This window comes from Falco rusticolus, chromosome 4, assembly GCF_015220075.1.
Source record: "Falco rusticolus isolate bFalRus1 chromosome 4, bFalRus1.pri, whole genome shotgun sequence".
NCBI lineage: Eukaryota > Metazoa > Chordata > Aves > Falconiformes > Falconidae > Falco > Falco rusticolus.
This window is the reverse complement of record NC_051190.1, coordinates 37147916-37208863: the sequence shown is the minus strand read 5'-3', so window position 1 is coordinate 37208863 and position 60948 is coordinate 37147916. Positions and strand designations below refer to the sequence as shown.

The 60948-nt window shown below is 49.3% G+C and overlaps 3 protein-coding genes across 4 annotated transcripts in view; 1 reads left to right on the top strand and 2 right to left on the bottom strand.

Annotated features, from left to right (window-relative positions):
• Positions 1-233: 233 nt before the first annotated feature.
• Positions 234-8846, top strand: VRK3 (VRK serine/threonine kinase 3). Its single transcript, XM_037382456.1, has 12 exons — positions 234-319; positions 409-728; positions 1758-1810; positions 3701-3767; positions 4541-4625; positions 5102-5204; positions 5562-5654; positions 5871-6003; positions 6722-6842; positions 7135-7193; positions 7667-7815; positions 8503-8846. Exons 1-11 carry the CDS (start codon positions 234-236, stop codon positions 7813-7815), a joined length of 1269 nt encoding a protein of 422 aa, XP_037238353.1. The 3' UTR covers positions 8503-8846.
• Positions 8847-9093: 247 nt separating this feature from the next.
• On the bottom strand, positions 9094-23649 carry CCNF (cyclin F). Of its 2 annotated transcripts, XM_037384335.1 has the most exons (18): positions 23562-23649; positions 20285-20439; positions 19762-19868; positions 18777-18844; positions 17791-17984; positions 17381-17434; positions 16751-16855; positions 16115-16192; positions 15588-15739; positions 14771-14935; positions 13975-14098; positions 13382-13562; positions 12857-12944; positions 12196-12295; positions 11746-11876; positions 11401-11570; positions 11257-11318; positions 10755-10811 (listed from the first exon to the last, which is right to left on the bottom strand). In XM_037384335.1, the coding sequence occupies exons 1-18, from the start codon at positions 23572-23574 to the stop codon at positions 10809-10811; spliced, it is 1950 nt and encodes a 649-aa protein (XP_037240232.1). In that variant the 5' UTR covers positions 23575-23649; the 3' UTR covers positions 10755-10808. The 2 variants fall into 2 exon arrangements, with proteins under 2 accessions (XP_037240231.1, XP_037240232.1); XM_037384334.1 differs by lacking the exon at positions 11257-11318 and having other exon boundaries at positions 9094-10811.
• A 36343-nt stretch (positions 23650-59992) lies between these two features.
• The window catches only part of TEDC2 (tubulin epsilon and delta complex 2), a 24290-nt gene continuing 23334 nt past the window's right edge, over positions 59993-60948 (bottom strand). Inside the window, exon 10 of the mRNA XM_037384686.1 lies at positions 59993-60948. This exon is cut by the window's right edge and continues 2377 nt beyond it. The gene's annotated coding sequence lies outside the window, so the exon portion shown is untranslated.

The window sequence follows — 60948 nt, the reverse complement described above, 5'->3', positions numbered from 1 at the left end:
GCTGTGCAGCGACTCTCCCGCTTCTTGGCCCCGCCACCCCCGGCGCTGCCCCCGGCTGGCAGCCGGCTGCGGGAGCTCCGTCGGGCGCAGCCCCCCGCCAAGCCCAGCCCCGAGGAGCGCGCTGGGTCCCGCCCGCTGCCCGGCCCCTTGCCCCGGGCGGCCCCGCCTGGCCCGCCCGCCTCTCCCGGCCCGGCCCGGCGGGGCTGCGCGCATGCGTGCGCGGCGGCGGGGCCATGGCGGGCCGCGGGCGGCGGGGCAGAGGGCGGCGGGGCCCGGGCGCGGAGCAGCGGGGCCCGGGCGCGGCCCGCGACGTCCCGAGGTGGCGGCGGGAGTGGGATGGGGGCGGCGGGAGCGGGGCGGGGCGGGGCGGCCCGGCGGGCGCTGACCCTGTCCCCGCTGTGCCCGCAGGCGGAGCCGGTGCTGCCCGTGGTGCGGCCGCGGCCTGGAGCCCACCTTCCGCTTCTGCCCGGCCTGCGGCGGGAGGCTGCCCGCGGAGCCTCGGGAGGAGCCGGCCCCGGCGGAGCAGCCGCCCCCGCCCTCACCGCCGCCGCCGCCCCGGAGCCCGGCGGCCTCCCCCGCGGCGCGGCCCAGCTCCCGCTCGCCCCGCAAAGCGCGGCCGGGGCCGGCGGTGCCGCTGCCGGCCGGGACGGTGCTGGCGGACCGGGGCGGCGGGCAGTGGCGGCTGGGCCGCCTCCTGGAGAAGGGCGGCTGCGGGCTGCTGTACGAAGGTGCGCTGGGGCCGGGGGGCGGGTGGGGGCCGGGGCCGGTGCCCCCGGGGAGGCCCTGCCGGGCGTGCCGGGCCGGAGCCGCGCCGTCACCGGGCGGTACGCGGGGCTCTCGGGGCCCTGCCGCCGCCTCCTGCTTTCCAGGCCGCAGCCGGTGATGCCGGTGCCGTTAAGTGTCAGCCCCGGGTCCCCGGCCTGTCCTAGGCCAGCGGCACCGTCCGGGCGCCCGAGTCCGGGCGCCTCCTTGGTGACCGTCTCCCTCCCCAGCCGTGCGCTGCCGCAGGAAAGGTCCCATCTTCTGTGTTGTTAACTTGGAAACTGCAGGAGGAAATTTCCCCGTTAGTAAGTTTTGGCTGTTTTGCCGGATATTTGGCTTTAGTTCCCTTTTAATTACTCCGTTGTATAACAAAGTCTGGGCATCCACCTGTGTCTTTAACAAAGTGCTAGAGAAAACCAATGTTACAGAGCAGGGCGTTTTTATAGAAGTGCCTTTTGGGTGATGAGCAGCAGATAACCCCTGTGTAGCTCTTGGCCTAAGAGCAGGAGAAGAGGAGCTACCCCAGGGCCAAGTAATGGACGCAAACCCTTCCGGAGAAGGACACGTGTAACCAACATCCATGCAGAGCACAAGGGGCTTGGTGTCTCTTACAGACCTGAGAGGCTACGAAGTGAGCTGGAGCAAATGCTCAGCAAATGGATTTGGGGGTGCCTTGGAGGTTCTGCTAATGATTTGTTCTTTACGTACCACCTTCAAAGCACCCCGCTACGGTAGCCATGCCTAGATGCTTCTGTGACTTAAGCAGAACTGCACTTGAAGCATGTCAGGGGTGCTGTGCTTCTGGAGCAAGGTAAGAATTATTTTGTCGTAATCTGGGAGGACGCTGTCACAGAGGATGCTTTTGCAAAGACCAGGTGAAAGAAGCAGAGGATAAGTAAAAGCCAGCTGCACAGGCTGTGTGCAGTGATGCAGGTGACACTGCAAGTGCCTCTTTTCCGTGCTCCTGTAACCACATCTGTTCCATCCTTCCACAGCGCAGTCAGCATCTGGAGCCTGTCCTCAAAAGCAAAGATACTCCCTCAAACTTGTGAGTTTTGATCTGTTTGGGTAAGGAATTAGTGCATAGTGTACTGTGTCCAGGGCCCAACCCATTTGGTCCATATGGCTGAACATGTCCGAGGAATGCAGAGGAAGAGGTCACAGCAGGCCCTTTTAGCTTAGGGAATAGATATAACTTCCTGAGGGTATCATGCCTGGATTTTAGTAGCAGTTGGCTCTTCTGTTAAAGGTGTGAAGAAAATAGGAGGATTAAAAAACTGAAAAGCCTTTGTCACCAAAGGTTGCCTCTTTGATCTACCAGGCTCAGTAATCTCCAAAATTGAATCTGGTGGTGTAAGGTGAAGATCTTGATTCGTTAATGTCAGACCTACTTCTTCCCTGGATGGGAAATGTGCAGGTACCCTGCTGAAGTCTGTGGAAACTGGAGAGATTAGAGTTTGGTGGCTGTGCTGAGGTAGCGTGATGAACTAGTAGTGAGAGACTCTGCAAGGCAAGAGAACATTTTTAAATCAAACAGCAATTATAGCTGAGTTCGAGCCCACTTTCCAGGCCCTTGCCAATAACTTGGGTTCTCCAGGAACGTGCTGTTTCTAGTAATAGCTGTTCTACAATGGAAGTTTGGTTGGTTCAGTTTGGTAACTCGCAAACCAGAGCAGACTCTCTTTCTTGTGTGCCGTGGCTCTTGGGGGTCACTTGTCTGTGGGAAGACCAATGCTGTCTAATGGCTCTGCGAGGGACCTGCTGGTGCCCACTCTTGCGGCCACTTGAAGAATCACTCTCCCTTTTTGTCAGAGGAGACATTGAAAATGATGGAGAAAAAAATACAGTGTTAGTGAGAGAAGACAGCCGAGCGCCACAAAACTAGAACCAGTAGGTGGGGAACTGTAATCACTTCTGTACACAACACTCCCAGCTCTTCTGTTTAGCACCTTTGGTATCTTCTGGCATTTTGCTTGGGAGTCTACTGAGGCTGCAGCCCAGCCCTCATGGCTGCAGAGGACTGCAGGGTATGATATGGCACACGAGAGAGAGCATTTTGGCTCCTGGGTTGATGGCTCAGATCAGCTTGCCAGGCAAGGTGCAGACTAAAATATCCTCTGGAACATGGTGGTTTGTGTTGTCTGGAGCCTGCTGATCCTCCAGCTACCATGGCCAGTTGTGAGTAGGGCCTCTGGTATCCAACCAGCTAGAATACAAAGCTGCTGCTTCCTCCCGTGTGTAATAGCATCTGTCCTAAATTAGCCTGCGGTGTGCTGAATATATGTGTGCTGTGGGCAGATGCACGCATGTTGACTGTAAACTGTATGCATTTCAGGTCACTCAATCACAGCAGTAGTAAAAGTGCAGTAATGCTTGCTGACCTAAAAAGGTGGATTATAAGATGTCAGCACATTATGCAGACACTTAAATGTCACAAATACAGACTACCTTGTCTCACTTTCTGGCAGCTAGAATAAAATGTTACAGGTCTTTGTTGAGTCTTGCCTGTTTGCAGAAATAAGCTCGGCTGTGCTGTGGGTAAGGTCACCTCTGGCTCCTTTTAACGTAAGAGCTTTGGGGCGAGAGCTTGCTCTAGATTTCCAGATAGCCTGCATTGTCTACCTTTTTTTAACCCACAGTAAATGGTTGTGCTTTAAATGTCTGACTTGAGAGGGCCGTTCCCTGGTTCTGTGCTGGTGCTCGTAGTTAATGTGGTTGTTAGGCGCAGCATTAAATAGTGAACCAAAGACCTGAGCTCTGTTCTCAGCTCTGTTGCTGACCTGGTATTTGATACTTTTTTTTTTTTTTTTGTGGGGTGGTGTGTGTGTTGCTTTCTTTACAATGACTAGTGAAGGTCTTGTAGCAATCTTGCCCAAGTTTCCTATTTTAGCAGAGTGTGTGTGGCTGAAGTGACACCTCTCCTTCCTGTTCCCTTTAGGATGTCAAAGATGGCAAGATCTACAATGAACAGAATTTCTTCCAGCGAGCTGCAAAGGCAGGCACAGGTTGGTGCTTCTTGGAAGGGCAAGGACTAGGCTGCTTGTTAGGAATACTGGCATCCCTCTTTTATCAGTTATGTGAGTCTCTTGGAAGGCCAGGCTAGAATAAACCAATTCCCTGCTTGGTTAGTGCCAGACCGCTGAGAAATTTGGTTGAGAGCCAGCTCTCCCAGGAGTCTCTGTGTACCTTAGGACACTGCAATATTGGCATTTTGAAGCTTTCCTGCTCTACCCACGCCTTGCCTTGATCTCACTGGTAGCTGTTCAGCCCTGCAGCCTGACTGGCCTTGGCTCCCTCTCTTTTCTGTGCCCCTTCCATGGATTTTTCCATCAGCTGCTGTCTGGTATTTACTCCACTGACCCAAAAACCTGAGCAAGAGCAAAGGTGACCAGAGAACATGGGCAGGGGTGACGGAGGAATTTGTGTCAAACCTGCGCTTCTGAGAGGACTCTAAAAATCTGCTTCTCCATCCCCCTCTCTCCCCCCACTTCTTGTTCTGCCTAGCCCTATAGCAACCACATCCTTAGCCTGCTCTGGTATTCCCAGCATCTTATTTTCCATCTTATTGTTGCTCTGCCATGCTGCGCACACTGACCTGCCAATTCCCCAGCAAGTTAGGCCAGTGGTTGTGGGACAGTCAGTAGGAGAGAGGCTTCCAGCTGTGAGCTGCTCAGGGCAGAGCAGGCCTCCAAGAAAAGGGCACCCTGGACTTAGCTCCTTCGTTGTGGAGCTCCTTTGCAGCATCTGCTACACTCTGTCCTCTTCTCTCCCCTTCTAGTGGAGAAGTGGAAGAAGTGGCACTCTGTGCCATTGCTGGGAATCCCCAGTTGCGTTGGCTTTGGACTGCATGCAGATAGCTACAGGTGAGCTGACTGCGAGGGGCACAGCTGAGCTCTTTTGTCAACTGCCATCTTCCTGGACTTTCCCATTTCTCTCCTAGCTGTCTGCTATTTTTTTCTCATTGTTTCTGGGCTCTTAACCTTATGCACTGCTCCCATCTCATTAACAAATGGGTTGCCTCTCTTACTACTCTGGTTCCTTCAGTCCTTGTGGTTCTGGTGAAGTCATTGCTTTTGCTGCTTCTGCCCCTCAGGCCAGGGCATGCCTTACTGCCACCTTTTAAGCTTAGCATGAAGGGTTTCAGCTGTATATGTGCAACATGATCAGCATGTCTCCTTTTCAAGAAGTTTTCTGTGACCAAAGTTGAGGAAATACTTGCCTAGGTCAACTTGGGAGTCGAAGGGGGGGTCTAATCCAGGTGGATCACTTGACGAGTGTCTGTTCCAGGGTTTTCAAGTCGGGTTGGTGCTGCTGCATGCTAAACCCTTGTCTCTTGTAGGTTTTTGGTGTTCTCTGACTTAGGGCGAACTCTTCAGTCCGTCCTGAATGATGGCTTACACGTGCTGAAGGAGAAGGCAGCTTTTCAGATCGTAGTCCGGCTGGTATGTAGAGAACCAATGCTAAGAGACTTTTACAGAAAAGACCTATAACTTTTCCTGTGGCTCTTTCAAAGGTGTTTTATAAGTGGAGCCAGGGGCTTGGCTGGGGTCCTCATGTAGCATCTCTTGAGCCTGTTGTAAACTTGAGTAACATCTTTTGAGCAATAGGTCACCTTGAAGGATTGTGGGGTGAGGAGAATGAGAGACACCTGACACTTGAACAGTAGAGGGTCGGAGATGTGCTCATTGTGCTCTTCCACACAGCTGCGGGGAACTGGGGAGGGTCCAGCTCAGTGATAGCCAGGGTGCTGAGGGAGTCTGTGTGGTTCTGATATGGTCGCCTCTTCTGTTTACTCCTAGCTAGACTGCCTGGAGTACATTCATGAAAATGAGTATGTGCATGGGGACGTCACAGCTGAGAACATCTATTTGAACCCAGCTGACCTCACACAGGTAGGGAGCAGGAGCCGTGCTGTGGGGAAATGGCAGTGGAAGTGGGCTTGTGAAACGGGAAATGGGACAGAGCAACACCCAGGTTCCTGCTGCTGGGCAGGGGAGCAGGGCAGACCATGGTGCTCAGGCAGGTGCTGTAGTGTGGGATTGTGGGCTGCGCTGTAAGCAGAATTCACACCACGCACACGCAGACATGTACTTCCTGATGTCTTCCAGGTGACCCTAGCAGGCTATTGCTTTGCGTTTCGTTACTGCCCAGGAGGGAAGCACGTGGCTCACCGTGAAGGCAGCAGGACCCCTCATGAAGGCACGATGGAGTTTATCAGTCTGGACAGCCACAAGGGAGCAGGTGAGTCCTGGTTTCTGACACAAGCCAGCAAACCTCAGCTGGAGCTGTTAACTGTGGCAGTGTTTGCTGGAGCTAGGGCTCCCTGCTGGTGTTTCTGTTATTGCTGCTTAGTCTTGCCTCTCTCTGGGCTGCTGTGTTCAGGCTTGCCAGGTCGCTCGGCCACTGTGGCAAGAGGTGCAGGGATGTTCCTGCTCCATCTGGAGCCTTGGCTACTGCAAGCATGTGAGGAATAGAAGACAGGGCTGCTTCATGCTGGCTTAGCATGGATCTGTTTAAAGCCAGGCTGGATCCCTTCCTGAAACAGATTTGCAGCAAGCTCTGCTCTGACCTTGAAGCAATGAGACCTGGAAAGGCTTTTAAATTAGCCAATTCCTCTCCTGGCTGGGATGTGACTGTTCTCTCCCAGTGTTCAGACTGGGCAAGTCTTCCTCCAGAGGCTGGGAGGCAATTCCTCAACTGTGTGAGTTTGCAGGCTCCCAGAAGTATCAATATCCTAGAGCACATTTTAACAAAGCTCTTGCATTTCTTATGCTCTTTAGACTTGTACCCCTTCATTAGGTTGCCTGTTTTACAGAAGAGGCACCTGAAATAGAGACTTGTAAGGTTGTGCAGTGAGCGCTGGAGTCCTTACTTGCTTTTGGAAGGGATGCTAGCCTGGGCCTCTTCTGGGTGGCTGCCAAACTTTTTTCACATGTGAATATCTCTTCCTTCCTATCAGGACCATCTCGCCGGAGTGACTTGGAATCTCTGGGCTACTGTCTGCTGAAATGGCTCTGTGGCTTCTTGCCTTGGTCTGATGAGCTGGACAAAGTAGAAACTGTGGTGGAGAAGAAAGAAAAGTAGGAGAAATCATCTGCTTTTTTTGGGAAATGCTGAACAGGAAGCAGCGAGGGAGGTTTTGTGACTGAAATCACTCAGTCACAGTACGCTGTTGGGATGTGGGTAAATCCCACTGTAAAGGTTGAACCTGGCCAAAGGGTGTTTGATGAACCCCGATTCCTGCTCTGTTCAGAACGTAGCCATCTGAATTCAGCCTGTTTTTATTTTTTTGTCCTTATTGCCAAAGACAGGCTGTTCATGTGCCCGCTCCATTGCTTCTCATCTGACAGCACTCTCCACTAATTATTCCAGGTACAGAGCAGATGTGAAATGCCTTCTTCAACTATGCTTCAGGCAGAGATCCATTCCAGGTATGGACTTGCTCTCTGCGATGGTTGGACTTGAGGAGGGAGGATTGACTGTACCTGAAATGAGAACCTTTTCTGTGCTGAGGTGCTAGTCCAGCATGGCTTCCACTGGCAATGGTGACCAAGCATTGCATGGACTGGTTGACAGGCTCTTCCTGTGAGCAAATCCCTTGTTTTCTTCACAGCAAAATAAGGGGGGCTGCTACCCAGTATCTGTATTGATGAGCCTTGCTGAAGGGGCAAGCGTTCTGGTGATTTTAAAAATTCAGTATTTGGGGCTAGAGGTCATTTCCCCATCCTGTCTCTGAGCTCCATATTAGTCTTCGGTTTTGCTTTCCTTTCTCTGTAGCTGGCTGAGGTGGGTGGGTGGGTGACCCATCTGCAGGCCCAGCAGTCTGAGGTGGCCATTTAGCAGCTTTGTAAAGACAACTGGCGTTGATGTGCTGCTCCATGCAGTGATGTTCCTTGCTTTGCAGATGCCCTACAGAGCTACCTGCAGCAAGTGATGGCACTAGGGTACGAGGAGAAGCCTGACTATGAGGCGCTACGGCAGCTCTTCAAGAAGCCACTGGAAAAGATGAAAGCTTCAGCTTATGACTCTGTGGATATCAAAATGGTGCCCTAAGTAAGTGCCAGTAGTTTGGATTGCAGCAGGCCAAAGCACTGGTCCCCCTGTGCTGCTGACCTGCCCCGGGCTGCTGTGGGCAGCAGTTAGGAGATGGGGACAGGGCCAGCTGGTCTGTGACATCGCTCCAGGTGAGACCTCGGTGCCCCTCCTGATGTGGGGAAGGACCACTGGCCCTTCAGCATTCCCTATTAAGAGACCAGTCCAGTGCTACACAAAGCTAGGCTTAGCCTGTGTTACAGCATGTGTTTTCTCAATTTTCTCTGGAAATACTTGCCCTTGGAGGAGTACAGCAAGGCTTAATAAAGCAAAGGCTGAATGGTCTGCAGGGGTATGGAGGTGTTAACAAAATGCACACTGATGCAATCTAGTCCTTTTATAAAAGAACTGAGGCTCTAGGCTGTTGCTTTTGGGTTTTCTTGTAGTTCTGGTTTTGTTGCCTTGGGCCTGGGGCAGTAAGTGGTGGCTTTCTAGCCCCAGGTGCTCTGTTCTATCCATGAGGCACCTCCAAGATTGAGGCTTGATACAGACAGATCTGGCTTTTAGTCCAGGGCTGCATCAGCCGTGGTGCTTGGATTAAGCAGCAAGATCCAGGAGGGCAGAGCTAGCTCCTCATCACATAATTTACCCTTCCTGGGAAGGGATTGAACTGATTTAATAGTCTCATTTTGTTGCCTTTTCTTTCAGATCAAGAAAACATGTACAGGAAAAGGGTTCAAAGCTTTCTGCAGTGCAAGGCCTTTCCCGCAGTTATTTAACTTTTTCTACCTGTTTTAGAACTTAGAGATGTTTTTTATAAAAGTGTTTTCTTCCGATTTTAATGTGACCCACACGCTGAATTTTGAGCTGCTGCTATAACAAGTTAATGTGAAGACACCCCTGCATGGCAGGTCATTGTAAGCAGTAGCTGGAGAACTGCTTACTGGGAGAAGGGTGAAGCCTGGCACAGAATAACTAAATCAGGGATTGATTATTTTTTTTTTTACTATAGTGGTAGTACATAGTTTTGTAATAAACTTTGTGGACAAGCACCCAAGGCTCTGTTGGTTATTTGGCACGCTCAAGGCCCTTCTGGAGGCTTTTTTTCTGGGATGGCTGTAGAGTTGTGATGGTGATTTGAGCCCTGTGCTACTTGTTGTGCAGGGTGTTCTAGCTGCTCATGATATTAAATAGCTTACATGCAGCCCCTGCTCCAGCTTAGCCAAGTTCTTAACCTCATCTCCAAACATCCCATCAGTTCTCCCAGGCCAATGCAATATGTGAGTGGGTTACCAGTCATTGAAGTAAGACAGTGAGCCATCTATATTAAAAAAATTTTATAAAAAAGTCACTATACTGTGTGTATCTGAACTGTTGCCATCTGCCACAGTAACTTCTAACAAAGGAGGGGTCCAGTTCCAGTGTTAAATTCATTGATGTCTCCTGGAAGTCTTGTACCTTGGTATTTCAATGTTTGCTACCTGTTTGTAAATAGAAGGCCCTTCTCCTAATGTTCACGGGCTGAAGGAGCTTTAAGCCAGGCTTGCTAGGCTGAGGTCAGTGGAGGTGGTTTCTTCAAATTGTTGAAGCAGCACCTAGTAGAAAAAGCATATGCTGCCCTTGCAGGTGAGGAGCCAGTAGCAAGGCTTAAAATAGGGCCTTCAGTAAGACACATTGCCTGCCCTTACTGCACTACTGCCTGTTTCTAGTGTTCACATGATTTGTACTTTCCTTGAGGACACATTAATAGAAATAGCAAGGAAGACTGTGCAAGACAGGAAGTGAAATTGAGCCACTGGCCGGAGGTGGCAGTTCCACCACACGGTTCCAGCAGAGACTGACAGTTCACAGAGTCACATTATAGTACTGGGCAGTGAAGCATTAAGGCACAGAAGGAGGATTTTTTTCAGGTAAGGAAAACATGGCAATTAGAGCCAGAGGCAAATAGGGCTTTAAACCATCTGAGGTAGGTAAAAAAGCTCAGACCTGCAGTGAGCCTTTGTTTACCTCTTGATTGTATCCATAAAGACCTTGTATCAGTGCAGCAAATGATCAATACATAGAAGAGGGAAGCACCAGCTGAGTGAGACAGTACCTGGCCAGAAGGAAAAGGCAGCATAACCTCAAAAAAAAAAAAATAGGTCTTTCAAGTGGAAGAATTCAAGCATAGTGTTACATCCAGTAACTTGAGAACCAGAGTCAGTGCCTTTCTTTCATAGTGCCAGGCCTCACAGTGAAGCGAGGGACATGACAAGTTCTTTTCTATTACCAAGGGGTAACTGGAGAGGTATGAGAAAAACGAACTATAAAGTTTCATAGGTGGAGAAGAATCTTAAGTTGCAGAGGATCACATAATAGGGAATACTTTAAAAAGGCAGCTATCAGGGAAGGAAATGGCCCAGAAGTGAGCTACATAATTACAGGATAGGCATAGGCAAAAGAGGGGAAAGGCTCTTTTTGGAGGTATTGACAGTTAATTTGCTATCATCCCTGTATGCCTACAGCGGAAATACTGTTTGCAGGAATCCTAGAAAAGTAAAGAGCATGAAGAAGTCAGAGGCTTAAGAAGCCCAAGTTCACCCTTTCTTCACTGTGTTCTGCCACATTTTTTCGCTTGACTTGCCTTCTGTCACACTTGCCATCACTAGGCCTAGCACAGGCTGACTGTAAACATGATTCCAAGTAATGAGGCGGGCATGGCTCCTTCTTCATGGCACTGCCCAGGGACAGTGCTGAGGTAGGTTTGAGAGGTACTCCAAGGTTGCCTTCTACAGAGGATGTAGGACTGGCACTGTTGATGGAAGAGTAGCCTGAGCTCCCTTCCAGGTTAGGATTTCTTGGGGTGAAATATACTGAGAGGCTGCGAGTGTCACCCAGCAGCTTAGCCTCCCTCGGTGGTGCTGCATCCACATCCCACTCTACAGCTAGGTTGTCTTCATCGCTGGAGTCCTGACAGCAGTGCTCTCCAGGGTCCATATAGACCACCGTCATGTCCAAGATCCCACTGGGACTTGTCACTGCAGGGTGATAAAACAAAAAGGTGAATTTTGATGTGGGCAACACCAAGCAGGCATTGAGAATCACAGAATCCAGCAGAAAAAAAAAAAAAAAAACAAGCGAGAGTGTAAATCTTACATCTACTTGCACACGGAGGGGACAGTAGAGCACTAAGTTCACCCTCATTTAAAACAGTAGCTTCCCCCCTCCCTGCCTCAGACTGTTTGGGTAGGTACTAAGAGTTGTTCAGAAAATGGAACAGCCAGTCCCAGCGTCAGCAAAACAAACAGGTACTAACAGTGTTTCTAACACAGTGGGCCACACGTGATGAATGGCCCACTATCAGCGGCATCTGAAAACAGACTCGCTTTGAAATACCAAGCAGCTGTAAAAGCTCTTCATGCTCTGAAGCAGTATAAAGAAAGAGAACAGATGTATAGATCTAAAATATTTAACAATTACAACCACTGGGGAAGGGGGAGGGTGATTCCAACTGGTCTTCCACTGAAAGTTCAGGCTTCTGTTGCCTGAGGAACAGTTTTAAGCAAAGATGAAGAGGCAAGTTTTAATTGTCTTGACCACTTTTTATAAGCAGAATAAAACTCTCACCGTCTCCATCTCGCTCGCCTTCACTTTCCTGATCACCTTCATAGCCAGAGCAGGAATCCAAACTCCAGTCTAGGAAGTTATCTAGAAGACTTTCTTCCTGGGTGGATAGCTCTGCTGTGGGTGTGGTCACAAAGCTGCCTCTGTCATCCTTAATGCTGTCTTCCCTCCTCCTGCAGCAAGAAAATCCAAGTCACACCTTAAAAGCCAAGTCTTCTTTCAGGTCTTTTATGTCAAGGTATTTACAGAAAAATGGATCATATTTAAGAATGAAACCTCAGGATACCAGAGAGGAGGAAAGGCTCGTGCTAGACTCCACAGACATTTACAGCAGTGAGTTATACTAGCCTTTTAGTTCTCTTTCCAGAGGGAGAGCTAAGGAAAGTCTGAATCTCCACCGCATTTGTGTGCAAGGGGCTGGGCTCTGGGTCCTCCTGTTTCACACCCAACAATGAACAGAGCTGGCTGTAACTCATCATCTGATAAAAAGAAATAATAATAATTAAAAAAAATACCTAAGAGCCAGTAAGAATTAGACCATGGGATTCCCAGAAGGAATAAATAGCGAGGAGGCGGCTATTTATTTTCCAGGAGAAATCTATCCCAACAAGTTCTTCCTACACATAGCCAAACAGAGCACTTCAAGTTTAAAATTACCACTTTATTTAGATATTCTGTCCTCCAAAAGTCTGAAGTTAGAACCCACTTCCCATCACTTGAAGTTTACTACATCCTACCATATAGTAGCTTTGCTCTGGGTGTCAGACATCAGCAAATGAAGACCAAGAGCACACCCACCTTTTCTTTGCCTATTTCTTCATAACGCTCATCTTCAAATCGTTGTTTCACAGCAGTTAAGGACACCTGCCTATAATCCTTTGGGACATCGTCATGGAAACTGGAAAGATTAAAGCCCCTATCTTAGAATGGCTTATATGAAACAACAGTAACAAAACCTGTCAGTTTAAGTACTTCCCTTCTGTCCATCCCAGCTCTGTGCTAAGGAAGTTGGTGTTTCAACAGAGTTGCTAAGCACCTAGCCAGGGCACTGGGTTTCTGACCATATAAGCATGTAATTCCTTTTCTGTTCCTTGAGGTAAACAAGATACTTGCCTTCTACTCCTTAAAGAATGAGCTACTTTTGCCCCTGGAACTCCTTCTGAAGCTCACCAATAAGCCAACTGCAGCCTTCTGAAAATAGTGCTGTTTAGCAAGCTGAAACCTGTCAAGCCTCAAGGAGAATCACATTTACTGTAACCCAGGGCCACAACCAGTTGTGAGAAATAGAATAGCTGTCCCTGAGCTGGCCCCTAGGCCTTAGTGCCTCGTGGGGGTGTGACAAGGCAGTTTCCCAAAGCCACCTCCTTCACTGGAAGGGCTGACTGTATAGATGTAGCACGTCTGCAAGAGCCGGAATCCAAGTACTCATGTGCCCTCCCAAAAGAGTTCCAAAACTTACCACTTTTGGTAGAGGCTTAGCACACAGGACAACAGGTCTTCGAGAGAGAAACCGGTGCACTCAGACAGCTGGCTGGTCCAGGGGTGTGCTGGAGAAGAGAGTATATATTACCATTTCATGAAGCTTGGTAGTTCTGTAATCAGATTGTTTATTTTTTAATGGGATAAAGATAATGATCTTTACACGCTTATGCCTGTACGTAGTTTGTTCAAGTTCACTATTCGTTTCAAGGACAGGACTACCTGCCAAAGTCTCATTTACACACAAAGCTTGCATGGTCTGATGGTGATACTCTTGTTCATCAGAGCTATTAAGGAGGTCAGACAGACTGAACTCAACTCTTCATTTTGAAGACTTATACCCGTCTCCCTCTTCTCTGCTCCCCCCTAGCCAAGTGACTGGAACATCCTGCCTAAAGACAGAGTAACACAAAAAAACCCCCCTCCCAAACCCCAAAGGCTCCCTAAAAAGACAAGGCAAACTGACATACCATGCTGCAGCTCCTCTTAAGGTAAGGCTCCTTACCTTGCCTGTGTAGTATCTTAGCCAGCAGTAGTGCTCCAGCAGCCAGCTGAGCTGGGGAATACACACAAAGGCTTGTGTTTAAGAGTGACAGTTCACAAATGAAGCTGTAAAGGTGAAGAGTTCTTCTCTCTAGTGAGACTATGTTTGACAATACGTCTTTGTAGTCCACAATGGTAGGTATCTAGTGCAAAAAAGGAGAACAGGGGTTGGAAATACAAGATGAGCACCAAGTATTTAGAACAATTGTTTCCAGGAGACGCTGTTTTCATTACATTAGGTTTGTGGTTTTATGGTTGGTTGGGTTTTATGTGTTTGTTGGGGTTTTTTTGTTTGTTTGTTTTGTTAACTACTACACTGACATTGAAACATTCTCCAGGAAAGAATAAATGGCCTCTTAAAACTTAAATTTTAATCTCCACAGAAAGGCAGAGGGCTTTGTATCTCATGCTTTGCAATATGCATGGTCTCCACAGCTGATTGCGAACACTCACATAAACCCCCAACATCCTACCTAAGGAGAAGTGCTAATTACAACAGTCCGACTTTAATAGCAACCCAAGGGGTGACATACTCCATCTGCTTTGCAAACTCACCCTTATCTTTCCTTCCAGGGCAGAAATGATTTCGCCCATCATTCTGACCAAGTCCTCATACTTGTATGTGTTGTCCGTTAGCCACACAGCTTCCCGTATTGTCAAGATCTCTTTGCTGATGAAGCTGCAATATTAAATAATATGAACAGTTAGCCCCAGAAGAAAGGGAATTTGTGCACCTCTGCACTAATGTTTTTAGGGCAGAAAAATGCACCTAAGAAGACCAAAGAGTTAAACAGCTTTATACGGTACTTTCCTACGTATAGACCAGGAAAAAGAAAAGCAACTCTTCATTTATTTAATCTTTAAAGTAGAATCTCCTACTAAATTGTTCCAGATTCCTCATTTTATGAAACCTCTCCTCGGTTGAGATGCAAGACATTAAGGTAACTAACACAGAACAATAATTTTCCACCACACCATGCAGTACACCAGAGCATAACAGACTAAACTATGTAACACCACCACTGCAGTTGTTCCTTACAGGGTTACTCATGATAATATGGTGTGAAAGCCTTCAGTTGGTGATGGAATGCATTTTGACTAAACCACCACTACAGAGGATTTTTTTCGTTCTTATGGATATACCAAGAACATGTTCAAGGAATTACATTTTGCGTCTCATTTGCAGAGGCTGTGTTTGTATATGAACACAGTTCAAGCAGCAGGCAACATAGAAGGAAGCCAAAGATTCTCTCCAGTATTACTACTAGCGAGGGGGGAAATAAAGCTTACGCTGCAGAAATTAATTTGAATGACCAGAATATCACCTCTGTTCACCAGTCAGGACCCCTACCGTGTGCAAATGACCATGCAGGCTATTCCCAAAAGTTGGAGTTGAGCCCGAGGTACAGGTCTCAGCTTCAAATAACGATCCACGCATCCCACTGTCATGTGAAGGCATAGGCTAGAAAAGTCTTTCATGGTAGCCACTTCTACCAGCCAATCAATCAGGATGTACCTAGACAGGGAAGAGAGACATAATCTGCACAGTTAGAAGCCATTCAAACCTGTGCTGAACACCCCCCACCCCCCACCCTATGCCTAGTTACCAAGGCTCTGCTCCACTCAAAAGTTCCAAGCCAGGGAATTTCACCAAAAGAATTTTCAGAAAAATGACACATTGCACTAAGATAAGGATTTGCAACTAGGAAGCCTGTAACTCTCTGAAGGGTCAACAGTCTGCCTGAGTTGTCTGTGAAATGGAGTTAGAAACTATCCTATAACAGGCACTTGCACAAAAAAAGGGTAGGGCATATCAATTAGGAGGCTAAAGGCCACCTAAGGTAACTAGAGTTAACTACAGCTCCAACGGGTTAAACAGTGCCTCCAGTTCTTGAACTTATTAGTCTCAACAAATGCAAGAACTTACAGTCCAGAAAAAAACCTCACACACCTAATTTCAGCTCTTCATCAGGGCTTGAAGGGCTCTGATATAGGACGCTTTGCAGAGGAAGCTTTTCTCTGATTGTACGTAATGCATCAGAGGAAGCAAAGCAAAAAATTCCCTCTTCCAGCAGACCTCGTTCTAGATTTATTTCCCTCTTCAGATGCAGAGGGAAATAAGCAGTGGTTTCTGCTGTGTGGCCTGACTCCTGGATCTGAGTTTTTACCTCATTGTTTCATTCATTCCTTTCTGCACAGTGAAGATACTTTGCTTGCTGACAGGAAGGGAAGCTTGAAAGATTTGAGACACCATTTCACTGGATGATTTAGCTTCTAATCCTAGTTGGTTTCCATTCCCACAAGCTTTGGCTAAAGCTATCTGTAGTAGAGAGAACACAAAGTATTTTTTTTTTTTTTTACCAAATGGCAACTAAGGCAGTACAGGATGGTCTTGTAACATTCCTGCTGAAAACAGTGAGCATGACAAACTACTTGAGTCAGTTCTTAGTTTGGCTTAAATGTTGAACACACACATTATTTTGGGCAGGCTGTTAAGTCCATCAAAAGACGTATCTTTACTCAGGTCGTACCACAGATGTGCAGAGGGAACTGCAGACTAAATACACACGCATATATAGGCATCATTCAGCAATTTTAACCTGCTGAATGATTCTAAAGGGAGGAGTCTAAACCTACAACAGCAGCATAGAGAAGACCGAATAAAGACTGTTTTCCTGAGAAAAGCCAGTCTTACCTGTGCTTCCCAGCAGCCCTTTGCTGCATAGTCTCGTAGCTTCCTGAGACTTTGGAGGTATCTGCCAGGATCTGACATCTACAGAGAGGAATGTAAACAGATTTAAAAAACCATTACCTTTATACAACAAACAAAAGGATTGTAGTACTAATATTCAGGGAAAAAACACTGCCTGTGGGTACATTTATTATTTCAGCAACCAGTCTGTTTCTCATCATGATGACAAAGTTTTTAGGAAAGTATTTTCAGTTCTTGGCCCAGCTCTCACAGGAAACGAGACAGGTCACTTGGGATTCCAACATGACAGCTTTGGCAGATTTATTAATGACAATGCAGGCAGTCTCCCCCGTCCTGTTCCCACGTGAGCCACACAATCGCTAGCCAGCAGTGCCTATGCCTTTAGAGTTCGTATAAAGAAACTTCGGCTTGCATCTTGGCTGCAGCTGCTTGTAGACCCACTCACTTTAAACACCAAGGCAGATACCAAAGCTCATCTAAGAGAGTTCTTACCTTCTTCATAAACAAGGAGAGTGCTAAGCTCTGAGGAAGAGCAATTTCTTTCTGTGTAAATTCATTGCACATACCAGAGCTCCAGAAGTTACAGTGAAAAAGTTGAGACAAAACCCCACTACTTACAGCAGCCTTTCTGTTACTTTCCCAAAGGAGGTAGGAGCTAATTAAACAACCCTGCTTTGAAGATTCTTCAAACATTTCAAGGGATTGTTTTCTTTTTTCTTCATCCTAAGAAAAAAAGGCATGATAGCATTTTTGCTGTTCAGCCAACTAGATGCCAGATCTCAATAATTCAGAAGCTACAGAACAGCTCTGTCCTGAAAGCTAGAGAGCAGAATCAACTGATTCTGTGAGTCCCCTTCAGACTACGAGGGGTCCTCCCATTTGAAGATCCAGGCTCAGGAAGCACTTAGCAGTTTTCCTCAGCTAGACAAAAGCTTTTTGGCTTGCTTGCCACTGAAGAATTATTTCTTTTTTACATGCATTATGACTGGAAGTCTTCCTTTGAGACCTGAACACACTGCAAGCCCACAATGAAGCCAAAATTAGTTTCACAGTTTGTAAAATGCAATAAACTAAGTCGATAATGTTCCTTTAAACAACCAGTAAATTAAACTCACGAGAACAGAAATCCTAGGCCGCTTGAGGAATATAAGATCATTTGGCTGTTGGTTTTTTTTATTAACCAAGGTAAACAGCATTAGGATCACCAATAAAAGCATTCAAATACATCAGATCAGAAACACTGCTCACCTCAAAGAGACTCAAGACCTTAGCCAAGCAGTGGAGAATAGATCCTTTTTGAGCCTGAAGAAAGCATTAAGATAAAGCATTGTTAAAGATACACAAAGAACAACAGCAAACTTTTGCTAGTAATTCCAGACTACAATTTTGTTTGCCTTTCAATCATTCCTCCTCTTTGCTTCTCTCAATGTTTTGTTTATTTAAGACACTACTGAATCTCTCGGAAGAGACAGTACAAGCCTCCGGCACTCAGGATATACCAAGTGTATCATTTCAATAAATTCATTGAAACGATTGATCCACAGTCAATGAAGCAACAGGAGTACAGGAGCTCCTTGGGGGAACAAAAATATTTTTTCTAAAATAACTAGATGCTGCTATTAGCCTATGTTAAAGTCAAGGGCAGAAATAAATCTTACTTTCTCCAACTGACACTCTGCTTTGAGACTCTCATAGACCACAGCTTTACAACAGCTTCCACTCAACGACCAGGGAGGACGGATAAAAAGCCAGATAAATGGGGCTGCGCACACATTCAAACGCTCCGCCAGACTGAAGAAGTGAGATGCCTTTAATCCATTCACTTCTGCACGACCCTCATCGGAGATGGACACTGAACAAAAAAAAAAAGCTAGAAATCATTTAAAGTTTATTCATAACACCTGCTTGGCATTTAGTCAGGCTAAGACAGACAACAGGATACAATCAGGAAAAGATTGAACAACGTCTTCCCTCTAGAGCCTTAAAAATCATGCAGACAACAAAATAAGAGAAATCTTACTACAAAATCAGTCTTTAGGAACATAAAACCCTAAGCTGGGAAGGTGGTGTTCTGCAAATCAACACTCAAAGCAACATTAATTTCTGTCAGCGTACAAACTGGTATGCAAATCCCTCTGCAAGGAGGCTTCTCCTCTCAGCTGTCAGTCCCTTTTAGCACATTTATCACACTAGGTTAAGTAGCCAAGTTCGATCAGAAGTTTTCAGAGGATAACTTCTAAATATGAATTCATATACTATGCATTGACTTCTTTTCTAGAAGAGCTGTGCACTATACTATCATTTAACACCTAGCAGTTTAGCGACCAGCATTTAGTGGCCTGCACCAAAAGGTACAACTGAAGAGGCATCTTGGTAAATGAGACCTGACCACCCACTGAAGACTGCAAACTGCCCCTGCACTTCACTGCTCTAGAATCTGGGTACAAAAGCATCAGGGTTTGAGATACAGGAGAAAGAGCTTTGTAAGCAGCCAGTAAGAGTGCTGACTTTACAGTGAGACAACTAGTTTGATCTGACTTTACAGTGAGACAACTAGTTTGATGTGTATCTATATGTAAGCCTTTAGCTCATCCACATTTCCTTCTGTCATGCCAAAGACCTGAGTACAAGCTTCCACACTTACAGCCTTCATTGTACAGGTACGCTATCCCCAGCTTCACAGCAGCTTCAAAGTTACCCCTTTCAGCAGCCCTGAATGGGAAACAGAGAAGTTACTAGAGGTTGAAATCAGTAGCTGCTTCCAGGCCCACATCTTCAAACACTTTACTTCCGTGGAGGTCAGACTGTGAATTTGGTAACCCCAAACCATAAGCATACGTGCTTTCACTGCAGAAGTTAAACCTAAGTTATGCTGAGGATTTTCTTGCTAGTGGCCTTTTGTACGCCAATATCCAGGAAAATCAGACAATCCCTAGGAATTGTTTCCCATTCCCGTGCAGCATCCCCAATGCCAGAATGCAGTAATACATTTTAGTAATTGTACCCTCAAGGACATGCATCAAGCCCATGTGCTCCTCCCTTCCAACTGATGTGCACATAGTTGTCTTCTTCAGAAAGAAGATAACACATGCATCAAAGCAGCAATAATCAGAAGCAAAATAATTATGACGTTTAAACTGACAGATCCCCTTCAAACGAGAAGGGTAAAAAGACCTTCTCCATCTTTTTTAAGCAGATTTAACATTACCCTTTCAAAATTCACTCATTTTAATATTGAAATTTACCTATTTTCAATATACTCGTTTACACAAGACCAAGCCAACTCGGGCTTTGAAATACGGTTATGCTTGAGCCTCTGATCTCACCTGCACCTTCATAGAGAAGTACCAGTAACAGATTTTAGATAATGTGTTGTGTTCCAACATGGAATATTAATGCCCTTAAAGAGAAATAGCTTCAGTATATGCAATGGGCCCTGCTCCAGTTAGAGAGCAGTTATAAGCTGCAGCTCAGACATGAAATCAACAATTCTTCATCACCCTAAGCAAAGACTTCTACAAAAAAGGGAACGTCAGACCCCCCCACTTACAGTGAAGATTGATTAGAAACGCGTATGTACCTTCAAACATCTTCTACAACGTCAGACAGATTTTATTCTTAAAGCTTACCTTTCAAACATCTTCAGATTCTGTGGAGAAGGCCATATTTCTTGGAAACTTGCACATGCCCAAACACTAGCATGATTATCCACAAGGTATTTAAGATGCGAGTGCACCTGCAAGGGGGGACACACCGTAAAATAATAATTACTAAAATAAAGGGACCAACAGAAAAATAGTTCTTTGCAATCTAATTTTAGATAGGTAACTAATTAATCAGAAGTTAAGATTAACTTGTTACCTGCCTAATTATCATTAGGGCAAGAGATGCCAAACCAAACTAATTTGTTCAGCCACAGTGATCTAGCAGGACAATTCCCACAGAGCACTCAAATACTGCTGTTAATCTTCTTGAGTACTGAGAAATAAAACTGCTGCTGGGATAGCAAAAATCTAATTACTGTGTGTACCCTTTGGTTTTCTCTGGGTTTACCCTGACACAAGAGGCCAGCCTTTTCTGTGTGCAGCCCTTGCTCCTAAAGGCAGAGATAAACCATGGTGTGTGACAGCGGGGAAGCAGTGGCAGACTCACAGCTCTGACCGAGAGGATGTCTTCAGCAGGAAGGCCTTTCAGAACATGAAACAGAACATCTTCAGGCAGACTTAACAACGTCAGGACTCGAGGCCGTTTTCTTATCCTTCGCTTTGAAGGGAAGGAAAAACACCTGGAACATCTACAGTGAATCACTGGAAAACAAAAAACAGGGGTCACCTCAGTTAGTGATGGAACAGCACAAGGAAAGAAGGCACTACAGAATATGCACATATATAAATGTGTTTGAATACCTATTTACTACACAGCATAGGACATTTCTTCAAACTTCTATCAGTCATAGAGAAATTTAGCACGTGTCACACAACACCATAAGGCTAAGCCACAAAGCAGTGACTTGTTCGATTTAGCCAATTAAGCCAAGAGGCTCAGAAGGGATAGCTTATACTCAAGTCCTCTTCATTGAGGAGAAATTCTCCATGCCCCAACTCCATCATTTGACTGCATTGAGTTAAACTGTCACTACTAAAACTTCATTTACCTCCCCCACACCTCGGCTTCTCCTTCTCAGTTGATAGCAGTCCTTGGAATGTCACCAGAGAGATTAGGAAGTTGAGACCCACCAAACAAGCTCAAGCCAAGCAGCCAGTTGCTGCCATGGGTGATCATGGAAGATCCCGCAGAACCAGGAAGCCCTTTTTTTTAAGTTTCAGCACCTTGTAATGCAAAGACTAAGACATCACCTACATCTTCTGTTCCTCATGAAGACAGTTTACCCTGCCTGCATTCACCAAGAGAGGAAAACAATCTAACAGCTAAGGCAAACCCAAGCGCAGCACGGGAGTACTGCTTGCTGGTAGAGACTCATATTCCATGGTTGAAAGCCCAATCCCTTTTCCATCTCTTGGGGACAGCCACCAAGAGCCTGCCCCCAACCCTGTGCTCCCACTCTGACTAACAGGGGCAGGAATTCAAATCTGTGAAAGGTGGTAGGAGGGAAAAAAGCACATTCCCCACCTCCAGCTCACAAATGGCAGCAAAGGATCACCCTCAGAGTGGTATCCCAGCAGGACCCTCTGAATCAATCCTGGTTCATGCTGTACCTTTCAGAGCCCTGCCATGCAGCAGTGCAGACACCAACAGTGCTCATTTCCATGTCAGCCTCGTACAGCTCTCAGGAGCAGCCCATACAAGCAACAGAAGCTGATTTCCGTGCAAGAAAAAGGCTGAACATTCTCCTTCAAACATAGGGGGGGGGGGGGGAATAATAATTCTGAAGTAAAAGCTTGAGTCCCACGAATTAAAAGACCATGTTAAGGTCCTTTATCTTTATTACAGAAGATTCTTCAGTTGCATTTTTCAAACCCAGTTTAAAGTCTCATACAAAGAGATTACACTTGGAAAATTTATTTACTGATTTTTTTTCTAGAAAAGTTTAATAAAGGATACAGTCTCCACTAGAAAGTCCAATACTGTGGAACATGCACATGCTAGCATTGCTTACCCTATTTTCACTAGTTCATTATTAATTTGAATATTTTTTGATGTAAATGAAAATAGTAGAGTCAAAGTATTAGTACAATGAATATATCAAACCACCCCATATTATCTATGAGGTAAACCAAGTCACAGTAACGTAGTCTTACAAGATCACAGAAGGCACAAGCTGAGAGAATGCTGCAACTCTCAAGCTCTCTTTTACAATGAAAATATAAGGTGGCTGAATAGTCAAGGTGAAGACAGAACATTACTGAGGCAAAAAATATTCTCCACTAATATTTCTTCCCCTCTGGCCTTCTACTTTAGGTGTTCAATGTCTCCTAACATGGAAAGCCTCATGATCTCATACTAACCTCCAGTCCTTCACGCACAACTTCATCAAGGGACCAGAGAAGCAACACGCTGCATTTCTCTTTGAGAAGATAAGAGCAGCAGCTCTTACCAGCTGCAGATGCAGCAAAGGGAAAGAAACTTATGGAGAGGTCAGTCTCACCCTCTCCTCTCTATGAGCACGCCAGCCCGTAGAACCAGCAAGTGTCCAAACTCCATAGCTAATGCAAAGTTTATGGACAATTTGTTCAAAGCGAAGTTGCTGCATCATACTTAATTACTAAACACAGGTTTTTCAGTTTGCAAAGGGAAGGTTATTTGGGTTTTCAAAAGCATGATCCTCAAGAGGGGGCTGCAGATACCTAAGGCATCTGTAAGCCCACTGTGCTGATGCCTGGTCTTCTGTTCATACGTGCTATTAACATCCTTAGCACTTCAGGTTTAACGAGATGGACCACCAGACTGACACAAAATAACATCCAACATCCCACCAGTAGCACAGACCCTACTTGTTACCTGTCTTTGATGAAAAAGCTATCCCCGTAAAAATAAAAAAACTGCCTTGATGCACACAAGGCAGAACACTGCTATCCTTCACATCCTCTTCCACCTCCCGTAGCAAACTGCAGTTTTATTCAGCAGTATTACTGCCATGAAAAAGACACGGACTTTGCAGTGGTGTGCCTATACGTACAGCCTATACCTACAGCCAAATGACTGGGGAGCGTGGGGTACTCGGGCAACTCGGGGAAGAGAAAAATCGATTACAAAAGAGGCAGTCTGAAAGCAGGGGGGAAATTTCACTTTGTTGCTTCACAAAACCCGAGCGATTTAGGCTGGAAGAGACCTCTGGAGGTCACCCAGTCCGAGCCCTGCCCCCGCAGGGGGACTGGGGGACACAGGCTCGACCCGCTCCGAACGCACCCCCGGGGCGAAGGCCACCTTCCCTTACGCGCCCGGGGGGCTCCCGCGTAGCGATCCGCGCCAGAGCCGTTGGCAGACGTCTTCTATGTGACCCCGGCGGCCGGCGCAGGCTCAGCACCGGGCTGCGCGCTCAGCCGCGCCGCAGCGTTCGAGTCCACCCGCCAGCGGTAACCCAGGAGCCGCAGCGAGCGGGAAAGGCGCAGCCCCGGGCCGGACCGCGGCACCCGGCCGAGCCCTCGCCGGGCCAGGAGACCCTGGGGGGCCGGGCCGCCCCCAGCCGCGCCGCCGCCGTTTGAATTCCGGCGCGCAGCCGCCCGCGCCCCGCCGCCACCGGCCCCGCAGCCCTCAGGCGCCGGAGGGAGGCGCAGCGGGGCCCGGCCGGGGTCCGCCACCCGCGGCAGGGGCCGTCCCGCCCTCAGAGGCCCCTCAGGAGGGGCTCGGCGCGGGGCGGCGGGGTGGGGTAGGGGAGAACACACGGCGGGGCCGCCGGCGCTCCTCAGAGCGGAGGGAGAGGGATGAAGCGGGACCGCCGGAGCCCGGCCGCGGCCAGGCCCGCACTCACCGCCCGCCTTCATCGCGGCGCGTCCCCGGGGACCGAACGGCCGGCAGCACCCGCCGCGCCCCGACCGGCTGCAAGTGAGGGGCGCCGAGGGGCGGGGCCGAACAGGCCGACGGAGGGGCGGGGCTCCGCATGGACATGCCCCCGCCCGCAGCCACGCCCCGCGACGCTCAGCGAGGGTCAGGGAAGGCGCCGGCGGTGGGCCCCGCCCAGGCCCCGTCCCCCACCCTCGATTGGCCTAGGTCCTCTGAGCGACGCCTACCAGCCTCGCGCACTTTTTTTTTAAACACAGCAGAGTTCGCGATTGGTCGGAAGGGCGGCGAGAGGCGGTGCTCTCCCCGCGCCGCGGGCTGTGATTGGACACCGAGGATGCGAATTCGAATCGGGGCAGTTGGCGGTTCGAGCACCCCCCGGGCGCGGCAGCGCGGCTCATGCGCGCGGCGCAGGGAGCCCCCCCCCGTCCCCGTGCGGGGCGTTGCTATGGCAGCAGGTGCCGGTTGTGCGGCTGGTCCCCTCAGTGCCGCCGCCATCTTCCCATCCGGCCGTCTAGCCCTGGGCTCAGCACGGGGGTGGCAGCCTGCAGCGTGCGCCCTGGCCCGGGCCCCGAGCTGCGAGGGCCGCGGTTCCCTTCCTCCTCTAGGCCCCGGGTGGCAGCGGCTTTCCCAGCCTCAGTGGTGCCTCATCTCCAGCCACCTGCTCTAGCACCGAGGCTCGGCCCGGCCCAGCCGAGGGAGCTACACCAGGCAGCTACTGAGGGACACTTGTGTTATATTTCCACCGAATTTACTTCCACCCCAAGTATCCGAGGCCTAAGGGTGTCAGTGCTGGAGCAAGGGCAGCAGGGAGGAAGGAGCAGAGCTGCCCAGAGCATTTCTGACATGCTGAGCTGTAGTGTTGCCCCGTCACTCCACAGCACAGAGCCCTGCCCTGCATGGCCTTGCGTGAGGGTGAGGGGGAATTAGGAAGACAATTCGCAGTCAAAGTTCAAACCTGAGTCAAGTATTCAGAGGAAAGTCCTGATGATCCTCAGAAGGCAAAGTGATAAAGATGTGTGCTGAAAAGGCTGGCAGACAAACAAAGCAACATAGAGAAAATCAGTTACTGCTTTAGCTCACCTGAAGACTTTTGAGAGTCTTTTAGGACAGAGCGGCAAGAAGAGGAGCTGTTGTTTAGTGGGGCATAAAATGTGTCACGATTTCTGGTGGCTGGAAACTCCCAACATTGTGTACCTTGAATAAACATTGTCAGTCCCAGCACAGTTGGGGTTTCTTCCTGGTAACGTGTGTACAAGCTTCGTTTAAGGACAACCCTAGATTTTACAAGCACTTTTGATTGGTATAATACAAACTTCTGGATGCTTCTCTGCACATACACCCTTGCAAAGGGTTGGGTTGGCTTTGAAATCTCACCCGTGATCTCATTTTATGGTTGGGGAAGCTGAACTTGGGTGGCTAGATGGCTTCTCTGAGCTCACGCCACGCTAGCTGTGCTGGGACTGGCAGGCCCTCGTGCTGACCCACGTCCAGTGCAGTGGCCGTGGGGGATGAGCTGCTGTGGACAGACTTTCTCCCATGCGGGTCCACCTCTCCCCTCCATCCGTAAAACCGCATAATGTTCCTGGGGAGCACAGCAGCTGCTGACGTGGAAAAATGGTACCAGGAGCACAGGGAATATTTAGCTTCTTTTAATTGAGCAGCATTTTGAGTTAAAAAGTTAATGATGCTGTTGTCTTTTGTTCCTTATTTCTTCTCCCCCTCACAGCTGTTTCTGTCAACTAAAAATAAGTTGAACCAGCAAACAAAACGTGAATAATCAGCTCCCTGCAGAAAGCTAAAATACCAGTTCTTGAGTCTTGAGATGCTCTTTGAGTCATAGGTGATCTGTAGTGCAGGGTCCCCTCAGGTAGATCCCATTCTTTCTAGACAGTGCAGCTGCAGGAGAAGGCAGGGCATGGGGAAGGTTATATTTGAGGGTCAGATTGTAACCAAAACCTGGGTGGGCACAGGAAGGCAGGAGCTGAGATTTTCAGAAGCAGTTAAGTTTGGCCTGTTTTGTCCTTTCCGGAGTCAGATGGCAGAACATTCAGATGGCTTTATCACTGACAGACCAGATCAGAGGCTGACTGGTGTGCGATGGGATTCATGTTACCTAAACATGGCCATCTGACAAGATCTTCAAAAGCCTGTGGTGTCTGCAGCCACTGCCCAGAGCTGGCAGATGGGACAGGAGCGGGACCGGCACCCTCTCCAACAGGCTGGATGCCAGGGTGGATATCCTGCCCTAAACACTTCTGCACCCTCCTTGAAAAGGCATTACACAGTTAAGAGTTGGTCTTTACAGCGGAAAAAGGCTCACTAGTGTTCATTTTAATCACTGTTGCCATCTCCTGAGCTGGATTTCCCTTATTATCATGCCTCTTTCTCTGCTGAACAGCAGGCAGAGGGTTGTGTTTCTCCTAAATTGGAATGCCTCTTTGCTCCCTTCACATCTGTTGGCTGTGGAAGTGAGGGTAAATACAACTAAGGCCTTTTGTTTGTCTTGATTGCTGTGACTTAAACAAAACTCAACAAATGTGTAATGCTTATTCGCCATACTGCCAAATGTGTGATTCTTCTGGAGGCAAGCTGCTACCCTAGCTCAAGTTTCAGTCAAGGTGTTGGTCCCTCTCATGAAGAGATTCAAGGGCCTGAGACCATGGCATCTAAGCAATACATCCACAGTCAACGGCAACATTCCCCTGGAAAACCTGAAAATTTCTGAAAATACCTTTTAATCAGGTAAATATCAGTGTGCACTTTTTTTGTGTCCATTTGTGAGAGAAAGAGGACTTGTTGCCACCCAGATTGTTGCTCACTCACTGTCTCGGCAGCTTCAGCCTTTTAAGCCTTTTCAGCTGGGCATTTGTGAAAGTCTTTTTAGTGCTAGTTGATTTTTCCACCCTGATTTGTACATGGATCGTGATCAGATTCAAATGTGTAGATTTTAAGGGAAGAGCAAGGATTTTAGTCAAATAGGACTTAACAGAAAGTGGTATAAACAGATATGAACGTAGCATCCTGTCTAATGCCTTCAGCTAGTGAACGGGCTAACAAACAGCTTGATTTAAACATTCAGAATGTATTCAGTCTGGTGAACAAGTTGCAGACAAGCACCTAAACATTAAAGGTTCCATTACATGCTGTTGCAAAAATAATTTCATTTAGGTATACAGCAAAATTACATGTCTGCATTGCACTGTGGAGCTGTGTGGTTTGCAGAGGTTCTTTCCCTCCAGACTAACACTGTCCAAGATAGTTCCAGAACTGAAAACAAAATGACTGTGATATTATAGTGCTACATGGAAGTTAATTAGCCAGGCTGAAACCCAAGAGTAATTAGCTCAGCTGCAGCAACATCCCAGCTATGCTGTCCTCTAGCTTTTCTGCAGGGTCTGATGTGATGCCATTTTGAATATGAGGATGCCTGAGGCTGGGAAAAAAGCATGCAACAGGGAGTCATTTTGCTACAATTTTTACATAGTCCATGATTATTCAATCAATAAACATGATAGTTTTATATTATAACATCTGAAGAATACATTGGCAGTTGCAAAATGGAACCTTTTCCACAGTTCAAAGGGCAAACAAAAGCCATATAGGCCATTTACTGGATGAAAGGCTGAAATGCTCTATGAATTTTCCTGACAAATCATTCTCAGCTGTCATAAGGCTAAAGTACTGAGAGGGTAGAAGAGCCAATTTTCTCTTGAAAGAGCCAATTCTCAGTTGAAATAGTGGCACCACTCTTTATAACTTTTTCTGTCCTGCTTTTAAAAGGGTGGTGTAGCCCAGCACTTTATTACACTCTTAGCACAATATAATAACTACTTGCTGGAGAAAGAAGTTGCTGTCCAAGGGAAAAAAAGAGCTCCTCCAAATCTGCAAATCTAGCTGCAAAATAGGTGGAAGTGTTTGCCTGAGGTCGTTAGATGATAGGGTAACTATGGCTAAACTTTTATGTCAGGACGTGTCAGCATATTCTCTGGTGGCCACATCCCTATGCTGTAGGTATTTCCACACAACGTTACTGAGTATAATTTGTAATCCCTGTGTTTTAAGTTCGTACTAACATTTATTAACAATGCTGTTTGGAGTCAGAGCTGCAAATCGGCAGTGACGGGCAAGGGCTGTCGCTACAGATGTCAGGACATCTGTAACATCTTCGTCCTTTCCCCAAACTGCATTTGTCTTTCATAAGGAACACGCCTGGGAAACATGCCGAGCGATGAACTTTCCTTGCAGATCAGGACATGAAACTACCACGAGGTGGCATCAAGCCCATACACTGGGGCATCAACTCTCCGTGGTTCCAGTTCTGAGAACACAGCGCAAAAGTCCTAACCGCAAAAGGGGTGCACTAATATTTTAGAAGTGGAAGCTTTACATCTACAAATCTTTTTCAAGCTTAGTACTGCTCTGTGTAATTTCACTGCCTTCGATGAGTACACGGTCATAAACGAACACGAATCAAGCTATCTGCATGAAGCAGGCTAATGCAGTGCTTTCCGAAATCCAGGTCTGTCCCCACCAAGGCAGAGGAAGAGTGAACATGGCTTTCAGCAACAAATAACTTGGCAAAAGAGGCCTGCAGTGTTTCATTTTCTTGGAGAGGGGGCTGTGGTTTCTGCTGGTGCTATCTGCCTCTGAAGTTTCAGTGCACAAAGTGAAACAAGCATCTAACTTACCAACTTAGCTAACAGATGTGTGCCCAGCCCGTGTGTTGGCTCGTGTGAGGCCCTCATTCTGCGAGGACAGGTTGTGTGTAAAGCGTCTGGCACCGTGTAGGAAGCAGTGGGTGACCTAGGTGGGCTTCTGCAAGTACTGCAGAAACCAGGGGCCATGCTCTGCACAGGCAGTGACGAGCGGTGTGGGGGGCTCAGGGTGGGAAAGGCACAGTGATGCTGCAGGATAGCCATGGAAAAGGGAGCATGAGGAGTGATGCTCATGTCTCATGGGACCTGGCAGCTTTGTGTCCCATGGTGGCGAAGTGCAGTGGCTCAGCTGAGGCCCAGTAACAACCCACCTCCCGTGATGGACAGACCCAGCACAGGCAGCCCCAGGAAAGGCCGCAGGAGCAGTGACTGATCTCTGGAGGTTCTGGGGACAGGCTCACTGTCAGCCTGTGCCTTTCCCATCCTCTGGGTGCTTGCAGGGCTTTGCTTTGGGGGCTATCAGTGGGGCACCTTGTACTCCCACTCCATTCAAGTGGAAACTTATCAACAGCCCTGCAGAAAACAAGGTACTTGGCCAGCCTCTTCCAAACAATAGCTGACTCCCTTTAAACTCTTGCATTTTAAACACTTGAAGAGTATCACTTCTTACAAAACCACACTTGTGTGGGAGGGAGGTACCTGGTGTGGAGCCAGTGAGCCATAATTTGGAGAAACAATTGCGCAACGTGGGCAGACAGAGCACTGCTTTATCTGCCAGACAAGCACTGGCTGTTGTAGCACAAAGCCAAAAGTTCTTGCCATGACTGGACTTTCTCCTCCGGAGGCTCTTGCTGATATAAGACAATCTATTTATGTAGTTTTATTTTTAAAACCCCATGTTTTCAAGATACTTTACACAGATCCTCAGCACCCTAAAGGCTGAGGTGCCAGGAGGGGGCTGTTGCACTGGGCCTGTGATAACTGAAGATTTCGGCATTATTGGATAAGGTGAGCAGCAGGCTGGCTCCTGTCTGTGCGAACACTTCTTTCCCTAAAAGTTCCTAAATGCCACCAAAGAAGTCTGGGCCTCACAACTCCAAGGGCAAGTCTTCAGAGCTGAAAGCTCCTGGATACCTCTATAGCTTCTTTCACACTTTATCCTCCTCTCCAAACAAAGCGATTGCTTTTTGGGTCTCCCTTATCATGCAGGGCTGAAAACACAGATTCCTTTCTGTGCATGCATCCATCCCTGGAGGATTTCACTCTCCCTCCCTTCCCTGGGAGGCCCTCATTGCTGTGGCTCTACCACAGGAGTTAGAGGTACCCCATCTTCCAATTCCACCCTCGTCCTCCAAAGGACTCCAAAGGACTTGGGAAAGCTGCCGCCTTTCCCTAGTGTGCACTGGGGAAGCACAAGCCCAGTTCCCACTGGGATGGCACAGGAACATGAGATGAGGAGGGATGCCCAGATTGCTGATCTTAGCTCCCCTGGATATGCAGGTTTGCTTTGGGAGAGACCCCAGAGCTTCTTCACTGTGTGTCCTGTGGCAGTATGGGCAATGAAAAAGTCTTCAGTACTCTACTATGTGTTCTATAAATACAGGTAGGAAAAGAAAAAGAAGAAAGAAAAACACATGTACCTAACCCATTGCCAGCCCAGTGCTTGCAGGGCTTTGCTTTGGGGGCTATCAGTGGGGCAGCTCTGGGTCCCTGGGAACCCTGGCCCACCTTCTATGTGAAGTTTTGGAATAAAATCATGAATAGCCTCATTATAGCTGAAGCACAATTTGCCATGACTAGCTACGCATATTTATATCTATCATGTACTTCGCTGTTCCACACAAGTGAATGAAGAAACCACACGAGCTCCAGCTGGGCTCCAGATTGCTGTATATACAGCTCGTCATCTCAGCTATATGTGCTGCCGATCTACATATAGCCAAGCACTAATTCATCGCAGAAGGTGGTGATCACCCTGAGTTTCAGATCATGTGAAGGAATACTGCCCTAGTTCTGTGTGGTTCCTTGCTGATTACACAGTCTGAGCCACTTAATACTGGGTGTAGGATTGTTTTTATTTCCTGCAAAGAACAGAGTGTTTGGCAAAAGAGGAGAGTGAGAATGACAACTGTGTACACATTTCACATGTTTCTAGTATTATTTCTCCTCCAGAGAAGAACAGAGCTGTTATTAATAATCACCTTGCCAAGTTTCTGGATTGATATTTTGAAATGAGCTGGGTGTATAATTTAGGAACCACAGGCAAGGGAGAAAATGTGCTTTCAATTGAATTTGAAATGGGTGGAGAGTGGATGATGCAGAGAGATAAATGACGGCGATTTTGGAGGGCTAGAGCTGTAGCGAAGAAAGCCGTAAAACAGACATTTTCCAGACTTGGTGAAGCCAGAGGCATCGCAAGGCCTGAGGAGTGAAAGGAGGTACAAGAAGGGGAGACACAGGCAGAGTCCCTGCGGGTGACGTCCTTAGTCTGGAACTGAAAAGGCATTTGGCCAGGGTAAGGCATCATAAGACTGTGTGTGTCTCTTTGCACAAGCTGGACAACGGGTGCCGGAGCCCAGGAGGTCTCAGGTGGCCACAGGGAAGGAGGCTGCAATAGCAGGGCAAGGAGAGGAGCAGTCCCTAGCAAGGCAGAGGCTGGAGCAGAGCTTAGACACTGGCGCAGGCATGCACATTGTCCGACATTTGGAGTGCTGACCTGTCCCCGGGCAGTGTTATCCCTTACCCTCCAGTTACATAGGGGAGATATAGAAGCTTGGCAAATGTGTTGTCACTTAGGTAGCATCAGAGCTCTCAAGGCGTAAGCCCTTGAGAAACATGCATTTGGCACGTGAAGGATACCAGGCGAACTGTAAGACAGAAGTACTCGGCAACTTCGTCGGTGTTCCCTCTCCTGTCATCTGTGATCTCCTACAGAAACTAAGCTGCTATTTGAAAACAGGGGGAAAGAATGAACTGTTTAGCCATTACAACTGCAGACTCTCCAGACTGTGACTCAGTGCCATGATGTCTGTGTGAGCCTTCCTCCAGTCAACCTGAAACAAGGACTCTGAAAGAGAAATTGTGTGGGATTACTGGATGCTCTCTATAACTCCAGCAAAATTAAATTTTCTTCCGTAGCAAACAAAATCCTTGTAAAACCTTGCCCATGGCTAACATCACAACGGAGGTGTTTCTCTTCTTGCCTGCATTCCAGTGTAGGCCCGCTCAGTCAACAGGGCTGGCGTTTGTCTTGCTACAGCAACCCCATCTCTTCCAGCCTTAAGATCTGATAGTGCAAATATTCTAGGTGTGCTTCCTGGCACTGCCCGCTGGCTATCAACAGGCATTGCTCGTCAGAGGACAGGCAACAGAAACACCCTTTCCGGGTGTACACTACAAGCACTGGCCAGCTGTGGCCACAGAAAAGCTTCCTTCTCATAGAGCAACCATTTAACAAACACCACAGCCAACACATGTAGGAATGTGGCATTCAGAGCTCAGCAGCCCCCCAGACCTGGGCACTCCATGATACTTCAGTGGCCCCTGCGACCCCCAAGCCGGGGCTGACCCATGCCTGTAATGCACAGCCACCCTGGAGCTGCCCCAGGGTGCCTCCCCAGCTGACCAGCACCCATGGCTTTGCACAACACACGGATCATTTCCCAGCATGTGGTTCTCCAAACCCAGCCCCCTGCAGGGTCAAGGAGGCTGCTGGCAGGGCCCTCAGCACAGCCACTTCCCTTCCTTTTGGCTTGGCTGCCTGTGTCTGAGGCCAGCTCTGGTACGGGTATACATATCCCAGGCCTGCACCGGAGCGTGGTGCAGTGAGAAGCCTTGTGAGGTTCTCCAGAGCTGCCTTTAAGCTCAGGCTCCTGCCTTCGGGGCCATTGCACGAGCCATGTCACAGCTATGGCCATGCCTGAACATCTCCCGCTGTGGTTCAGACCCTCACCTGCTGACTTGACTTCTTGGCTTGACCTCAGACCAAGTCCTACTACATTAAGAGGTGCTGTGCTCTTCCTTCCCAAATAGACAATGTTTCCTCTGCAGTAGCGTATGTCAAAATATAGTTTGGACGGTGATTAGAAGGCTGGAACACAATCTTCTGTGACTTGACTTGGATTAAACACAGCCCAGCCAGTTTGAGCCTTGTAAACACGGCAGCTTCCAATGAGCTAACAGTGGTGCATCTGCACCTCTTGTGAAATATAAGCCTCAAAGCCCTGCAAACACAAGGCATAAAAACATCAGTCACTTTTCAGGCTCAGCTTCAGCAAAGAACAAATTTATGCACAGCCACAGTGGAAATACATTTTGCTGAGTTTTGTGGTGCCAGGATTTCTTGGTGTCTCTCATTACATTTCAGAAGCAATTTTAAGACATAGATCTTTAGAGACCTGGATTTTTAATACAAAAAAGAAGTGAAATGTGCAATGTTGAAGAATATCTTTTGAGCTCTCCTCAGACAGGAGGAAACTGCTTTCCCTCGTGTCATTTGTCTCCTGCAAATAGATAATGACATGCATTAAATACCAGTCCGGATCCCCAAATGTATTTTGCCAAGTAACTGCCATTGATTTTCTTTATGGATCCATGACTTGTTTCTCCATACTGTGCTTGCATTGCCCCTCTTCACAACAAACTTCGCAGAAGTGTAGGAAAGAGTCTGACTGCTGCATCTAATTGCAAGGAGAATGAATCACTAACATTTTAAAACAGTTTAACTAGAACAGAAAACAGAATCAGTCTGTAAGGCCACCATCTTAATAATTAGGAGGGCAAGGGTAAGAATTAGCCTGGCAAAAATCTCCCATATGAATTGTTATGCAATGGAAAGTTAGCAATTGTGAAGCAAAATCAAATTGGGCAATTCATGACAAAATTATTTTTGATTGCTTGTTGGTTATATTTTTTCAATTTGGGACAAATGATTTGGTTTGTTCTTTTTTTATATAATAATTTGCAGGCATACCTGGAGATGGAGCGAGGGGTGGGATTGCAGCTCCCCTTGGAGTCCATGAGGCAGGACGCAGTCTGTGTCACTGTAGGACACGGTCACTTTCTTCACTTTTAGTTATTAGCAACATAAAAAGTGACTCCATTTCTCTTGCCATCCCAATTGCCTTTGTTTCAGTCTGCTTCCCAGAAATTGCCTCTCTGAGTAAGTACGAGCAAAATGTCTGCCTCCTGCAGCGAGAGGCATCAGCTGCAGGCTCAGCCAGCTCCGTACCAGTGCAGCCGTGTCTGAAATCTAGTTTAGAAAAAAATAATTTGTTCTTTGTTCACATGATATTTCTTATTCTTCTGCAGTGGATCAGCATGGGGGCTTCCCACATGGTATATCCAAAACACAAGCAATTATGCCTACTGGGGCAGGCTAATAAATTTAGCATAAACTCCAGCATTTGGTGAGGATGGTGAACTCCATGAGGTCAGGAGATGGGTGCACAGTGATGATTTGTCTCTGCCACCATCCTCTTCTGGATTCTGCACCTCGCCAGTGTCAAGAGGTATAACAGTAGCCCTATATTCTTATGCCCTTTAGGTTTTTCAGCATTTAGACAGATGACCTGCGTGCTCTAATGACACCCTTTACATTCCATCTGTTTGGCACCTGCATGCTTACAGAGGAGGCTCTGGGTTTGTCCTGTCTGAATCAATACAGCAGAGCAAACCGTGACCAGAAGCAGCATGCGGAAGGTCCTACCCGGCACAGTCATCAGCCTCTCTGTCTGAAACATGAGCAATCCTCATGCAGATGCTGGGTACGTTAGTGACTTGTATACTTTGTGTGAGCTCCAGCTTCCAGTGACGCTCCCTGGAGAGCCGGGCTTCTTCACTCCCCAGCATGGGGGGATGTGAAGCACTGGCAGAGCTCTGAGGGGGAAAGACTTCTCAGCAATTCCTTCCACAACTGTGGTCTTGAGGAGCAGATGAACTGTCAAATGCAAAGGAAAACAGAGCTAGTGGGTCTGGTTGATGCTGTTCAGTCACCCAAGCCAGCTTTGGGTTTTCCAGCCCGTTCTCAGTAGCTCATGTTTCTGCTAGTACAGTACCCAAGCAGCTCAGCTGTGCCTGTTGGTGTGCAGCTGATGGCTGACATCACCCACAAACCTGACAAAGTACGAAGAGGGTATCAAAGAAGCTTGAGTTAAATGGAAGGAGCAGTTACATCTCCGCAATTTCTGCAAGAACTGAAGCAGTGGAGGCCACCACAGCAGGCACAGACAACCATACGGAGGTCTGAATGGAAGCCTTGAAGCTCCCTGGTCACTTGAAAATTAACCTTGCACAGGTTTTCACTGTTTCACAGTTTTCACTGTGTTTTCACTGCACAGCCACTCAAAGCTGGCACTGGGGAAGAGGCAGAGCTCTGCAGTGGCAATCAGGGCCAGGGAGAAGACAGGCACTGACTGCAGGGACTGCATGGGCTTGAGCACAGCAGGAGATTTCTTTTGAATAAAGTACTTCCACTACAAGTAGATGTGGATTTCTAAGCACAGAAACTCATCCTTCTTTTTTGTACAGGGCTCAGGAAACCAGGTTTTATGTGTGTTTTCTGTAAATATGCCCCGTCACACTGAAGAACATACCTGACTGATCCTCACTTTCTCCCCTAGCCGAGCCAGCTATGCCAAGTGCCATCTACAAAGATGCCTCACAGGCTGGGCAAGACACCAGCTTTCACCTCCCAAATCCCCACTAAGCAGGAAAGTAAAACATTCACCTTGTTCTGTCATGACCATGATGAAGATGAAGAACTAATACTCATCTAGCCTAACTTCAGACCTTAGTTAAATTACCTAACATAGGTTTTGGCAGCCCCTGGTCCTGGTGGAGCTGCAGCAAAGGGCAGGTGTCCCTGGTGCATGAATCAGATGCCGTGTGAGTGGCATCACCCTGCAGAGCTCTCCAAGAGGGACCCCAGTTGTTTGGCTCCAAATGCATAAAGCAGGGGGAATTCAGGCACAAGTGACATCCCTGATGTTGGACATACAGCCTGCAGCATACCAGCCACAGGCTAGCACCTCAGCTGCTGAACTAGCTTTCCTCTCGCTCCTGTGTAAGTTAAATTAAAAGACTCTTCATGCAGAATTACACCCATGTTTAATGACTGTTGTTGCCATTAGCATATCGCTAAGCAGTCCTAGCTGCAGGTGAGGGCCCTGCTGTTTCAGGCTCTGCACAAACACTGAAGGCTGGCTGCTGCCAGAAGTGTGGCGTGCTCATTTGGCAGTGCCTGGCAATGTGATAAAACTTAAGTCAGAATCAGAAAAATCGTGCCCTATGCAGGAAGGCCAGGTGGCCATGTACACCAGATTTGGAGATCACGTTTTCCAATTCCTGCTGTAAATCAAGGTGTTTTTTAACAATCAGTGAAATAAAACATTTGCAAGGGAGCCCTGGCTTCAGAAAAGGAAGTCACTGATATGCTTGCACTTACATTTCTGACTTTATGAACTATAAAATTAGAAGTGATTTCTGTAAGTGGTCTGAGGGTGTAACAGAAGAAGCTTGGACAAGCCGAGCCAAAGAGGCAAGCATGGGAATGCATTCAAAGAGCCACCTTAGGCTCAGCCTGCGTAATGTTACTGACAGCTGGCCAGGAATACACCGAGCACGCTGCAAGGTCCAGGCCCTGTCCAAGGAATCTGCAACCCAACACCGATAAACTCGAAGCCAGGACATCACTGGGGAGGAAGGGAAGTGTGTCTGCAACAGGAAGGAAGAGAAAAGCGATAAACACAGTTGTGGAAGTAAAAAGGTTGATGGAGGACTTTGGAAGACTGGTGAACAAGGGACAGAATGGAGAAGGGGCAGCTTGAAGGGCTAAAGCAAAAGAAAATTGGAGACAGGAATGGGCAGTGAGAAGGAGAGAGAAAATAAGTTTGAACTCAATTTTTAATATTACTCGTTATGGATAAAAAAATGGGTTTAAATAACTGCTTGCTGTAAAAGTCCTGTTGTTGTCCTGCTGCTATGTCACTGCATGCTCATCGGAGCACGTGTTCGCTGTACTGAGTCCTACCACCTCATCACCCCACTCTGTGTTTGTGGCACACAGCAGCCCCCCTCAGGAGAGCAGGTAAAGGCAGAGAGCTCTGCACTGCTTCCAGCCAGCAGCACCAGAGCAGCACCTCCCTGCAATCCTGAGCACTTCAAGGGATGACCCAACCTTCTTCGCAGACCCTGGACCCAGATGACACCAGCAGGGTGAAAAGTCAGGCCAAAACCTCTGAATGTGCCTTCCATGGCATTGCTACCAGCAACTCCATGGTTAAACTGTATTATCCTCTTCTGATAGCTGTCTTCAATAATTATACAATTTCATTTTCTTTGTGGTGATGCTTTAACTCAGTGAGCTGGAAACATTCCCAGAGAGGAAAGAAAACTCTACTCTGAAGACATTTATCTTAATTGTTTTATGAGGGACCCATAGAAAATGACACTAAGTTATCTCTAAAGAGGCAACATTAAAGCATCTGCTCCCCAAAAGGCACCTCATGCTGAACCTCTGACAGGTCCACTTTGCCTCTAATGTGCTTCTTCATCCTGCAGCTGAATGACATTTATTTTTTGCCCTTCATCTAAGAAGACTGTTAGTCAGCTTGCCTTGGACTTCCCAAAACTGAGATAAGAGCAAAATTGCCAGAAATCCAAGTGATCTCAGGACAGGGTACTAAAAAGCCTGACTCTTCTGTGACTTGTAGCAATGTAACCCTGGGGAGCTGCTGTCCTGACCATCAGCGACAAGGAGTAGCTGCTAGAAGAGAGCCTAAAGCCTGCCAGATGAGCAGAGATGCATCACCTCTCTCAGGGAGGCATTGCGCCTTGCCAGGAGAGTCAGCCCGATGCTTTAAATCAGAGTTCAGCTGCTCAGTTCTTGAGTTGTGCCTGAGGTCTCCAAAGGGATAAAGCTTTCCTGATGGGGTTTCAAGACACCAATTTGAAGCCATTTCCAAGAAGGAAATTGAAGTGGAAAAAAAGAGCCAGTGGAAGAAGAAAAAGTTATCGTTAAGACAGAAAGGCTTCAGCTGTTCTGGAGTGAGCACTCCACTTCCAGGACCACCATAAGGCTGCAGCAGTAGCCTCCTACCCTGTAACTGCAAATGAAATATGACTTTTCGGGGCAATCTTAGACGCATGCTAGGTGGAGAAACCAGAGAATAAATTCCTGGGAAGTGGGGTTTGCCAGTGGATGGGTCAGGTGAAGCAGCTGTGGGCTCCCTCAGTGCTCTGGGCTGTCTGGGGAGCCACAGGCAGCTCCATCCCAGGCTGTGAGAGGACCAGACAATCAGCAACGCCGCAGGAGCTTTCCCCGGTGCACGGCACAGTACCCAGCTTTGCTCCTGTGCAGTCAGACCTCACATGAAGTGCTTCAAAGTCTTGTTTTGATACACACAGGGAGCAGTAACTTTATTAACCAGCTTTACTTCACTGAACAGTTTCTCCATAATCACAACTGGTACAAACAGCATTCAAAAGAGTGTGTTAAAGTCATTAGCTGGAGATTGGGTGAGGAAGTTATCCATTCCCTCATGATTAACCACCAATTTCCTACCCATCAAGGCCCAGCATTGCACTCTATTAGACTTTATGAAACATGCAGGGGGTGTGTATGCAGAGAACACAGTAATTCTTTTAATTATGGTTCTTTTGATTAGTAATTTTTATTCACTGTCAAGGTTGCCTGCTCCTTTATTTGTGGAGAACAGTTTTCATCCCCTTTTTTTCAGGAACATGTTTTGCATGAGTGACAGCTCCTCAGATCCCTGCCACTGTTCCCTAGAGAAGAGCACACGGTGTCTGGAGGTGTGTGTTTGCATGACGAGAGCTGTCATATTTTTGGCCCTTTCCAAGTTCCCTGTAATACTCTGCATCTTCATAGTCACAGCACAGCTTAATTTCCAGAAGCCAGCGGGCAGACTTTTTCTCCTGCCTCATCTGTTCTCAGACAGGCTCATTAACGTTGCTGCTGTCTTGCACTTCAGTGCTTTTGTTTATCAGATCATACCAGTCCCAGAGGTGCAGTGGGCTGACCCTGGCCCACCAAAGCTGCTCCATCATTCTCCTCCTCGGCAGGACAGGGGAGACAGAATACAATGAAAGGCTGGTGGGTTGAGATAAGGACAGAGAGAGACCACTCACCAACTGTGGTCACGGGCAAAACAGACTCCACTTGGGGAAAATTAATTTATTACCAATCATATCAGAGTAGGATAATTAGAAATAAAAGCTAAATCTTAAAACCCCTTCCTCCCAGTCCTCCCATCTTCCCAGGCTTAACTTCACACTCTGTGCCCTCCCCCCCCCAGCGCTGCAGGGACGGGGCTGGGGCTGCGCTCAGCCCCACACACGCTGCCCCTGCCCCGGGGGTCTCCCCACAGGCACAGCCAGCCCGGGGGGGGGGTCCCCCCACGGGCACAGCCCCCAGACTCCCCCGTGGCTCCCTGGGCTGGGGCACAGCCTGCCCCGCCGGGGGCTTCCCCATGGGCTGCTGGGGACCCCCTGGCCCCCTCCCACTGCCCCCCTGCCCACAGGGCGGCTGCTCTCACTCCCCTCTCCGGCAACTGTCCCCCCTTCTCGAACCCACCACCCCCCAGCACTGCCACTGTCACTGCAGGGCTCAGCCGTGGCCAGTGCTGGGTCTGGCTGGCGTGGGCTCTGTCAGGCATGGGGGGAAGCTTCTGGCAGCTTCTCACAGGACCTCCCTGTAGCCCTCCCACTACCAAAACCTTGCTATGCAAACCCACTACAAGAGGGTGCCTGTTTCAGCTGCTGAAGAAAACTATTATATTTCCAGAACTCACATCTGATGGGAAGGTTAATTTGATGCCACTGAATCTGGACAGAGGTAGGGACAGTGCTGTGTAGCGTGTTGGAAGAGAACTAGAGGGACAAAAAATTATGTTACTGGAGCAACAGACCAGGGCATTGCTGGGGTGGACACTGCAGGTGGCTGGGGAGAAAGCAAGTGTGACTGCAAAGGCAGAAGGCGTCTATGACACACTCCATTTACAAAACATGTATAAAATATGAAAAAAGGATGGGAACCCCTGCCTTGGCCAAATACGCTATCGGCATAACCTGCGTAGGCAGAGTGTTCCCGCATTGACTGAAACCAAGCCAGGCCAATGGGATTAACAGCCTCCTGTTGGGAATATAGCAAGGGAACTCTACATGACTGCAAGCAGGCTGACCTCTACTGCTTTCAGTTTCATCAGCGGAAAGGACGGCCTTGCTGGCAGCGTGGCGTCCTCCAGGAGAGGCACAGTTATCCCGAGTCAGACTCAGGGCAGAGAGTGCTGCTAGCTAAGAAATCTGCGCTGCCTTGGTCCCCTCAGGGAGTCTCTCATATAATCTTAGGCCAAAATCTGTGCTCCGTTCCAGTCTGAGATCTGACAGACGCTGTCGCCAATTCAGGCAAGTGTGGGGCCCCCAGTACAAGCATTCAACTGAGCCACCCAGCTGGAAACCCCAGATCCAGCACCAACAACTGGTTATCTGTGACCTGGGCACGGGCAGGCCTTGGGCACTCACAGCAGAACTCGACAGGTTCCGTGTTTTAGGTGGGATTGCTGTATGCATGCCATGCTACCTGACAAGGCTGAGTTTACTACCACTGTAGTACAAAGCAGTTTTTGTTAAGAAACCTCTGCTGTTGGGGTTGTGCTCTCATCCCTGGTAGGCGATTGATGGCAGAACTCTCCAGTCCAGCTTTTCAGGGACGTTAAACTGATGGCACAATAAACAATCTCAAGGCTTCATTAAATATCAACTTGACATCTTTTTCTCAAGCAAGAGTAAAAAACAAGAAAAGAATAGTGACCCTGAGTGTGTCAAGATGAAGATAAATACGATACTGCAGGTCCTACAATGGATGGAGGGCTTAGCTTTTCCTCAGTCCAAGTGTCGTTTGAGAGGGTAACACAGTCGTTCACAGCTCACTCACCTCTGTCCTGCACTTTGATCAGCAGAGGCTCAGGCAAACAGCTGGGCACTTCAGCTGGTCACACATCCCAGCATCACGCTTGCTCTGCTCAGCCGGGCACAGTCCAACACATCAGACATGCAGCCCCCAGATAGACGCTGATGGATCTATTTACACTCCATTCCAGACTTAAAGCTTTTTGACTCTGCAGCCTGAAGAATTGGAGATTAAGCATTTTAATTTGGGTGTAAGCTTAGAGTTTAACAGAGGAAGGCAGCCTCCAGAACAAGAAGTGTGGGGTTGAGCTGCTGCAAGCTGACCCTGAAATGAAGCACGCATGCAGCCCCCTCTGCCCCTCTCCCAGGGGAAGCCGCCTCTGACTCCGTCAGACAAACTTCAGGTAAAAGCAGGACCCATGGATCCAATGTCTCCTGATACTGAATTTCTCTGAAGCCTGGGACATCCAGCAAGACACACTCAGGAAAGAAACACTGATGACTGACCTGTCCTTAATCTGAGGAGCACAATAGGGAAGAGTGATAAAGGAGCAATGGAAAGCTTTTAGAGAGCTATTTTTAGCCTTTCCCAGCCAACTGAAAAGCTTTACAAATTGCAAGTGAGGGTTGTGCAACAAAAGCTTGCTCTGTGTCACTCTCGTCTCATAGAAGAGCACAGGTTGGAAGAGGCAGAAGATGATGCATTTCAAAGGCTAGCACAGACGCTGTGCCAGCTCCCGAGCAGAGAAGGCTTCCATTTACAATGAATCACTGTGATACATTATCACAGCACCCAAGGGCTGTGTTTTAAATCATCATCTTCTGACACAAGGCACTGCAGTCCCTGCCCTAGAACTCAAAGGTTTCAGCAGGGGATCTCAGGATGAAAAGGCTTTGGATAAGTCACACATGGGATCTAGAGCAAAAATGGGAAACAGTTCCAGATGTCCAGTTCTGAAGGCAAAGTATCTGCCTTAAAGCCATCTTTTGCCTTCAATAGGGAAGTTTCTTACATTTACTTCCTTATGATTATGGAGAAATTGTACCCTTCCCAAGCTGCTAGGGAACAGCAGCCTAGTTTCTTAGAGAGCAAAACTTCTATGCCAGGTCCTCAGATCTCTCTCTCTTAGCCAAAGTCTGTTTTTCATCTGGTTTTTGCTTGAACATTGCACAACGCTTAAGCAAGAGGGTGGGAAGATTCCTGTTCTCAGAGAGAAACCAAGTGAAATGTCAAGAGCGACATCCCTGCAAGTCTAGCATTGAATGTAAATATGCATGAAACCCCAAGGCTGAGTCCTTTCGTCTGAGAAGACGTTAATAAAAATTTACCCTTCAGCTCACAAGCCTGCAAACCAATGAGTAATGGCCATGTCCTGGTAAACTCTGAAACATTTCATAATAAAAACAGAGGAACCTTCTGGGCACTGCATACTTTCATTAAAACATGAAGGAAAAAAATAGTGTTTTTTTACTAAGACGAGGAATGTCCTCCTTCTGAGGTATGTCTGTGCTGCTCGTGGTCTGCACTCCGAGGAGTGGCAGCCTGGGAGAGCTCCTTCCTCTTGAACCCAGGCTCAGCTGCAAATAGCAATTTCTTCAGTTACAGCACAAAAGTCCAAGGGCACCGGCTGCCTCCCAGAGTGATGGAGTTACCCTGTGTAAGGGAACACGTGCCTACTGAGAGTTCGGGTCCGGTCACAGCTGAGATTTATGCCTGCAGTTACCAGCAGAAGGCAGGACCCTTCCTCTTCTTGCAGAAGAATGGGAAAAAAATTACAGAGCAGCATAACAGGGTCTGAGCTGTGGTCTGTGGTCCCCTCCTCCCTACCAGCAGGTTTCTAGTTTCAGCTTTGCCCGCTTTGTAGGCACTGGTCTCGCTCCCAAAGACGGTTGTGCTCCATCTGAGACATGTAACTGGAGGAGAGAGTAAAACTCGACGTCAGAGCCAGGGGATGTTCCTTCTTCATCAGCTATCAGAAATGTGTAAGGTGGCCTGCAGTTGCCAGGGAGCCTCCTGGGCTCTGACACAGCTCCCAGAAATCAAGAAGTTTCACAGCAGGTCTCAAGATCCTGGCCCAGGTTCCAAGTACAGTGATGGCTCTGGACTTGCTTTGCCGTGCTGGAGCAAATTTTCCGCAGCCACCTGGTGGTGTCCTTCTTGGAAGCATCTCTGCAGACAGGGACATGAAGATTGACTTGGGAGGTTTGTGTGACTGACCCCAGGCAACCTTCATCAGACTCTTACATTAGCTCCTTGCAGGACCCCTGAGTTGTTTCACACCCAGTGGGACAAACAGCCCTGTCCTGTTCTCTTCTCTTCTCTTCCAGCATCATGGAAGGTACCTGCTCCCTGCTCCCTGCTCCCTGGAAACGTGCCAGTGCTTAAGCACCCCAGTGATGACACGGTGTTCGGGTGGATGAAACAAAGCTGCAAACGTTAATGCAAATGTTGCTTGCCATGCACGAGCAAGCCTGAGTCACCTGGTTTTGACAAACACCAGCCGATATTCTTATTCAGCAGATCTACCTCTGGTGTATTACAGTACATAACACCAGTGCCCCAGGAGAGGAGTAAATGGGCATGCTCTCCCCGTTTTGTGGTTCCTTGCTTCCCCAGGCTTCGAACCGCAGCAGATCCTTTTTGTCTCCTGAGCATGTCCCCCAAAGAGGGTCTGGGCTGTGCTCAGGGCACAACTGCAGGCAGGGACCTGCTGCAGGGGTGTTTACTTCCAGCACACCCACTTTTAAATAACACCTCCATATTTCTCTTGATCTTTTAATAAGAAGTGAAGAGTTTCCTGTGTCTTTTGCCTCTTCACTGATGCTTACAACAGCCTCTCAGCTAATGAGGGTTTGACATTGACCCTGAGTGGCTTGACGCCCGCTCTGGTAAGCGGTCCCATCGACGGCTGCGTGAATCCCTCCTGTGCCAAAGGCAGAAGGAAGCACACTGAGCAACAACTACTGCAAAGGTATTTAGTTATTTTACCGAATTCTTTCAAGCTACGTTTTTCAGCTACTATTTGACAGGGCAGGAATGATTTTGCCCCTAACCCAGCCCATCAGCACTGTGGATTGGACCTGGCTCCGGAGAGGAGCCGATGACTCCACAGGTGTGATCGTGGCCCAGGGAGGAGTGGTGAGGAGGTGGAGTGAGACTTGCAGGACGCATCTGCTGATCCCCACCTCTCTTGGTAATGGAATGGCCATGGGCAAATCACATCTTCTCCTGGCCCCACTTGCAGGGTGGGCTTGACGGCTCCATCGGGATGTTGGGAAGGCATGTGCTGCTGATGGGAGCTGCTGGGGCCGCGTGTGTGTCACCAGGGGGTAACAAGTGCTGGTGCTCGCCTGCTCCTGAGGAGCCATACACCCTTGTTTGCTGTGAGCCAAATCTTACTTGTCGTGCTCGTTTCCGTATATTGTGGCACATCTAGAAGACTCTAAGCTCTTTGGCACAGAGACAACATGCCTCATCTGAAATAAAATTACAGCTTAGGTGCTATTTTAATGAAAAAAAAGACTGATTATTTCTATGGGTTTACAGTGTATAAGTGAAAACTCTTAAACGCTTGAAGCTGCAGGCCAGCACACCTACTGATTTCCAATTTTTTGTGGCAGAATTCACATCAGCTTTTTGTTTTTACTAAATTATCCTGGGTTCCTTTGTGGGGTTTCATTATTAACACATTCTCCCTCCTGCAGAAATTAAACATTAGCATTTCTCCATCCCAGCAAACTTCAAAGAAACAAAGATGTAAAAGACAAACGCCTCCACTTATATCAAGCCAATGTTGAAGAAGAATGAAATGCAAGAGCGTTAGGGGAGGACAGGAGTTCGTGAGTAGTCCCTGGAGTCAGAAATCCTGTTAAATCCTGTTTAACCAGCAAATACACTTAAGCATTGCATCTGACTATGCTGAAAACAAGGCTTGCTCTGAAGTACACAGAGGAAAGCAGCCTGCTCTACAGCGTTGAGGGCTGGACAACTGCTTAGGAATGTAAATCATTCATGTATAAGAGGCAAGCTCCAGCAGCTTGATGCAAAATTGGAGGAAAATAACTCTTTCTTATGATATCCATTGTCTCAGTTGAGGCATCTGATAGCACTTCACACCAGGGCCATTGCACCGCTTCTCAGAAGTTTGGGGATTTCCTTTAAAAAGAGGAGGGAAACTGTCCGCTTTTTAGGGATGGGAAATGACTCGTAGGGAACCACACAGCTATGGCAAGCAAAGCTTCCCTCTGACTCATCTCTCACTCTGTGCCAGCCCTGGCCCTTTTGTAGGGGACTGTCTGCAGGCAAGAACACCTAGGTCAGCAGGAGCTGCAGGGGCAAAGTGCCTCGCACAGGGCTCAGGTCAGGGTGTCGGGCTGGCTGGGGGATGCTCTGGCTGCATGTCACCTGGGACTGGTGACAGCACCACTGGCTGGAGTGGAGAGGCTGCGTTTCAGCAGCTGGCTTGTCTGAGACCCCTCTCTTCTTAGTTGATGCCGTACGGGGATATAAGTGAGTAGAGGTAATAAACAAGAGTGAAACAAGAAGTAAATAAGTGAGTGAAGGTACTTCCCTGAAACTATCCAGCAGCTTGGAAGGGAAAAAGGTTAACAAACATCTCTGAGACTTGGTTCGCTTCCTTCTGCTGCACCTTTCCTGCGGGCAGCAGCTCCCTGCGTGGGCAGCTCTGGGGTGAGGGCAGTGGTGGGTGCACAGGCAGGACCACAAATCACAGCGCGGTCAGAGAGCACGAGGCAGCCCTGGCCAGCCTGCGTCAGGAGAAAATGGAAAACTACAGAACAATCTGAAGAGCTTTCTATAGCCCCAAGGAGGCTGACTAGGCAATCTTTAAAACCGTGTTACTATAGCAGCCCTGATGGTAATTTACCAGTACATCTCCTTTTCTCTTCTTCACACCCCTTTCACAACAAAAAAATGAGATTAGTCTCATCTTCACCAATTACCTCGCCATGTTCCCTTCACAGCCATTGGCTAACAGCTTTCCAGAAAAGTCCCACAACATTGCTGCACAGCTCAGGGCCCTGTATTGTTCTCCCCTGGTGCAGGGCAAAAAACAGCCTGTGCCAGGAGCATCCTGTGGGGACAAGGACGATGTCACGGAGGAAAACACGTGGCGCTTGCATGATGGGCTCCCACAGCACCATGCCTCTGCTGTGCTAGCCACAGTTTTGACAGGAGTTTTTTGCATGAGCGGGAGAGAAGTTTTGATGGAGGTGTGGGTAGGAAACACTCATCTGCCTCAAACCCCACAAGTATATGGGGCTTAGGAGTAAAGTCATAGACCAGTGCCAGATTTCCACTCTCTGGTTTTGTTAGTGATAATCAGTTTTAGTTTAACTGATTTTACATTCTTCCCTGGAAAGAAAAATAAGGTTTGGGGTCTGGTCCCACCCGGGAGGCTTGGGGAAAGCAGAGGATGGGGTTCGGGGTCTGGTCCCACCTGGGGAGGCTCAGAGAACATTTGGTGCCTGTTAGGAGGCAGGTGCGGGGCACTCCATTCCCGTGCCCTGGTGCCACCCGTGCTGCAGGACACCCCATGCTGGTGTCCCACCTGCCTGCGCCGTGTGGGGCCAGGCAGTGCGGTGGGCAGCCAGGCACAGGCGTGCCCAGGGCTGGAGGGACAGGGAGAGGGTCAAGGTCCTGTGGGACCCCCAGTGAGGGCAGGGATGCTGCAGCCCCCTTGTCTGCCCGCCCATGCTGGGAGTGAGGCTTTTTGTTGTGGCACACTGTTGCGACTTTAGCAACTGGATTTTTTTCTTTGCTGATGGAGCTATGAGCTAGGATCAAAAGCCTTGGGTAGATCTCCACACAGGTTGGTCTGTGCAGGAGATCTGGTGCAGGCCAGCCTGTCCCAGGCTTGTCCCACCATCCTCCTTCCTTCCCTACAGTCCCAGTGTGGACCTGGAGACCACCCAGAGCCAACCCTTTATTTTGTGCTTCTCTCCAGGCCCTTCCTACATTGCAGAGGGCTGCGGAGCCTGCCAGAGATCTCCCCGGCAGAGCTGGTATTCAGCATGCTCTTTCTTCCTCAATACTTTTAATCCTGCACCAGAGGGGAGACGGGCATCCTCCCTTCTCTGTCAGTGGTGCCTAAAGAAGAAAGACTGCTCCCACTGTGCTTCCTGCACAAATCAACCTAATTACCCGTTCCAGTGGAAGTTAATGAGCTTAAAGCTTTCATGGCCAGTGCCTCCTTCCCTCCCTGCAGGAGAGGCAGCCTCAGCCAGGACTGTCCTTAGCTAAAGAGCTTTGACAGTGGTGGAGGAACAGGAGGAAAAGTCTTTGGGGAACAGAAGAGCATCATTGGTGCTGCTGAGGCTGCTGAAGGCAGAGCTGTTAGTCTGAGGCGGGGCTCTCAGTGTGTTTGAAACCCCTGCCACATGAGGGGGGGTGGATGCTGATGAAAGGGGATTCAGGGCCTTGCTGCTGCAGGTACCTCCTTGCTCCCACCCCTGTGTCCCGCAGCACTGCATGCATGTGCGGATGCTGTCCTGGGCTCAGTATCACAAACACTTTCCGCATGCTGCAAACAGGGCTGGCAGCATGTTTGCGTTGCTGCGCAGGGCTGCTGGTAGGTGAAATCCCCGTGATGGAAGAAAATACAGCAAATGCTGTTCATGATGACATCTCTAGATTTGGGGGAGTCTGGCTCCTTCCCATGCTGGCTGTCCCCAGACTAGCTCTTCTGGGGAAGGATGACCCATTCCCATCAACAAACTGCTCCTGGTGCTTGTTCTGCCTGTGCCCTGCACCCGCCCTGAGCCACCCCAGCAGGAGCCAGGAACTGAGCTGAGGTCCCCGTCATCTGCAGCATCTCTGATCAGTGGTGCAGTTGGCTGCAAGGCTCCTGGGTCCCACCTGCTTTTGTGCTCCCCTTTACTACAGTGTCTCCCTTACTGAGGAAGAATAAATGAACTTCTTAGCCCCAAAACCAAAAGTATCTGCCTCACAGGGCTTCAGCAAGCACCCATCTACAGATGCCAGCCTGGACTGCTCGGAGTATGCTGCGCTTGCTGCAAAGTTTGACATCTTTGCTTTATTGCACCAGCTGTGAAGCCATTTCGGTGCTGTGGCACTAATCCATCAGCCGGAGCTCAGCTGGGGCAAGCGTGACGTTTGCACTGGTGCGAGCAGGTTTCTGGGTTGCTAGGAGTGACTCACGTGTGTGAACGGACCGTGTCTGCAGAGCAGCACTAATATGATTTTCTCAAACTATGATTGGTTTCCTAATTTCTAAAAAGCCGTCTGGCAGGCTGGGCCCCCTTCCATGGTTTCCTGGAGCTATGAAGATGTTAAGAAGGTGCTGCTCTCAGAGGATTTGTCGTCTGATCTAGTCACTCAGTCCAGCATCAGCTGGTGCTGCCAGGCCAGGACTGCAACTTCCTAAAATGAAGTCAAAACCACAGTGCCAGATCACTTACACACCTAGGGCTGAGGAGCTCGTGGCTGAATTCCAGCATGGCTGGTTCATCCTACACAGCCCAGCTTATTTTCAATCCAGCACCAAGTTTATCCTTCGCTTCTGGTCCTGAGCTGTTGTATAATGTTAATTACCACGTGCTGCCATACTCCTCCCACGTTCACAGATGTCTTCGGGACTGAGGTGATTTCTGCACACAGAAGAATGGGAAGTGCTTGGGCACCTTTGATATAAAAGGTGCCATGTCACTGACAAGGGCAGAAGATGGGGTGATGCTTGCAGAACATGAGTTAGGAAAGAAGAATGATGCTAAGACTTTGATAGCTTCATGCCACGTCTGTCCCCTGGCTGCTTGGCAGATTATCCATTGCCTTTATTAACTCTGTGTTAAATTAACCTTCTTTTCCTATAATTTTTTTCAAGACGTTTATTGTTTCATTTTGCCTGGTTTATCTTTAGAAGGGCTTTTTGTAAAGCTTCCAGGAGATGCCAGCATGACAGCCCACAGGAAAAGTGTCCCTTTATTCCCAGCACAGGTACTGGGCAGTGCTGGAGGAAAAGGTCCCCATTACACTTAAATACAGGGCCTGGGCAGTGTGGCCGCGCTCTGCGGCTGGCAGACAGCTCTCTGCCTTCCCTGCTGAGCTCCCTGGTGGCACAGGCAGCACTAACCACCAGTTCAGCTGTGACACTTGCCATTAGGAAATGGCCCAAGATCACCAAATGGGCTCCAGGCCAGTGGCCACCCACCAGAAGACACCAAAGCTCTTCCCCATCTGACCTGCTCTCCCCATGGGAGACTTCTCATGGTGGCCCTCTCCCCTGCACAACCCCCTCCGGCCACCCAGCCTCCTCTGCATGTAGTTTCAGCCATTTCCATTAGGTCTCAATGCACATTTGTGAAGTGCCGGGTGGGTTATCAGGGATGCTCTGCAGGGCAGGGCAGTGCTCTGGGGATGCTCTCCCACCGAGGCCACCCTGAAGCTTGTCAGCCACCCAGCAGCAGCTGTGATCAGTGGATATGGATGTATTTGCTCAGTGCATGCTGTTTTATTTGGTGCTGTTGCAGCTTCATGGCTGTGTCAAGCTGACCTGAGCAGAGGCTCCTGCTGCGGCGGGAAGGATGCCCACTGCTCACACTGCTTCTGCTGCTCACACTGCGGCAGCACCATGTGGCTAGTCAGGTACCTAATGCAGGTGAAAGCACATTTTTCTCCTGAGCCTGATTTCACTGATTAAAAATCAACATATTAAAACAAGAATCAGAAACATAAAGTGCAGCCCCAGCTAGATCCTCTCCTCAGACACACTGGCCTCAGTGCATTCTGCCTTCACCAGCCTGGTCAGTGGAAGTAGATCTTTTAACAAGTTCTCAAGTCAAAAAAATTCCATTTATTCAGTGGCAAGGTGCTAGCTCCAAAGCCGAGGGAGCCCCATGGCCACATGTCCTCACAGCCTCCTCTGGTCAGCTGGGGAGGAGATGCACACTGCAGCTGGGGCGATGAACCAAAGAAGAGAAAACATCCCTCACCCGCGTGAGAGCTCAGGCCTTGGGGGTTTTAGAGGAAAGATGCCGGTTTACATTTCTGCATGGATTTAGAAGCACAGAATCACAGAGCGGTTTGGGTTGGAAGGGACTGCTAAAGGCCATCCAGTCTAACCCCCGCTGCAGCGAGCAGGGACACCTTGCACTGGATCAGGCTGCCCAGAGCCCCGTCCAGCCTGACCCTGGACGTGTCCAGGGATGGGGCATCCACCACCTCCCTGGGCAGCCTGTGCCAGTGTCTCACCACCCTCAGCGTAGAAATTTTCTTCCTTGTATCTAGTGTGAATCGACCCTCTTTTAGTTTAAAACCATTGCCCTTTGTCCTTGTTGCTACAGACCTTACTAAAAAGTCTGGCCCCGTCTTTCCTATAAGCCCCTTTAAGTATTGGAAGCTGCTGTGAGGTCGTCCTGGAGCCTTTTCTCCTTTTCTCCAGGCTGAGCAACCCCAGCTCTCTCAGCCTGTCTGTACAGGAGAAGTGCTTCCTCCCTCTCATCATCTCCAGGGCCTCCTCTGGACCCACTCCAGCAGGTCCCATGTCTCTCTGGGTACCCCAGAGCTGGAAGCAGCGCTGCAGGGGGGGTCTCACCAGAGCAGAACAGAGGGGCAGAATTACTTCTCCCAACCTGTGGCCACATGTAGTTCAGCCTTGAGTCTGGGATGCTTTCACAGATCCCCAGTTCCTCCCCTTGTCACACCGTGGATACACAGCCATGCGCTGGTTTCCAGCACTGCCCTCTGGCAGCTGAGCGCTCCGTGCCCTCTGCACCCGCTGCGCGTGCGGTGAAGCCTCCACAGCTTCTGCAAGAGACGGCTGGCTTGGGAGGAACAGAGCTGCCCTCGCAGCAAGCCTGTGGCCCTGCCTGATGCCAGGGCAAAGCTCTGCCCAGGGTCTCCTCGGCGAGGGGCAGAGGGGTGAGCCGAAGCAAGCTGCAAGGGCAGGTGCCAGAGCAGGGCAGCGAGGCGGCTGGGGCTGCGGGGGCATCTGCAAAAGTCATCGAAGCAGCACAGGCACTGCAGGGGAGCACTGGCCTGGGCGCTGGGCAGCGGAGCAGCGGGGTTATTGATGAGCTGGGTTATGCTGGTGACTCACAGTCACTGTCTGTACCTGGCAGTGACTCAGCTCTCGCTTCTCTGATGTGACACAAGCTGTAATACAATCCTGGCTTGTTTGTCAAGAGGGTTTTTTAACCCCACTTCCCACCCCCACCGCAGGATTAAGGCCATCATTTGCCAGCAGCCGTCACAGCAACAAGGCTACGTACACAATTAAAAGCTTATTGGGAGCTTCTTGTCAGCTGGCCAAGGATCTGGAGGCTAAAAGGCCAAAGATTAGAGTGAGGCACAGTTAAAATGCCATTAAATGAGAACAAGTCCAGACCCTGCTGAGCCTGGGATCATGCCTTGGTGTGTGCACCGGGGAGGGAAAACCCCGTTCTTCCCTCCACAGCTCAAATCTGCAGCCAGGTCTGTGCGGCTCTGGCTGTAGAACAAGCAACACGTGCCTGGCCAGCAACAAACTGCTGGATTATCCTTGAGGTTTTACAGTGGAGATCGTGCTGCCACCTTTGGGGAGCACCGCTGGCCTCCCAAAAGGGCTCATGTGGTCTCTTCCAGCTGTTTTCTGGGACCTCCCAACTCTAAAAGTTGAAATTTCTGCCTTGGGCTTTGGCTTGTTCCTGCCCTCTCCCCAGAGCTCTCTGTCACCTCCTGAGCTACTCTCCAGCCTTCCAAGGACATCTCTGGGCTGATGGGTGTGCTGGGCTTTCCTGCTCTCCCTCTTGGACACACTGACCTCTTTGGGGAGGAAATCCCTTTTCTCCCACCACTTTCTCTCTCACATCTCTCCTCTTCTTCACATCACAGTAAGTTTCCACCTTTTCTACACATGCCTCAGTTTCTCTGGCCGTGGGTGCAGCATTCTTTGGGTGGGATGCTCACTGGCATCTCATCCCGGTCTGTGCTGGAGCAGAAGATGTAGCCTTAGAGGTAACCACTTCGGATGCAAATCAAACCAGTGATATTCACTGTGTGCCCACAAAACGCTGTTGTGCTGCTCTTGTGCAGTGCCTGTGCCTGAAAGTAAGTTGTACTTAGAGGATGCAAAGTGTTAACATCCCAGAGAAACTCTTCCGGGAAGTTTCTGCTCAACAGAGCAGCTCTGAGAAAATCCTGCTGGGGACTACTGAAGGAGAATGCAATTTCTGGCGCTGCACATCCCCGTCCTGCTCATATTCCCATAGAAGATGGTGTACTTAAAAAATAAATGCTACTTATCTATGTCCTTGGAGCTGCAGGAGTGGACCTGAGGCACGCTGCACACTGCTGCCACAGAACAGGATGATGGTTTGTCCCATCTCAGGGGCTTCCCATCAAAATCGACCACCAGGTACAGCCTGTGCACAGAGGGAGTACGAGACAGCAGGGACTCGGTCCTGGTCAGCACGTGCAGCTTGACAGCAGCCGTCTCCGTCTGCATGTCTTGTAGGCAATGAAGGAAAGGCAAGTGCTGCGACAAGATCTGAAGAGCAATGGGACAGGTTTGTGGCTCTGTACAGGGACGCTTTGCAGAGAGAGGGGAGTCAAAAGTCCTGTAATTGTTTCCATTAGAGTACGTGTCCCGTACCAGAAGGCCTTGAGTAAGCCTCTGTATCCAGAGCAGTACACAGTATTCTCTGGATACAGAAATCAGAGTTCCCATCACCGTGAGCAGTGACAAAAGCTCTGAAGTCCCCTAGCCAAGGGACCCCATGCAGCAGCCCCAGCTCCCCCACCTGACCCAGTTCCTCTGCCCACTGCCCACCCGGGCAGCGCTCTCAGCCTTGGGAACGGCCCTCGCTGGGGGCCTCTGCTTAATGCTCGCCAGCTCTGCCCCCAAACGGCACTTCAAGGGTTTTTTGGACACAACATTTTGAAAATAGCCTTCTGATGACATCTCTTTGCCCTACTTTTATCTCCTGTTTATAGGGCCAAAGCTGCTCATTGCTTCACCCTCCTCTGTCCCTCTTCTATATACTTTCACTTTTGCTGTTTTGTTACTCCATTTATAATTAATTTAGCCTTTATTTTTTGCTCGAAGGGTGGTCAGATACTCCAGTCCCTTCTTAACTTTTTCAGTGCTGCTTCCTCTGTAGTTAAGACCCTGTCCACATACCATGTGTCCATTAACCCATATTAAGGTTAATGCATCCTTAGAGGCTGAGCAGACAACCCTGTAACCACATTTGCACATCTCAAGGTCCTATCCCTCAGCCCAAGCAAGGTGTTGTGAATGCAAAGGACGGTAGGTTTGCTTCAACCCTGTTGCTGTGTTGTTCCCTGCCAGGCCGCCTAACGTTGATCTCTCTCGCTTGGCTCCCGCAGCGGAGGGCAGCCTGTGTACAATCAGCGACTGGACCCTCCTTGAGATGTCCCAGCTTCCTCATGCAGGTTAACCAGATTGCTTGCAATCCCCTTTCCATAGCTTTGGCGAGCTGGATTTGGTGAAGTGCCTCTCTTCATCAGCTTGCAGTCACAGCCTCTTGCACAAGGTCCCTCTTTAGTTCAGATTGCAAAATTTCCTTTGGTCCTGCTGTGGAGTTGCTCTACGCATGCACAGTGGTTGTGTTTTCCCGATATCTACCAACCCCACTGGAGCTGCTCTTCCAACATGCTCTGGATGTCCAGAAACCCCAGACAAGTGCCCCAACATACCCAATTCCAACAAATTCCCAACTGGAAAAAGAGCGGGTACCTGAGCAGCTCTGGCTGTCCAACCGCCCTGTGTGCAGGAGTGAACCTGGCATGCACGAACACTTCAGCGGTAGTAGGCTACACCTCACAGCAAAATGGAGCAGCTGTTGTTCTACACCAAATTTGGAAGAAACCCAGCCGTTCCAGGCTGGCCTTCAAATACAAGGGTCTTCTCTGGACAGAGCATATGGACTTCATGTTTGTGTATATTCTTTTCTCATGCTTCCCTAGTGAGTCACTCTTTCCAGATTTGTTGCTGTGTCTCCTGCCGTGGGTGCCAGCCACTTCAGGCGGCAAATGTATGTTGCTGCCTGCGCATGGGTTCACTCTCCAATTTAGGGACTCTAAAATCCTTTCTATGCATGTGGTTACTAGCTTTTTCCTATTCTTCTTGCAGTAAATGTGAAAATTCCCTTTCCCTGTAGCAGCACTGTGAGGTTTGGACTAAACTGAGTGCATTCAAGCCTGTGCGATGACCCAGCACTAAGAGGTTTCACTGGTCAGTTCTAAAAAGCTTTTAGCAAAAGGCACTTCAGCTTCTGCATATTCTGCCACTGAAGGCGTGTTTCTGCGGCTGTAAAGGCCTTCAAAAAAGGGAGCCAGCAGAAAGCTGTAGACAGCTGGAGTGTGGTGAGGAAGATTGCTGTGCTCGGTTGTCTCCTAATGCATGAGCAGAAGCGAGAGCAGTGAAACTGGGAAGGCATGAAACCTAAACCAGAGGGAAACAGTGTCACAACATCCAGCTACGCTCACTCCATTCCCTGCCGTGTGCTGCTGCAGGAGGCAAGGTTCTGCAGAAACACCCCCAAAAAGGCTGACCTTTACAGGGAAGAGGTGCAGTGGTGCCACAGGACTTGCACAGCCAAGAGCAAGTTTTAAAACTTTCTGATTTCTTCCTGAGTGCAAAATGCCTCCAACGCCCTCAGGGCAAGGGGGAGGCTGTGGGCTGGGAGACACAGGAGCCTCCTGAGTGTGCCTCCGGACCACAGCTTTGCTCAGTGGCTGAAACTTTTAGATGCATCTTGAAGTAACAGAAATCTCTGGCAGACATCCTCGGAGGCTGGATTTTAGCTCTCATGCTTGGTGCCAGTGCCTGGTGGCTGGTTTAACTTGAGAACTTCTCTGTGCTGGCTCGGGAAGCACTTGCTGGGAGAGCCAGGAACATGCTCCACGGCCAAACGTGAACGTGCAAACCCAGACTGAGCTGGCCGAGCACAGCCATGATGCTGCCCACACACCGCACCGTGCCATGAGGCACAGTAGCTGGTGCGAAGCATCAGGGCAGAGGCAGTCCCATGAGACAGCCCAGCTCTCTGGGAGAGGGCGGACACATGGACAGCAGTGGTGTGATGTGCTGCTGCTGTGGAATTTCTCTTCACCTACTATACCCCAAAATTGTTAGGCAAACTGGAAATCTCAATGTAAAGATCAGTGATCTTTCTTGAGCATTTTTTTAATGCTTCACATTTTGTGTGAAGAAGAAGAGACTTTGCAGGATTCCTTGTCCCCTTTATCCCAGCAGGATCTGAGCCTTGCTCCCAGGTGGAGCAGGCTGTGAACTAACCCAGTTTAGGCTCAGTGCAGGGAATTGCCTAAGAATGCGTAAAGTTCCCAACAGCTTCAGATCCATTCTTAGCTCTGGCAAAACATTTCAGCATATGGGCTTGAACACATGCTTAATATATATCCCACGGAACTGCTTTACCAAGCTGGGGCAGCACCACAAGCCACCACCTACAAGCTGCAAGTTTTGCAAATTCAGCCTTTACTGGGCACTTCTGAAAGTCCAGCAGACGTAGCTATTGCGAACAGAAGCTCGACAAGAGTAAAACCAGGCAGCAAAACATGACCCAAATGGCAAGAGCTGGAGCCACAGTACTGTTAGCTGAGATGGGTTTTGCTGGGCTGTGGTGTGTCCTATGTTTTTCTTCCTCAAAAGTGCCTGCCGGGTGTCCTGTGAAGAGCAATTGCAACAGCTCTGCGTGAAGGAAAACCAGAGCAAACACCTCAACCAGTGCGTGCCCCCTGCAAAACCTCATCACTGAGCTGGCCCCACAGGCTCCATGCTTGGCAGCTCTGCAAGAAAACATCCTCAGGACTGAGGACCGAGTGAAAAAATTATTTTGCTGTGAACAGAACAAGGAAATGATAAAGTCCTGAAAACGTCCGTGTGGAGAGACCCAGTGCAAAAAGCTGCAGTGGTTTTGCTTGGCAGGGTGCTGGGTGTAAGCAGTGGGGAGGGTGGCATGGCTCCGCAGGGCTGGCGGGGGGACCACGCACAGCACAGCACAGCACAGCGCATTGCTGCTGTGCGGCTGGGGCAGCATCCGCCAGGAGATGCCTTTAAAACCCTCCACAGCTTCTCAACGGAAAAGGACAAACAAGTGTCATATTATTTTTGAGTTTCTAAGTGGAATGCTGCAAAATGGAGAGACAAAAAAAAAACCCAAACAACTATAGTGTAAGAAGCACTTTTAAAGAAGTACTTACAAAGAAGTATTTTTACAGAAGTGTTGCTGCCTTGTTCTTATTCAGTTAGAGGAAATTTGCTCAGTGAGAAATGCAGGCGAGATCCCTACAGCCCTGGCAGTGCTAGCAAATGCCACCTCAGTTTAAACAAAACCTCGCTGCTCGCGTTTCTCTCTTTTTTTTTTCAGATATCATTATCTTTCCTGCCTCCCCTGTTATTATCTCCTCTCAAAAGCCTGAAAACAACCTGTGTTTTTCCACCAGCTGCTGTGCTGCCTCCTGCTAGACCGCCTTTTGCCGTCCTTTCTCCTGCTGCTCTCCTGGAGCACCTCCCTTGTTCCTTGAGAGTCCTACCCAGCAGCACCTTTTCCAGAAGGATGCTCACAGCAGCAAGACCTATTACTTGCTAACAGGTGCTACAAAGTTTCCTCAAACACCTCATTGCCTACCTCACCCATCATTTTAACTGTTTCCGAGTTGGCTACCATTAAATAGCTGTGGGTTTGCTTGGACTTTTAACGTGCTTCAGAGTGTGCTTGATACTGTGCTATGACTTAGAGGAGATAGGTCAAATTTTTGACCTAATGTACTAGTTCTTTTAAATATGAAAGTGAGATTTTATTCCATACTTGTAGCTCAGAATGCAGGAACAGCTCTCTGTAAGTGTGAGGGGATGGAGAGGCACCGCAGCCACCTGTGCCTCTAATGGAAACTGATTTTAGTCCAGCAAAAAGCCATAACGATGTAATGGTCTCTGGCATTTTACCTTGATAATGTCACGGTATTTATAGTCTTTTATATGTATTTCATGACATAATGCTGTTTGGTACCTGGTTTTCACAAGATCAATGAGAGAGAATGATAACCTTTTATAATTGTCTTCCACCTCCACCAGCTGCATATGCACAGATTCAGGAAAGATGCATTTTGCATCTCACTGGGTAGGACAGATCGAGCACGGCACAGGGCAGTTGTTGTGATCACAAGGAGGAGAGGGCAGTGGGGAACATGCATTTTGTTTGTCCTCCTGCATCTCAGCCATCACGTATCGGAGCCACCTTCTTCCTCCCACTGAGTACGAGCATGCTTGCAAAGGCTTCCTCCTCAGCACTGCCCGCTGGGCACCAGTGTCTTTTTATTTTGAGTAAAAAGACAGCAGAATTGTGTCTTAAAATTAGAAGTTGGCATCCCATGAACAGTTTGGCTGCATCCTGGATGTCTGAAGAGTTGTGCTATCCAATCTCCCTCAGTGACTTGATCTGTGCACAGTCTGCATGTCTTTGTTAGATGGACTTTAATGTAATTGCTGATTGTTGGGATCAGCAGCCATGGGTAGGTTCTCCCTGGTCTCAGAGGGCGGTTAGGGCAAGGTGGGTGACTGACACAGCCAGCAAAACAGAAGAAAAAGGGGATGTGTGCAGAAATGTCATGGGGGAGTTTATAAAAGGTGATGGAGCCCACGGGTCTCATTGTTGGAATGAAAATGGGTTATAGTGGGTAGAGTGCTCCATGGGGCAGCCCATGTCTCCTGCCGGCCACGCATCCCATGGGCTCCTGTTGCAGCCATAAGTCTGTCTGCGCTCAGCGGGGAGGGCTTCGTGGTGATGTCCCCATCCTCCTCTGACAGCAGCATCCCAGCCCGGCAGACCCCTGCTGCGGCGCGTGACGCCAGCCGCTCCTGCCCATCTGCTCCTGCTGCGCTGGTGCCTCGCTGCCAGGCACAGAGCGCTGGGGCTGGCGGCTCCTCCGTCCGCGCTGGAGGAAGGGCAGGGGCAAACCTGCAGCCCTGCAGTGCCATGGGATGTGGCCAGGCATGTCCCCAGCAGCTGTTGAGCACGGTGAGCCCTCTGCTCGTCCTCCCTGCCCGATGCCCTCCCTGGCGCAGGCGTGGGCTGGCCTCCAGTACACCCCAGGTGGTTCAGCATGGGCCCAAATACATTCCCACCCACCACCTGCATGGCTGAACTTGGCCTCTCTGGTGGGGGGTCAGTGGGGGTCCCACCTCCGTATCCACCTCCAGCCAGGAGCACCTGCCTGGGCCTCATGGGTGGGGGACATGGGCTGAGATATTTGTTTTGGACAATCTCAGGACAGCAGAAGGATGGGAAGGGTCATAGCTTCAGGTCTGGGCAAACTTTGCAGCAGCTTTGGCTTTTGAATGCCACCAGCACCTCTCTTGCAATGAGCCCCCCATTCCTCTGCAACGCATTTTATGCTACAGGATCTCTGACATCCTTCCAAACCTCATTGTCCCTAATCCATGCAAAAATCCTGGGGGAAGGTGCTATAAACCCAAACAAGGGCTCGAGCAAGCAGCGGCGAGAGGACCTGAACCAGCCCTTGGAGCTGAGCAGTGGCCTCACCCCTTGCTCCACCAACAGTCCCCACTCGCACCCCTCAGCCTCCCTCTCCCCTCCTGCAGCGGGGACCTTGCCAGGGCCTCGGGGACCTTCCTCGGGGCCACCAGAGCCCTGCCAAGTGCTGCAGCTCCCTCTGCGGGGGGGGGCCCAATTGTAAGTTGCGGCTGTATTTGAGTCAGAGCACTGAGACTCGCTCAGGGTTCCCCGGAGAAGCCGTGGCTGGCTGGGGCATCGCTGCCAGCATGGGAACAGCCCTGGTGTGCGGCGATATTTCTGTGACAGTAAGTCTTCCAAGCACACAGACTTCAGCAAAAACTGCGTTTATTTGGAAAAAAAACTTCCTGTAAGAGCAAAATATTCTGTAATTGTCTATTTGGGGATTCCTAAAGCAACACTAAAGCAATTCCCCTGGGGAGGGGGATGCTGGGTTAGATGGTCTATTGGTAATTTTCGTGTTTCCAAAAGTCTGCCCCCAGAGCCAACTCGGTGCCTGGCATTCAGCCCCTTGTCCTTGCCTGGGAAGACAGAGCTTTCCACACACAGCTAGGAAAAAGAGCTGCTAAAATTTCCATTTGCATTTCCATCCCTTCAAAAAAATAACAAATGTAAGGGGAGTAAATAAATGAGTTTATTAGCCATGAATTCAGCCCAGCTGTCTAGGAGTTACTCACTGTTTTGCTGGCAGCTTTGGACCAGAGCCAAGTAGCCGTGCTTGGCCGTTCCGCACCTCCCCGCGCACGTGGACTTGTTTTTAAAGTGCAGGGAATGGTGCCGGGCACCGTTTTGCTGCGGTGGATTTTGGTAAGGATGAAAGTCTCCGGCTGTGCAGGCTTCCCTGCTCCTGGCTGGGGCGGTGGGACCCTCACCAGTGCATCAGGCCGGCCTGCGAGCCGTGCAGGGCCATGGCTTGCTGGGACCTCTGCTGCTGGCTGGGAGAGCAGCTTTGCTTCTTGGACCTGGGAATTTCCAGGCCCAGCTGACTTCTGGAGAAGAAGCAAAAATAAATGTATTTTCTAATCTGTATGGACTTGTTTAGGGAGCTGCAATGCCTGCCTTTTTTTAGGGTGCCCAGGTGCAGCACAGCCCCGCAGCCATGCATGGGCAGGGGTCACCTCCTCCTCTGGCTGCAGCTGGGCCCCGGCAGAGAGCCAGCAGCACCGCCAGGAGCGGGGACACGGCGCATCCCGGGTCGACGGCATGTGGGCAGACCTCTGGTCCGTGCCCCAGCCCAAAGTCTTGTTCTTTTGCCCAGGAGCCAGCTGGCCAGGTCCTTCCCTGCCGCAGCAGCCAGCCAGTGGGAAAGCTGCAGGTCCCCATGGGGAAGGCGATGTCTGCACCCACCCCACTGCCCGAACATCACGTGGGGATGTCCCCTGTCACAGGGAAACCGGCAGGCACCCGGCCTCCGTGTTAGACTCAGCTCCACCACCGACCACCTCACTGGCAAGGTGATGTTGTTGTGGCTTCATTCCTCCATCAGATGTGCTGGGGTCCTGCAGCAGCCCAGAAAACAGTCTCTCTCTGACTGTCCCTCTGTCACTGTTTCTGAAGGGCTCAGGACTTCAGCCTCTGCAGAAAGAGTAGGAAATAGGAGTTGCCACTGTCCCAGTGAGGACTGGAGACTGGGTATGCTGGGGAGACTCTAGCTCAGAGCCCAGGGAGCTCCATCTCAGCTGCTGGCAGCTAAACCTAGGCAGCCGGAGCAGACTGACATGTCAGCTCAGATAAGAAACCAATGTCAGATTTATTTTAAGGATGCGTATTTTTATTTTTAAGTTTCCCCTTTGTAACGATTCCCAATCTGGTAGCAACAATTTTTAACCCTTCACTTTGATGCAATAAAACTTGTGCTTTTCCTTTTAAGCCTGGTTACTGTTGAAAGGGGGGTTGGGTGGATCTGGCAGAAACAGGGCATGTTGCTGTCACAAAAGCTGAACACGTTAGCGGGATGAATTGTTGTTATGAAGAAAGCCTTGGGGAGGCTGTCACTGGAGGCAAGCTTAGGGTCCTTAGGGTAAGGGAATATTCCCGTTACACCGGAAGAGCAGCCTCTGATGGGTGGGATGCAAGAGGCAGGTTATATTGAGGCATGACTTTGGGAAGCAAGCATCTTGGCACAGCCTTTGAACCATCTTTCCTCCCCAAATAACACCTGCCAGGGGAGCGGGGGTCTCTGGCAGGGTGCAAGTCTCCAGCAAGCAGCACTATGTGGGGTGGCACGGCCAGGCAGGGCACCTGGGAGGGTAGGCAGCAAAGCAGACAAAGACTGGTGTTCAAGTGAGCTTTACAGGTTTATTAATTTTTGGTTCTGATCACCTACAAAAGATAAAAGCCGTCTCTTAGCTCCAGATTGCAACAAGACAGCTGCGGCACTGCCTTCCCAGGGCGCTTCCCCGCTCCTGGAGACAGACGGCTCTGGCTGGCTGTGCTGCAGCTGCGCACCGAGAGCTTCTGCTCCGACACCTCAGCCACGGGGTCTGGGCAACAAGGCCCGCGAGTGAGCCACCTTTCCCCACCACGGTGTGCGGGTGGGAGACCCAGCCTTTCGCCCTGCCACGGGCACCCAGGGCCCAGGCACCCAGAGTGGAGGGTGACTGTCAGTTGCTGCACCCCACGGAACAGCGTCTTGGTGCGCAGTGGGGTGCCTGGGTGGGATGCTTTCTGGAGCCTCTCCAGCTTGCACAGGGAAGGGAACAGCCAGGAAGCTCCCACACATCTGCAATGCCACCAGTGGGGACTTGAGGACAAGGGTGAGATGGCGGTGTTGTCTGCCAGCAAACAGAGAGCCATCAGCTCCCTCCTGCACGCTGCCCAAGGAAGAGCAACACGGGGTGCTGTCAGCAGGGTGGCAAGTTTCGGATCCCTGGGTGCGGTGCTCTGTGAGTGACTGACCATGCAGGTCCTTTTCTCTTCCTCCTTCTGGCTTCTTTGCTGAACAGGGTGTAACTGTCCCGGCCATCTATTCCTGCAGCCCCAAAAAATCACTCAGTGCTCTTTAAGGAGATGAATTTCTCTAGGACTTGCCCTTCAGCCAGTACTTGCATGGTCACAGTCCTGCGGGGGAGCTTACCAGGGTCCGTTCACAGATATAAAACCATTGCAGACAGCAGGAGGGATTTTGCATGTGTACATCTTACACCAGAAATCAAATTCTATAAAGCTTTTAACAGAAACAGAAGAAAAGATCAGCCTGCATCAGACTTTTTAGCTCAGGACTGGGCAGGGATG

What these genes read in the sequence shown, in the direction of transcription:
- CCNF (XM_037384334.1), bottom strand. An exon ending in AGGTCTTGAGTCTCTTTGAG is followed by an intron (nt 16,856 to 17,380) that starts GTGAGCAGTGTT and finishes TTTTTTTCTTAG; the next exon opens with GATGAAGAAAAAAGAAAACA. An exon ending in AAAGTAACAGAAAGGCTGCT is followed by an intron (nt 16,193 to 16,750) that starts GTAAGTAGTGGG and finishes TCCTCTCTGTAG; the next exon opens with ATGTCAGATCCTGGCAGATA.
- VRK3 (XM_037382456.1), top strand. Translation starts at nt 234, where the DNA reads ATGGCGGGCCGCGGGCGGCGGGGCAGAGGGCGGCGGGGCCCGGGCGCG. An exon ending in CTGCATGCAGATAGCTACAG is followed by an intron (nt 4,626 to 5,101) that starts GTGAGCTGACTG and finishes TGTCTCTTGTAG; the next exon opens with GTTTTTGGTGTTCTCTGACT. An exon ending in GTGGTGGAGAAGAAAGAAAA is followed by an intron (nt 6,843 to 7,134) that starts GTAGGAGAAATC and finishes TAATTATTCCAG; the next exon opens with GTACAGAGCAGATGTGAAAT.